The sequence below is a fragment of the Aquarana catesbeiana genome, linkage group LG10, assembly GCF_042186555.1.
Source record: "Aquarana catesbeiana isolate 2022-GZ linkage group LG10, ASM4218655v1, whole genome shotgun sequence".
Classification (NCBI taxonomy): domain Eukaryota; kingdom Metazoa; phylum Chordata; class Amphibia; order Anura; family Ranidae; genus Aquarana; species Aquarana catesbeiana.
In genome coordinates this window covers 203,791,911-203,857,516 of record NC_133333.1, presented here as the reverse complement: position 1 = coordinate 203,857,516, position 65,606 = coordinate 203,791,911, and the positions used below count along the sequence as shown (strand labels likewise).

General features: G+C 42.9%; 1 protein-coding gene across 1 annotated transcript; it reads left to right on the top strand.

Annotated features, from left to right (window-relative positions):
- The first annotated feature begins 12,347 nt into the window (after positions 1-12,347).
- On the top strand, positions 12,348-39,156 carry LOC141111124 (nicotinamide N-methyltransferase-like). Its single transcript, XM_073603160.1, has 4 exons — positions 12,348-12,476; positions 21,254-21,424; positions 21,858-22,065; positions 36,685-39,156. The coding sequence occupies exons 2-4, from the start codon at positions 21,271-21,273 to the stop codon at positions 37,103-37,105; spliced, it is 783 nt and encodes a 260-aa protein (XP_073459261.1). The 5' UTR covers positions 12,348-12,476; positions 21,254-21,270; the 3' UTR covers positions 37,106-39,156.
- Positions 39,157-65,606: the final 26,450 nt, after the last annotated feature.

The following is a 65,606-nucleotide window of genomic DNA, read 5'->3' as shown; positions in this document are numbered from 1 at the left end:
TCTGATGGATCTTAAAGTTTGTAAACTTTGTGAAGATCCCCACACATTTACTTTCTTGAATTCTATGACTGACACGTAGTCACTATGCCCTGTGAGTGGGCACCGCTATGTCACACATTTCAGAGAGCCTGCTTTCTAAACTACAAAGGTGCTAAGAGGAGGCGTTTCAGGAGGCGGCATCTGTACAGGAATCACTGGTTGCAGGCAGCAAGGTACAATGGGATATGTAGTCCTTAGAATTTCAAAGTAAAGAGCTGAATTAAAGCTGCAAACCACAAAGGGAATTCAGGAAGTTGTGGTTTGTATTGCTATTATTATGATGCTATAAAATGAAAGTGTATGCTTTGATATTAGAACTCCACCCCCTCTCTCCAGCCACCCCCCTCTATGTACAGTCAGGTCCATAAATATTGGGACATTGACACAATTCTAATCTTTTTGGCTCTATTCACCACCACAATGGATTTTAAATTAAACAAGATGTGCTTTAACTGCAGACTTTCAGCTTCAATTTGAGGGTATTTACATCCAAATCAGGTGAACGGTGTAGGAATTACAACAGTTTGTATATGTGCCTCCCACTTTTTAAGGGACCAAAAGTAATGGGACAATTGGCTGCTCAACTGTTCCATGGCCAGGTGTGTGTTATTCCCTCATTATCCCATTTACAAGGAGCAGATAAAAGGTGCTATTTGCATTTGAAATCTGTTGCTCTCAACTCTCAATATGAGATCCAAAGAGCTGTCGCTATCAGTGAAGCAAGCCATCATTAGGCTGAAAAAACAAAACAAACCCATCAGAGAGATAGCAAAAACATTAGGTGTGGTCAAATCAACTGTTTGGAACATCCTTAAAAAGAAAGAACGCATCGGTGAGCTCAGCAACACCAAAAGACCCGGAAGACCACGGAAAACAACTGTGGTGGATGACCAAAAAATTCTTTCCCTGGTGAAGAAAACACCCTTCACAACAGTTGGCCAGATTAAGAACACTCTCCAGGAGGTAGGTGTATGTGTGTCAAAGTCAACAATCAAGAGAAGACTTCACCAGAGTGAATACAGAGGGTTCACCACAAGATGTAAACCATTGGTGAGCCTCAAAAACAGGAAGGCCAGATTAGAGTTTGCCAAACAATATCTAATAAAGCCTTCACAGTTCTGGAACAACATCCTTTGGACAAATGAGACCAAGATCAACTTGTACCAGAGTGATGGGAAGAGAAGAGTATGGAGAAGGAAAGGAACTGCTCATGATCCAAAGCATACCATCTCATCAGTGAAGCATGGTGGTGGTAGTGTCATGGTGTGGGCATGTATGGCTGCCAATGGAACTGGTTCTCTTGTATTAATTGATGATGTGACAAAAGCAGCAGGATGAATTCTGAAGTGTTTTGGACAATATTATCTGCTCATATTCAGCAAAATGCTTCAGAACTCATTGGATGGCGCTTCACAGTGCAGATGGACAATGACCCGAAGCATACTGCGAAAGCAACAAAAGAGTTTTTTAAGGGAAAGAAGTGGAATGCTATGCAATGGCCAAGTCAATCACCTGACCTGAATCCGATTGAGCATGCATTTCACTTGCTGAAGACATAACTGAAGGGAAAATGCCCCAAGAACAAGCAGGAACTGAAGACAGTTGCAGTAGAGGCCTGGTAGAGCATCACCAGGGATGAAACCCAGCGTCTGGTGAATCTATCAATGGATAGATAGCATGAATCTATCCATTGCCGCCACTGCCACCCCCTATTCAGGCGTCTGGCCCCTTTTCGGACGCCAGATGCCTGTATTTCAGCGGCGGGTGTGGTTTTTTTAATCACCTGATTAGAGCCATAGGCTCTAATAGGCTTCAAAAAAGTTGAACTTGGAGCGCAGAGCATTGCACTCGCAGTCCACCCAGATGTGTTAGAACAGCAAATATTCATTTGCTTTTCTAACACTGAATCGCCTCTCCGTCAATCAGGAAGCGTGGGTATGTTACGCGGTTCCCGATGAAAGCTTAGGCGATCCTATTGGATGCCTAGGAGAAGGGAAGGAAAGGCATGGCGGAAGCCACCGTTATCTCAGAGGAAGACGCCATCCTGCTCCAGCCTGTCTCCCCCTGCTCGATGATCCCTGCCAATCGGGTAAGTGCCGGTGTGCTGACAAACAGCATAGGGTGAGGTGCCGGGGGGGGGGGGGTAAAACATTCAACCAATTCAAAGAACTGTTGGAGCTATATTTATAATTAAATTATTGAACATTCATTGAGTCATTTGTTTCTTTATCCTAGAGTGTTTAAATTGTGATTGGCCATCCAAATGATCTCAAGGTGCAGAGCCACTCTAGTTGGCTCTGTTCATTGTATTTGTAAACTGAGCTAATTACAGCTCAATCACTTACTGTACACATTGAGTGGGTGCACTGGCTGCCAGAGTATGTTATCGGCAATGCCCTTACCTAAACCTGAATATCTGAACAGTCACTTTCTGTTTACGTTACTTCAGAAAACTCTGACCAGTCAGAAAGAACTTGTATTTGAACAACCAAGTAATTGTACCAGTTTTCACCAGTAATAGTGCAGCAGAGTGTCCCAGTCCTCATAAAGCAAGTCTCGTTTTGCTGCACAGCAAGGGCACAAATAAGAGATTAACTTTTATACCTTAACCACTTTCTGCCTGCGCTATAGCCGAAAGACGGCTACAGCGTGGGCTTCCAGTGCCGGGAGGGCGTTAATAGACTTCCTCCTGTGATTGCGCTGCTTGTGCGCCCCCCTGCGGTGTGCGGGCGGTGCGCTCTGTGATCGTTAGTCCTCCGGACTTGGCTGATCACAGAGCAGGGTAAAGGGCCAATCACATCATGACCCTTTACCACATGATCATCTGTCAGCTAATGATAGCTGATCATGGAAAGAAACAGAAGCCGGTTATCGGCTTTATTTCTCCTAAGCGTGAGGAGAGAAGACAGAAGCCGATAACTGGCAGGGACATCGTTCCCCTCAGCGCCCATCAGTGCAAACCAGTGCCACCTATTTATGCCCACTAGTACTGCCAACCAGTGCCACCTATCAGTGCCTCATCATCAGTGTCACCTATCAGTGCCCATCAATGCTGCCTCTCAGTGCCACTTATCAGTGCTCATCAGTGCCACCTATCAGTGGAGCCTCATCAGTGCCCATCAGTGAAGGAGGAAAACTACCTGTTTGCAAACATTTTGAACAAACTTTGAAAACATTTTTTTTTTTTTCCAAAATTTTTGGTCTTTTTTTGTTTCTTTAGCAAAAAATAAAAAACCCAGAGGTGATACCACCAAAAGAAAGCTCTATTTGTGTGAAAAAATAATAAAAATTTTGTTTGGATACAGCATTGCATGACCGCGCAATTGTCATTCAAAGTGCGACAGCGCTGAGAGCTGAAAATTGGCCTGGGCAGGAGGGGGGTATAAGTGCCCAGTAAGCAGGTGGTTGAATGATTGATACCCTTAGTTTTAGCACATTAATTTATATTTTAACCGATAGGAAATCCATTTATATTATATCACAAGTACAAGGTCTATATTTTACAGGTTTATTCACTGTTCATATAACCATTACTAGTGTTTTATTATTATAAAAAACAGACCTTGTGTCTAGCCATCATGAAGCATCTTTCATTCCAAATTAACCAAGAGGTAGAATCGATTTTAAAGGAAACCCGTGTCTTGAGAACTATGCTGGCAGCCATTACTGGAGCTTTATTCCTTCCATCAGCCGCAGCCCAGCCTGTGTTAATATCGGTACCTGCAAAACTGTAAAGCACCCCCATCCCCCCCGGGCTCACGCACAATGTGAATGGATAAAAGGTTATTACACCACACATGTGCGGTATTGTCACGAGAGTGAGAGCAATAATTCTAGCACCAGAGCTCACATTCAACTCTAAACTGGTAACCTGTGAAGACTTTTTAAGTGCCACCTATGGAGGATTTTAGATACTGTAGTTTGGTGCCATTTCACAGATTTAAAGCAGTATTAAACCCAAATGTAAACATTTATTACAGTATTTCACAAAAGTGAGTACACCCCTCACATTTTTGTAAATATTTTATTATATATTTTCATGTGACAACACTGAAGAAATGACACTTTGCTACAATGTAAAGTAGTGAGTGTACAGCTTGTATAACAGTGTAAATTTGCTGTCCCCTCAAAAAACAGCCATTAACCACTTCCACACCGGGGCAAAGTAAAATTATGGCCTCAGGAACCCTTCCTCCCTCCAGGTGAACATCATATGACGTCCTCGGCTTCCCGGCATTGTGGAGAGCGCACGCAATGTCCGCCGGGCACCCACGATTGCTCATCACAGAGATCCACGTCCTGTCAGGGGAGAGGTGAACTGATCGAATGTTCCTTGTATATAGGAACACCGATCGGTCTCCTCCCCTCATCAGTCCCCTCCCCCCCACAGTTAGAATCACTCCCTAGGACACACATTTAACCCCTTAAAAAAAAATGTAAAAAAAAAAAATATATATATATATATATATATATATATATATATATATATATATATATATATATAAATATAAATCTATCCCCTATTTTGTAGACGCTATAACTTTTGTGCAAACCAATCAATATACGCTTATTGCGATTTTTTTTTTTACCAAAAATATGTCGAAGAATACAAATTGGCCTAAACTGAGGAAAAAAATTGTTTTTTTTTTACAAAAAAGGCATATTTATTATAGTAAAAAGTAATAAATATTGTGTTTTTTTCAAAATTGTCGGTCTTTTTTTGTTTATAGCGCAAAAAATAAAAAATGCCGAGGTGATCAAATACCACCAAATAAAGTGCTAAGTGCTCCAAATTAACCACTTCAATATCAGGCACTTATACACCTTCCTGCCCAGATCAATTTTCAGCTTTCAGCGCTGTCGCACTTTGAATGACAATTGCGTGGTCATGCTACACTGTACACAAACAACATTTTTACTATTTTGTTCCCACATATAGAGCTTTCTTTTGGTGGTATTTGATCACCTCTGGGATTTTTATTTTCTGCTAAGCAAATTAAAAAAATGTTTTTTTTTTGTTTTTGTTTCTGTTACAAAACTTTGTAAATAAGTTTTCTCCTTCACTGATGGGCACTTATGGGGCTGCCCTGACGTGCACTGATAAGTGATGCCCATTGTGGGCGCTGATTGGCATCCATTGTGGGCACTGATTGGCATCCCTGGTGGTCTAGGGTGGCATACCTGGTGGTGGCATCCCTGGTGGTCCTAGTGGTGTCTCTGGTGGTCCAGTGTGGGCATCCTCGGGGGGGGGCTGCATTGATAATCGATCAGCACAACCCCCCCTGTAAAAGGAGCAGCCGATCGGCTCTCCTCTACTAGCGTCTGACAGACGCAAGTGAGGAAAAGCTGATCACCAGCTCTTCCTGTTTATACTGTGATCAGCCGTGATTGGACTCCGTCAGAGACTCTTTACCTAGATTGGTGTTGCAGGGTGTTTAATTAATGTACAGGTATTTGTAATATGCAGCATGGAGGGGGTTAATGTTTTGCCATTGGTCACTGATGCATTAGTGACCAGGGGCAATGAATTACCTTTTTCACCTTCATCCATTCTATGGGCACTGATGACAAGGCACTGATGGACACCAATAGGCTGCACTGGTGAAGCTGAGCTGATGGGCACTGATGAGAATGCACTGATGGGCTCAGGTGAGGCTAAGCTGATGGGCACTGATGAGACTGCATTATTGGGCACAGGTGATGCTGCATTGATGGGCACAGGTGAGGCTGCATTGATGGGCCCAGGTGAGGCTGCATTGATGGGCACAGGTGAGGCTGAGCTGATGGGCACTGATGAGGCTGCATTGATGGGCACAGGTGAGGCTGCATTGATGAGCACAGGTGAGGCTACATTGATGGGCATAGGTGAGGTTGCACTGATGGGCACTGATGAGACTGCATTGATGGGTACAGATGAGGCTATGCTGATGGGCACTGATGAAATTGCATTGATGGGCACAGGTGAGGCTGCACTGATGGGCACAGGTGAGGCTGCATTGATGGGCACTGGTGAGGCTGCATTGATGGGTGTTGGTGAGGCTGAGCTGATTGGCACTGATCAGGCTGCATTAATGGACACTGGTGAGGCTGCATTGATGGGCACTAATCAGGCTGCATTGATGGGCACTGGTGAGGCTGCATTGCATAGACACTGTTGAGGCTGCATTGATGGGCACTGATCAGGCTGCATTGATGGCCACTGATCAGGCTGCATTGATGGCCACTGATCAGGCTGCATTGATGGACACTGATCAGGCTGCATTGATGGACACTGGTGAGGCTGCATTTATGGACACTGGTAAGGCAGCATTTGATGGACACTGGTGAGGCTGCATTGCATAGACACTGTTGAGGCTGCATTGATGGGCACTGATCAGGCTGCATTGATGGGCACTAATCAGGCTGTATTGATGGACACTGATCAGGCTGCATTAATGGACACTGTTCAGGCTGCATTTATGGACACTGGTGAGGCTGCATTTATGGACACTGGTAAGGCAGCATTTGATGGACACTGGTGAGGCTGCATTTGATGGACACTGGTGAGGCTGCATTGATGGGCACTGGTGAGGCTGCATTGATGGGCACTGGTGAGGCTGCATTGATGGGCACTGGGGAGGCTGCATTTGATGATGATTTTGTACACAAACAAAAACCATCACAAACACATACTGACATTACACACACACACAGAAACCATGACACCCAAACAATAGAAATTACTTTCTCGAGACAGGGGTACTTAGGAAATTTTTTTTTAAATCTGCAGGGGTACTTCAATGTAAAAGTTTGAGAAACACTGCTCTAACAGACACAAATCTTGAAAAAAAAAAAAACCCACAACAGGCTCTGGACCCATTTTAGAGGCTCTGCTGCAGTTGAGAAGGCTGATCTCTTTTGTGCTTTTAGCAGCTTGCATCGCAATAGCACGGTTATGGAAATCTCCCACAATACCATTTGATGTGATTAAGACCAAACTCTCCTGAATAATGGTCAATGAGAAGCTCTTGGCCATCCTCCATGATAAAATCCCCCAGTTTGAAAAGACATTTGAGCCCTGGGTCACCTATCTTATGGGGAACTCGTAGGGTCCGAGGGTGTTTTTTTGAAAAATGAAAAGATCTGATGTGCATTTTTGCAACTTGAATAATTCTAAATAAATATAATATCTTAGGAAGAATGTTCATCTTTACATGGTTAATTCTACCAAACCATGAAAGAGGATTGACTTTCCATCTATCAAAGTAGCTTTTCATACAGTGCTTTGAAAGTATTCATACCCCTTGAAATTTTCCACATTTTGTTATGTTACAACCAAAAATGAATATGTATTTTATTGGGATTTTATGTAATAGACCAATACAAAGTGACACATAATTGTGAAGTGGAATGAAAATGATAAATGGTTTTCAATGTTTTTTACAAATAAATATCTGAAAAGTGTGGCATGCATTTGTATTCAGCCCCCTTTACTCTGATACCCCTAACTAAAATCTAGTGGAAGCAATTGCCTTTAGAAGTCACCTAATTAGTAAATAGAGCCCACCTGTGTGTAATTTAATTTCAGTATACATACAGTTGTTTAGATAAGCCCTCAGAGGTTTGTTAGAGAACCTTAGTAAACAAACAGCATCATGAAGGGCAAGGAACACACCAGACAGCTCAGGGATAAAGTTGTGGAGAAGTTTAACCACTTCAATACAGGACATTTTCACCCCCTTCCTGCCCAGGCCAATTTTCAGTTTTCAGCGCTGTAACATTTTGAATGACAATTGCGCGGACATGCAACACTGTACCCAAACCTTTTTTTCCCACAAATAGAGCTTTCTTTGGTGGTATTTGATCACCACTGCGGTTTTTATTTTTTGCGCTATAAACAAAAGAAGAGCGACAAGTTTGAAAAAATACAATATTTTTTAATTTTTGCTATAATAAATATCCCATAAATATCCCATATATTTAAAAAACACAAACAAATTTTTTCCTCAGTTTAGGCCGATATGTATTCTTCTACATATGTTTGGTAAAAAAAAAATCGCAATAAGCGCATATTGATTGGTTTGCACATAATTTATAGTGCTTACAAAATAGGGGATAGATTTATGGCATTTTTATTATTATTATTTTTTTATTAGTAATGGCGGCGATCTGCCAAAGCAGACTATTCCACCGGTTACTTCTTCCGTAGCCCCACCATCATGCACTAGGGAATCACCAAAACCGCCTAATTTGTGACATGCCAACCAGGTGGAGCTCAACATTGGCAATGCTGCAGCAGCTGCACACACAGCAGAGGGCCATCAATGAGTACCTGTGTGAGTATTGCACCAGGACAGGGTCAGGGGAGTTTGGCTTCTTTTCGCCATGCCAGTGGCTACTGATTAAGGATGTATGCACTGTCCTGACACCATTTGAGGAGGCCACAAGGATTGTGAGCAGCAACAATGCATGCATCATTGACACTGTCCCTCTAGGGGACCCCCAGATCCCGCCCCCCCATGTGAATGGGTATCGGGTACATTGTACCCCAACCCATTCACCTAAAAAAGTGTCAAAAAGTAAAAACCACAACAGACAGTTTTTGACAATTCCTTTATTAACCGGTTCCTGACCGACTCACGCAGATATACTGCGACAGAATGGCTCTCCTGGCCGAATTTCCATATATATACGGGTTTGCCCAGGAGAGTCACAAGAGGGCAGGTGAGCGACACCGGAGGCACGCGCGAGCTGCACATCAGGGGACTCGATGCGCGTGGCCCGGCGGGCGTGATCGTGTGCACGAGAGCCAGCACGGGGATTTGTGTGTGTAAACACACAAATCCCTGAGCTCCCAGAGAAGAGAAGACAGATCATTTGTGTTCCTACAAAGTAGGGACAGTGATCTGTCATTTCTCCTAGTTAGTCCCATCCCCACACCGTTAGAACACTGTGAGGGAACACACAGTTAACACCTTGATTGCCCCCTAGTGTTAACCCCTTCCCTGCCAGTGACATTTATAAAGTAATCAGTGCATATTTATAGCACTGATCGCTCTATAAATGTCAATGGTCCCAAAAATGTGTCAAAAGTCTCCGATCTGTCTGTCGCAATGTCGCAAAAACACTAAAAATCGCAGATCACCGCCATTACTAGTAAAAAAATAAAAATAAATAAAAACAACATTAAAAAAGCCATAAATCTTTCCCAAAGTTTGTAGACGCTATAACTTTTGCGCAAAGCAATCAATATACGATTATTGCAATTTTTTTACCAAAAATATGTAGAACAATACATATTGGCCTAAACTGATGAAGAAATTTGTTTTTTAAAAAAATATGGGGGATATTTATTATAGCAAACACTAAAAAATACATTTTTTTCTCAAAATTGTCACTATTTTTTTGTTCATAGCGCAAAAAATAAAAAACGCAAAGGTGATCAAATACCACCAAAAGAAAGCTCTATTTGTGGGGAAAAATGGACGCAAATTTTGTTTGGGTACAGCATTGCATGACCGCGTAATTGTCAATTAAATCGACGCAGTGCGAAATTGTAAAAAGTGCTCTGGTCAGAAAGGGGTAAAATCTTCCGGGGCTGAAGTGGTTAAAAAAGGAAAAAAAAATGTGATGTCCATCCATCTTCAATCATGCCCCCCGCTGGACCTGAAAAAAGAAAAAAAAAACGATAAAACTCCACCTCCATGGGAGGCCTCCCGATGATTTCTGTCTCTTGGCTTTGACAGCTGTTATATAGGCAAGGGCGGGGCCACCCGGTGACGTAACTAAGTGACCCCGCCCCTTCTGACGTCATGTGCCAGGGTCATCCGGTTCAATTATAGTTCAATTTTTCAGGTCTGTTGGGCGGCGTGATTGAAGATGGATGGATATCGCGGGACACTTTTTTTTTTTTAATAAAGGAATTGTCAAAAACTGTCTATTGTGGTTTTTACTTTTTGACACTTTTTTTGGTGAATGGGTAGGGGTACAATGTACCCGATACCCAATCACATAGGGGGGACAGGATCTGGGTGCCCCCTTGTTAAAGGGGGCCTCCGGATTGCGATAAACCCCCCGCCCGCAGACTCTGACAACCAATGGCCAGGGTCGTCGGGAAGAGGGGACCCCAAAGCACCCTCCCCATGTTGAGGGCATGTGGCTTGGTACCGATCAGGAGGGGGGGGACGCTCGCTCGTCCCCCCCTATCCTGACCTTCAGGCTACATGCTTGGATAAGGGTCTGGTATGGATTTTGGGGGGACCCCCACGACAATTTTTTTTTACATTTTGGCATCGAGTTCCCCTTAAAACCCATACCAGATACCAAGAGTCTGGTATGGATGGGGGGGGGGAACCCTACATTACAGCCGCAAGCAAGTTTAGATGACAGTTTTTCCTTTAGAATATTTCGTTTTTATTGTTTCACTTTAAGCATTATTAAAATCACTGCTCCTGGAAAAAAAAGGTAGTTTTAAAACTTTTTTTTTTGCATTGATACATGTCCCCTGGGGCAGGACCCGAGTCCCCTATACACTTTTTATGGCAATAACTTGCATATAAGCCTTTAAAATGAGCACTTTAAATTTTTTATGTTTGTGTGCCATAGACTTTAATAGGGTTCGTATGTTCGCTAGAACTTTTCGCCTGTTCGCATGTTCTAGTGCGAACCGAACCGGGGAGTGTTCGGACCATCCCTATGCCTAAGTAAAGAAGTGCTTGCGATTGCCTTTTAAATGGAAAATGTATTTCCACATGGATGGATGGACCATGGATGGTCTTAACATTAAAAGAGGTGTTCAAATCTTGGGATTTAGTGTGGTTTGCTTTAATGCGGACCTTCAGTCATTTTTTCAACTTGTTTTAACTTTGGATAGCAAAACATTTTTTTTCTGCCAGTAAATAACTTATACAGCCCACTTCCTGTTTTCCTGACAGAGGGGGGTGGGGTCACCCGGTTACGTCAGTGGTTACGTACCTTCAGGGTCTGGTATGGAATTTGGGGGGACCCCCACGCAATTTTTTAAAAACATTTTGGTTCGGTGTTCCCCTTAATATTCATACCAGACCCAAAGGGCCTGGTAATGGACTGTGAGGGAATCCCTTGCCTTTTTTTCAATGACTTTTATGTGTATTGCTGAGATCCGACAATTCATTATAGCCGCAAGTAGTTTTAAATTACTTTTTTTCCTTTAGAAATGTCATTTGTGCAGGGACTGTTCTAAACACGGGAAACATGCGCCACTTTACAGGCATACTATAGACACCCCCCAGGTACGAAATTTAAAGGAATATTTCACTTTTATTGTTTCACTTTAAACATTATTAAAATCACTGCTCCCGAAAAAAAGTCAATTTTTATAACTTTTTTTTGCATTGATACATGTCCCCTGAGGCAGGACCCGGGTCCCCAAACACTTTTTATGACAATAACTTGCATATACGCCTTTAAAATCATCACTTTTGATTATTCATGTTCGTGTCCCATAGACTTTAATGGTGTTCACATGTTAGAACTAATTTTTTGCCTGTTCGCATGTTCTGCTGCGAACCAAAACGGGGGGTGTTCGGCTCATCCCTACCCAACACCAGAGCCCCCCTCCCTGTGACAGCGGGTGGGGGTTCCACTTACCACAATTGTTGTCACATTTTGAAAACAGCCACTATATTCATTAACAACAATCTGTGAATAAATGAAATACAAGTCCTGTCTTCCACCGCAGCAAATGGAATTGTAGTTTCAATGGATCGTGAGTGTGCTGATCAGCATGCTTGTAGTCCATTCACATTGCCTACAACTCTATTGCCCCCTACATACGATCAGACTTTGCGACAACAAAACCGTGAATTTTTGTTCGAAAGTTGTTGGCTCCAACTTGGCTCCAATTACGAACGTAGTGACGTACAAGACGTACGTGATATCTCCATTACGAACGCTAGTTTTACAAGACCGAGAGCTTCTGGCTCGTACTTGATTTCGAGCATGCGTAGACTTTTGTCCGACGGACTTGTGTACACACGATCAGAAAGTCCGAGCATACACACGGTCGGACTTTCCGCCAACAAGCTCACATCCAACATTCATTGTCAGAAAATCCGATCGTGTGTGCGGGGCATATAACTGAAAGACCATACAAAGGTACAAGCAACATACCTGTGTGCAAGAGCCTGGTACTTAGGAGCGGGTATCTGGTTTTGACAGGTACAAACAATCTATATTTGACAGGTTTCACCTGAATTGGTAGACTTTTCCTCTCTTACCATGGGATGTGATGAATGATAATGACACTCTCCCGCATGTAAAGGGTAAATAAGATCTACAACAAATATGCAAGGCTTCTCATTACACCATTGTAGTGAGGGAGGGTGTCAGCATCGGGTTTCACTGTAAATTGTACTGATAAATTCCATGGTAATTCACAAGTAGGACGCCTTCAGCTGAGCAGTGAGCACCAAATTGAGGTAAGAAGCCATTCTGGAGCTAACACCGAAGGAAATATTCTGAAATTCTGTCAGCATCTGAAATGCATCAGTCCACCTAGAAACCTTGTCCATCATCAGTCCACCTAGAAACCTTGTCCATCATCAGTCCACTTAGAAACCTTGTCCATCATCAGTCCACCTAGAAACCTTGTCCATCATCAGTCCACCTAGAAACCTTGTCCATCATCAGTCCACCTAGAAACCTTGTCCATCATCAGTCCACCTAGAAACCTTGTCCATCATCAGTCCACCTAGAAACCTTGTCCATCATCAGTCCACCTAGAAACCTTGTCCATCATCAGTCCACCTAGAAACCATGTCCATCATCAGTCCACCTAGAAACCTTGTCCATCATCAGTCCACCTAGAAACCTTGTCCATCATCAGTCCACCTAGAAACCTTGTCCATCATCAGTCCACCTAGAAACCATGTCCATCATCAGTCCACCTAGAAACCATGTCCATCATCAGTCCACCTAGAAACCTTGTCCATCATCAGTCCACCTAGAAACCTTGTCCATCATCAGTCCACCCTGCGCTTATTATAGTGTTCACAGTTTTGCAACATTTGACCTATTAAGTGGTAACTGGTGCATCATAGTGATAGACTGTGATTTTTTTTTTAATGCAGATCTAAGCATTAAATGAATTATTAGAGGCATTTTCCTATGCCTTTTTCTATTACCCACATTACATAAGACCTAACCAGATATATGAGGTAGCTTTATTTATTTTCATAATTTCATTAGGTGTTTTATGATGGAATTTTTTCAAAACCGCACTTGCACTTTTCTTAGTTTGACTAAATTGGTTCGACTGTATTGCATTTTTTTTTGTGTGTGTTAAATGCTCCGCTATCCAGAAATTATTGTGACTTTACCTAAGGCTTTAGGTAATTATTGTGACTTTACCTTTACTTGTATTTTACTACAAGTATTTTACTACTGTAAGTTAGCACCAGGTTTTTTACTCTATAATTAGCAATGAAATAAATTAACGTTTCATGAGGTTGCAATCATTACACATCTGCAAACATTTGCAGACACGTATTTACAGCTTGATTTTAATACTTTTTTTTTTAAAGTATACTTTGCATAGTTGTTACCAAACAAATCTTTTTCTGCATAGTACGTTAGGTATGTATACAGTGTGTTTATTTAAATTGCAGACAATTTATTTATTTGTTTTAAGGTACTTATATAGCGCCGTCAGTTTACGCAGCGCTTTACTTATACATTCACATTAGTCCCTGCCCTCAAGGAAGTTACAATCTAAGGTCCCTAACTCACATTCATACACTGAGCAAAATTTCAAACACAACACTTCTGTGTTTTCCCCTATTTATCATGAGCTCAACGCAAAGATCTATGACCTTTTCTATGTACACAAAAGGCCTATTTCTCTCAAATATTGTTCACAAATCTGTATAAATCTGTGTTAGTGAGCACTTCTCCTTTGCCACGATAATCCATCCACCTCACAGGTGTGGCATATCAAAATGCTGATTAGACAGCATGATTATAGCACAGGTGTGCCTTAGACTGGCCACAATTAAAGGCCACTCTAAAATGTGCAGTTTTATCACACAGCACAATGCCACAGATGTCGCATGAGGGAGCGTGCAATTGGCATGCTGAAGGCAGGAATGTCCAGGCTGTTGCCCTTGAATTGAATGTTCATTTCTCTACCATAAGCCGTCACTCTCCAAAGGCGTTTCAGAGAGTTTGGCAGTACATCCAACCGGCCTCACAACCGCAGACCACATGTAACCACACCAGTCCAGGACCTCCACATCCAGCATCTTCACCTCCAAGATTGTCTGAGACCAGCCACCCGGACTAGCTGCTGCATTAACCGGTTTACATAATAAAAGAATTTCTGCACAAACTGCCAGAAACCATCTCAGGGAAGCTCATCTGCTTGCTGGTCGACCTCATCGGGGTCTCGACATGACTTCGGTTCGTCATCGTAACCGACTTGAGTGGGCAAGTGCTCACATTTGATGGCGCCTGCAACTTTGGAGAGGTGTTCTCTTCATGGATGAATCCCGGTTTTCACTGTACGGGGCAGATGGCAGACAGCATGTATGGCGTTGTGTGGGTGATCGGTTTGCTGATGTCAACGTTGTGGATGGAGTGGCCATGGTGGCGGTGGGGTTATGGTATGGGCAGGCGTATGCTATGGACAACGAACACTGGTGCATTTTATTGATCGCATTTTGAATGCACAGAGATACCATGACGAGATCTTAAGGCCCATTGTTGTGCCATTCATCCATGACCATCACCTCATGTTGCAGCATGATGATGCACGGCCCATATTGCAAGGATCTGTACACAATTCCTGGAAACTGAAAACATTCCAGTTCTTTAATGACCAGCATACTCACCGGACATGTCACCCATTGAGCATGTTTGGGATGCTCTGGATCGGCGTATATGACAGCATGTTACATTTCCTGACAATATCCAAAACACAAAAGTGTTGCGTTTATAATTTGATCAGTGTACATAAACATATTACATACCTCCCAACTTTCTGCGAAGGGAATGAGGGACACCTATTAGCAAAATGTATGTAGGCATAGGACACACCCCCTACCACGCCCCCTTAAAGGGGGAGAATTATAAAAAAAAAATGAGTTAAACCCACAAGTGCTTTTTATTACAAATACTATTCCTTGATACTGACTTTTGAAATTTACAAATGCTGCAATTTAGAAATTGGATGAAAGGTTTAGTGCTGGGAAACACTTTTTTAAAGATAAATAGATAAATAGTGCATTGTATATACAACTCTATAGATCAGACCAAAATTAGGAGGAAAGAGGGACTTTGTTCCAAATCAGGGACAATGCTTTGAAATCAGGCACAGTTGGGAGCTATGCATATTAAGGTCAATTTAAACAGTGGCCAATTATCCTACCAGCATGTCTATGGCGTGTGAGCAGAAACCCATGCAGGCAACATGCAAACTCCAGGCAGGTATGGTTGTGGTTGGGATTCGAACCAGCGACCCTTGACCTGCTAGGTGATTCCTGACCACAACCCGATAGAACACCTTTGGGTTGAATTAGAGCAGAGACTGCGAGCCAAGCCTTCTCGTCCAACATCAGTGCCTGTCCTCACAAATGCTCTTCTGGAAGAATGGTCAAACATTCCCATAGACACACCTAAACCCTGTGGACAGCCTTCCCAGAAGAGTTGAAGCTGTTGTAGCTGCAAAGGGTGGGCCAACTCAATATTGAACCCTACGGACTAAGACTGGGATGACATTAAAGTTCATGTGTGTGTAAAGGCAGGTGTCCCAATACTTCTGGTAATATAGTGTAAATGTGCTACATGATCCATGGTGAGCAATTGCCCATCTTTCGTGGCAAACACCTTTCCAAATTGGGATGATGACCTATCCAAATTGCTTATCTAAAATCTATATGTATTTTTTTTTTTTTTTTTTTTGGGGGGGGAGGGGTTTGTTTAGCCTTTGTACACAGGCAGGTGCATTGCCTCATGAGGTGCCCATAACACAATGCGGTGAAAGGTGGGTGTGACCACACTGAACTAACATTAGGAGTGGCCTAAAAGGCTGTGGTTAAATAGAGCCTGGGCCTACTCACTGTATGTATGGCACACATATTTCACAGGCCTTTTACTCACAAACTTTGCTTTAATTACTGTGTCACAAGTCACAGACAAACATCAGAAACCTCAGCAAATATTTTTTTTAATGTCTTTCAATACATATACTTTTCTGGACACAGAATAGAAAGCTAACGCTTGCTCTGAGCTTAACTTGAAGCAGTATAAAGCCCACCCTTCTACCCCTGCACATGTGTTGGGAGGTCATAATGGGGTTAGCAGACCAAGCTGTCCAGCAAAAGTGACAGCTAGTGTGTGACTTGAGGAGCGAGGGCCACTTTAGCGACTTGATAACCGATCGTGGGGCCACAATGCGTGGAGTGGGCAGAAGACAGATCGGTGTCCACTCTGCATATGCAGAACAGGCACAGCCCGCTCTACTCTATGGGCCCTCTGATCCAATCCGCCAAGACACAAGGGGACGGATTAGGGTCGCCACCTTTTCTTCAAGCCAAACCCAAACACTTTAGCAGCCTGGGACACCTTTGGATGCCCCGAGGATAGTAGTAATGTGGTGCACATAGCGTGCCACAGTGAACGGTGGGTGTGGCCAAATTACTCTTGCTGACATCATTGCCCTGCCCCCCCCCCCAGTGATGCCGAACCTGCCCCCAGACATCCGCCTGCAGCTCCCGGACGGCAACAGATTTGTGTGTGACTATCTCAGTTACTTGGGGAGCCACAGCCTGGCCTGAATAATGTGTCCGGGTTTCAGTCTGCCTGGTAAATGGAGGGTCCGATTAGGTTCACCTGAAAAACAGACAGGCCGACCCGATCGGACCAATCGTGTGAAAGGGGCCTAAGGCTGCTTTCACACTGATGCACTGCAGTTTACCTGCACCTCAACTGACCTCAATCTTCACTTCTTCCTCAGGATTCCTGCAGGTATCGCTGGTTGCTGCTGCCCCCCAGGTGGGTATGGCTAGTACTTCTGGTGGGTACTGCTGGCTGATACTGCTGGTGGGTACTGCTGGCTGGTACTGCTGGCAGATAATGCTGGTGGGTACTGCTGGCTGGTACTGCTGATGGGTACTGCTAGCTGGTACTGCTGGTGGGTACTGCTGATGGGTACTGCTGGCTGGTACTGCTGATGGGTACTGCTGGCTTGTACTGTTAGTGGCTAATGTTAGTGGTTATGCTGGCTGGTTCCCGACCTGCCATCTCTGAGCATCAGTGTGACAGGAGCCAGCGCTAGAGGAAGCATGCGGCTGCAGTAGAGAGCAGAGCCGATGCTTTCTGCATCGCTCTTGTCATAGGTGGAGTACATTTGGTATCACTCCACCTGTGACAGGAGTTGGCGCTATACAGGAAGCATCGGCTCTGATTCCTCTAGCGCTGGCTCCGTTCTTCACGCTGATGCTTAGGGATTGCGGGACGGCAAGCCGCGATCTGAGCTTGCCGACCTGCCATCCCAGAGCAGGAGGTAGGAGGCCACATCAGAGGGTGCCGCGGGCTAGCGGTTGGGCGCCTCTGATTTAACATGAGCGGGGCTGCTCACAATGGTCACCTTTTAGTAATTTATGTAAAATCTTTATCCCAAAAGGGAAAAAGAATGTTGCTCTAACTGCTTAAAAACTGTGAACTGGGGTTGGAGCTTCATTTAGTGCAACTAAATCTGCTAGTGCATCGAACACTCTCTCTACAGATTGCCAATGCTGCTGCCCAAAGGTGTCCCTGTTCTCCATCAGGAGTGGAGACACCCTAAGACAGGAAGCATGTTGCTGGCTGCATCACCAGGTGAAAATAAAGGTAAAAAGCTTAAAAAAGAAAACTAATACAGCCACCACATTTAAAGATGAGTAAATGGCAATATATTATTATTTTTTTTTTTTTAGTTTCATTACTGCTTTAAAGATGAACTTCATTAAATCAGACTACTTAGCAACCAGCTAATAAATACCTTGATCAGGCGTTGTAATAAACAATAAAGGTTATGGGTCAAGAGTTTCATAAGGGATGAATGTTAACCTCCCTGGCGGTATTCCCGAGTCTGGCTCGGGGTGGATTTTCAGTACCAAAAGCGGTAACCCCGAGCCACACTCGGGATCGCATCGCAGGATCCAGGAAGAGCTTACTTACCTTGTCCCCAGGATCCTGCGATGTCTCCCTGCAGTGTATGCGAGCCGTGTCCTCCGCTCGATCTATCACGGTGCCGGGCTGTGATAAACAATGCGAGCATTACGACGCACGGGGACGGAGAACGGTGCCAAATTCAAAAAAGTGAAACACACAATACATATACAGTACACTGCAATTTTACAGATTACATTACTGTATCAATTTATATCAACTCCCATTTGTCCCTAGTGGTTTCTCCAGTGTCCTGCATGCAGTTTTATATTATAAAAACTGTTCTTTTTGCCTGGAAACTGGAGATTGTCCATAGCAACCAAAACCGTCCCTTTACATCAAAAGCAGGTTTAGACCAGCTAGAAAACAGCGATAATAAATTAGTATCACTTGCAGAATTTTGTGATAGTGATTTGTGGGGAGATCCGTCATCAAACACTGAAAGTAAAGACAGCGACAATTCTGCAAATGAGCAAATTTCAGTGTTTTTGATTTGATTACATTATTGAATCATTTTTATTATTATTATATTATTATTACTTATAATTATTTATAGTTATTTATTATATTATAATTTATGAATTAGTGTTTCAAACTTTATCATACCCGGGATGTCTACTAGACTCTTGTTTGGACAGATTTAAGTGAGTTATTCCTAAGAATTACAGGCCTACAATATAAAATGCCAAATTTCCATGCAAAATAATTGTACTGCTTTCAGCATCAAAAATCTGAAATAATACCGCCAGGGAGGTTAATGAGCATGCACCAACATGCTTACACACGCAGTTGGCGACAATCTGTCGTGTGCGACATGCCACACATGGAAAGGAGGACCAGGTATTGTAACAGTTATTAGGTATGGGGTTCATTTTAGAGCTCAGTCTGGATAAGGTGTTAAGGTTGGCATAGAGGTTAGGATAAAGCTGAACTCTAGACCAACAGCTTCACAATTGGAATACATATATGGTGGCTGTTTGTAATTTTGGCAAACTAGTTCTGAGATTTACACCACCCAGCCAGGTCCATGTCCTAAATTTTCTTTACTGAAATTAGGCAATATAGCTTGGTCACCCCCCACTCCATTTTTGATTGGACAGAGAAAGAGTAGTATTTCAACCTAATCAGGTCACTACCTGTTTTTGCCATGTCAGGATTTTCCTTGTGCATATATCTGGTCTAAAGAAAAAGAAAAAGTCCCAGCGCAATGGAATGCGTACTATAGAGGTTGGAAAATGTTTGATGGAACTGCTGCCTCTACCAATTACTTCCACTAGGTGGAGTATACTATTGAGAAAGGAAAAAAAGAGTAGATATGGCGCCGTTCCCAACCTGATTGGATTCAGATGTGTGCTGCTCCCTTAAATGGGAGGAAGGTATTTCAGGTGGGGGAAGGGAAATGATGTATGTAGTTCCTATTGAATGGGTGTCTCCTGGCCAGAAAACAAATGCACAGTGAACCATGTGCTCATTAATGTGAAATCAGATTAAAACTTCTGGGTGTCAATAAGTGTCAGGCTGTATGCCTGACACGATATGAAAGTGCAATGTGTAGGACAGCCCAACTTGTTATATATATATATATATATATATATATATATATATATGATAAATAGATAAAATATGATAAATAAAGTGCAGTTTAGTCCTAATCGTTACTATGCATGTGCAATGACCATATATACAAATTAAATCAATAATACAAGTATAAAGCTGGTGTAAATAAATAAACAGGTGAACATATAACTAATATGCAATTGGGTTAAGGTGCTGTTGTGCCAGTGAAGGAATCTGTTTAGACTCTGGTGGGCTTTCCAATGAATAACCACTCGGTGCGTGCCTTATTCGTGCTCCTATAGTGACTGCACTCACCAGATCCTTCACCCCCTCTTGGGGTCTCATAATGCAGGATAACTCCGTCCTTAATGTTGACTATGAGGAGGTTCCATTATGAAAAGAGAAAGAGGGAGCCCACATAGTGTAATACTGTATAAAAAACTTGATTATTGGTGTAAACGCTAACACAAGCTCCAGATGACGTCAGAGTGACAAAACGCGTAGGGCGGAGTCAGCATACATCCTTACATCACTTCCTGTCACAGAAGCTTGTGTCAGCAATATATGCTTTTTATCCTTACCGAATGTGAGTAGCTTTTTTAGCGTTTACACCAATAAACAAGTTTTTTATACAGTATTACGCTGATTCCTTCACTGGCACAACAGCACCTTAACCCAATTGCATATTAGTTATATGCTCACCTGCTTATTTATTTACACCAGCACTTTATATTTGTATTATTGATTTAATTTGTATATATGGTCATTGCACATGCATAGTAATGATTAGGACTAAACTGCACTTTATTTATCATATTTTATCTATTTATCATATATATATAACAAGTTGGGCTGTCCTACACATTGCACTTTCTTATCGGGTCAGGCATACAGCCTGACACTTATTGACACCCAGAAGTTTTAATCTGATTTCACATTAATGAGCACATGGTTCACTGTGCATTTGTTTTCTGGCCAGGAGACACCCATTCAATAGGAACTACATACATCATTTCTCTTCCCCCACCTGAAATACCTTCCTCCCATTTAAGAGAGCAGCACACACCTGAATCCAATCAGTTTGGGAACGGCGCCATATCTACTCTTTTTTCCTTTCCCATATATCTGCTCTGATTGGCTCAGAGTATTTCCTCTCTGTGTTACATTTTTACTCTGTGTTCTTTTGTACATTGAATTACATAATATTGTGCATCATTTTAAAGTATGCTTTATAGTGTATAATGAAAACAATACTGCATTAAATTGTGTTTTTATATGAATCTGGATTTCTACTTGAGGGTTAAGAATCAAGCCACGGAGGGAATTTTTTTTCACTTTTTGTAGAATTGATCCCCTCAGGCTGAATACTACTGGTTACTACTACTTTTGGCACTGGAAGGTATTGATCTGCAAAAAACTGACCGACAAACAACAATAGAGTACCATACACGGTACACGTGCGGTTGACTCATTCTCACTTTTGTACACACAGGGTGGTTGACGTACAGCATGGAGGTTTCATCAAGGTCAGAAGATCAAGAAAATTACAATGATTTTGACCCGAAAATTTACCTAGATCAGTTTTACGCAATAGATGAAGACCATAAAATGACAGAGGAGGCCATTTTCCTGTTCACTTTTATGAAAAATGTGTTTTCATCTGGTATGTAATACTGTTACCAGTATAGTCCCCTTGATGGTTCAGGTCCTGATGTAAATGTAAGCATTATTTTAGTTTGAAATGCCCCATTCATTTATTTAATCTTCTCTTACCTTTTCTGTTTCAACAAGTTTTTTTGTTTTCTCGTTGTCCTATGTGATAGCATTAGTGCGTGGTGATTGGTCACTCAGACACCAGCAGCATCACCAGAGTAGGAGTAAATCTTCAGTACTGTGTAGGCTTCGACAAGAACTTACACAAGACTTCTCCTGGCTTCTGGTAGCTGAATAAAGTAATGGGAGAACAAAAAAGGTACCCAAGTGCAATAATGAAATCTGGTACATAGCCCAAAAGGAACCAAATAAGATAAGTTCATTGTTAGGATTTTCTGTACATGCCCTTTAAAATTGTGAGCATATTGTATTTTATTTTTTAGGTCATGTGGAAGGCAATAGTCTTATAGAGATTGGTGCTGGTCCTACCATATGTCACATTCTGTCCGCCTGTGAAAACTTCAAGCAAATATACCTTACAGATTATGTAGAAAGAAACCTGCAAGAAATAGAAAAATGGATAAAAGGTGATAAGGAGGCCTTTGATTGGTCTCCACATCTGAAATATGTCTGTGACATTGAAAACCACAGGTATGTACTAAACATCTATTAATGCAAACTAGATATGGATGAGGGAGTTACTCATTTCTATCAATTTGCTGCAAAATCTGAAAAAATGTATTTTATTAAAAGTTTTTATAGTATACCCTCAAAGGGCCTTTTTTTTTTTTTTTTTCCTTACAATATCAATCAAGTGCTCTCCAATCCAATCCTGCTGCTCCCTCTTGATCTTGGCTATATACAGTGCCTTGGAAAAGTATTCATACCCTTTGAAATTTTCCACATTATGTCATGTTACAACCAAAAACGTAAACGTATTTTATTGGGATTTTATGTGATAGACCAACACAAAGTGGCACATAATTGTGAAGTGGAAGGTAAATGATAAATGGTGTTCAAATTTTTTTTACAAATATGTAAAAAATGTGGCATGCATTTGTATTCAACCCCCCTGAGTCAATACTTTGTAGAACCCCCTTTCACTGCAATTACAGCTGAAAGTCTTTTTGGGGATGTCTCTACCAGCTTTGCACATCTAGAGAGGGACATTTCTGTCCATTCTTCTTTGCAAAACCTTATTTTGAGCTTTGCTCAAGCTCTGCCAGATTGGATGGAGAGTGGCTGTAAACAGCAATTTTCAAGTCTTGCCACAGATTCTCTATTAGATTTAGGTCTGGACTTTGACTGGGCCATTCTAGCACATGAATATGCTTTGATCTAAACCAGGGGACTCAAACTGGTGGCCCTCCAGCTGTTGCAAAACTACAAGTCCCATGAGGCATTGCAAGGTTGACAGCCCAGGAGACATTACAAGCATGACTCCCACAGGCAGGGGCATGATGGGACTTGTAGTTTCCCAACAGCTGGAGGGCCGCTGGTTTGAGACCCCTGATCTAAACCATTCCATTTTAGCTCTGGCTGTATGTTTAGGGTTGTTGTCCTGCTGGAAGGTGAACCTCCGCCCCAATCTTAAGTCTTTTGCAGACTCTAACAGGTTTTCTTCTAAGATTGTCCTGTATTTGGCCCCATCCATCTTCCCATCAACTCTGACCAGCTTCCCTGTCCCTGCTGAAGAAAAGAATCCCCACAACATGATGCTGCCACCACCATGTTTCACAGTGGGAATGGTGTGTTCAGGGTGATGTGCAGTGTTAGTTTTCTGCCACACATAGCATTTTGCTTTTAGGCCGAAAAGTTCAATTTTGGTTTTATCTGACCAGAGCACCTTCTTCCACATGTTTGTTGTGTCCCCCACATGGCTTCTCGCAAACTGCAAACGGGACTTTTTATGGCTTTCTTTCAACAATGGCTTTCTTCTTGCCACACTTTCATAAAGGCCAGATTTGTGGAGCGCACGACTAATAGTTGTCCTGTGGACAGATTCTCTCAACTGAGCTGTGGATCTCTGCAGCTCCTCCACAGTTACCATGGGCCTCTTGTGTGCTTCTCTGATTTATGCTCTCCTTGCCCGGCCTGTCCATTTAGGTGGACGGCCATATCTTGGTAGGTTTGCAGTTGTGCCATACTTTTTCCATTTTCAGATGATGGATTGAACAGTGCTCCGTGAGATATTCAAAGCTTAGGATATTTTTTTATAACTAAACCCTGCTTTAAACTTCTCCACAACTTTATCCCTGACCTTTCTGGTGTGTTCCTTGGCTTTCATGATGCTGATTGTTCACTAAGGTTCTCTAACAAACCTCTGAGGGCTTCACAGAATAGCTATAGTTATACTGAGATTAAATTACACACAGGTGGACTCTATTTACTAATTAGGTGACTTCTGAAGGCAATTGGTTTCACTAGATTTTAGTTAGGGGTATCAGAGTAAAGGGGGCTGCATACAAATGCACACCACACTTTTCAGATATTTATTTGTAAAAAATGTTGAAAACCATTTATAATTTTCCTTCCACTTCACAATTATGTGCCATTTTGTGTTGGTCTATCACATAAAATCTCAATAAAATACATTTACGTTTTTGGTTGTAACATGACAAAATGTGGAAAATGTCAAGGGGCATGAATACTTTTTCAAGGCACTGTAAATTTTGCCACACTGACAGCTGGCCTGATAAATTATATAGAATATGGTCCAAAGACAAATTCGCAAGTCGGCACTATACTCCTAATGGGTTAGCTGCTAGCAAGAGAAAGACAATGGGGTTGGTTTACTAAAAGCAAAAAAAAAAACAAAAAAAAAAACAGGAAAAAAAACCCAAAAAAAAACAGCTTTTTTTTGCTTGCACATGATTGGAAGATGGAAGTCAGCAGAGTTTCTGCTCATTTACTAAGCTCTGGAGCAACTGCACTTGCAGAGTGCAGTCTTTTTTCCTTTGGTAAATCAACCCAAAATATACTCAACCTTTGGTGATGCATCAAATATATAAACATGCAGCGCAAAAAGTGCAACAAAAATTTCAATAATCTGTTACAAAATTCATAACCCAATAAAAATAAGTGGTATATTGCAAGACCACAAGTGAATAACTATAAAAAAAAAATTGTATCTTAAAGTTCATAAAATAAACAAAGTGAGTGCTATAAATAAACAAGTTCTTTTTAGTGTTTCAGACAGCCAGATTGGTAACTCACCAGAGGTCCAGGCTACTCCATTAAGTGCAGCTTAAGTGCTGATTAGTCATACACTTTACAGGGCTCTTTCACCTCCTTCAGCCAGCTCCACCATCACATCAATATCTTATACACTGGAACTTAGGAAAAGACTATAGTGTACTGCCAAAAAATGTTCACTAAAAATTACACCCGTGAAGTGAAGTGCCACTCATTGTCCAGGAAATGCGTGTCCAACAAATCACCATCTTTCACCCGCATGCAATGGGCACTCACCAGAAATAATATCTGGGCATGTAGCATACACAAGTATAGAATATCCTTGGCCTTCCTTCTATAGTGTCTTGAAAAAGTATTAATACCCCTTGAAATATTCCAGATTTTGTCATGTTACAACCAAAAACATAAATGTATTTTATGGGATTTTATGTAATAAACCAGCACAAAGTGGCACATAGTTGGGAGGTGGAAGGAAAATGATACTTAGTTTTCCAAATTTTTTACAAATAAATATGTGAAAATTGATGGTGTGCATTTGTATTCAGCCCCCTTTACGCTGATACCCCTAACTAAAATCTAGTGAAACCAATTGCCTTCAGAAGTCACCTAATTAGTAAATAGAGTCCACCTGTGTGTGATTTAATCTCAGTATAAATACAGCTGTTCTGTGAGGCCCTCAGAGGTTTGTCAGAGAACCTTAGTGAACAGACAGCATTATGAAGGCCAAGGAACACACCAGACAGTTCAAGGATAAAGTTGTGGAGAAGTTTAAAGCAGGGTTAGGTTATATAAAAAATCTCAAGCTTTGAACATCTCAAGAGCACTGTTTAATTTATAATCCAAAATGAAAAGAGTATGGCACAACTACAAACCTACCAAGATATGGCCGTCCACCTAAACTGACAGGCCGGGCAAGGAGAGCAATAATCAGAGAAGCAGCCAAGACGTCCATGGTAACTCAGATCTCCACAGCTCAGGTGGGAGAATCTGTCCACAGGACAACTATTAGTCGTACACTCCACAAATCTGGCCTTTGTGGAAGAGTGGTAAGAAGAAAGCGATTGTAGAAAGAAAGCTATAAGAAGTCCTGTTTGCAGTTTGAGAGAAGCCATCATGTGGGGGACACAGCAAACATGTGGAAGAAGGTGCTCTGGTCAGATGAGACCAAAATTGAACTTTTTGGCCTAAAAGCAAAACGCTATGTGTTTTCAGAAAACTAACACTGCACATCACCCTGAACACACCATCCCCACTGTGAAACATGGTGGTGGCAGCATCATGTTGTGGGGATGGGAGTTGATGGGAAGATGGATGGAGCCAAATACAGGGCAATCTTAGAAGAAAACCTGTTAGAGTCTGCAAAAGACTTGAGACTGGGGCGGAGGTTCACCTTCCAGCAGGACAACTACCCTAAACATACAGCCAGAACTACAATGGAATGGTTTAGATCAATTATTATTCATGTGTTAGAATGGCCCAGTCAAAGTCCAGAAAAGAAGAATAGGCAAAAATGTCACTCTCTAGATGTGCAAAGCTGGTAGAGACATCCCCAAAAAGACTTGCAGCTGTAATTGCAACGAAAGGTGGTTCTACAAAGTATTGACTCAGGGGGGCTGAATTTAAATACACGTCACAATTTGTAAAAAATTTGAAAACCATTTATCATTTTCCTTCCACTTCACAATTATGTGCCACTTTGTGTTGGTGTATCACATAAAATCCCAATAAAATAAATTTACGTTTTTGATTAACATGACAAAATGTGGAAAATTTCAAGGGGTATGAATACTTTTTAAAGGCACTGTAAGTCTTTTGGGGATAGTACTCCGCTCTTGGCTCAACATACACCATGGGCAATAAAGCAAATAAATTGCCATCTAGTGTAGTATTGTTTTTTATTCTGAGCGGCAGCGAGAGTATAAGCATAAAATTAAAAACATCAATGTAAAAGATTAAATTGCAAGCCACTGACACATTTATTCACTTATGGTCTTATAATATACCACTTATTTTTATCGGGTTATGAATTTTGTAACAGATTATTGAATTGTTGGACTTTTAGTGCTGCATGTTTAAGTATTTGATATAGAATATGGTACTTTTTTTTTTTTTTTAATCACTGATCTATTATCATACGTTGAAACAGCAGGCTTTAGGTGTACATGGACAACATTGTCATGATTACAACATGTTTGGGGAAAGGTCATCAGCCTTTTGTGTTTTTTCATGACATTTTGTTACATGTGGAGTTTTCAAGAATTACATTTTTCAGCATATTGTTGGAAAGGAGCAATAGTTTTCTGGTACCTTAGTTACATATTTTCTTATTTTTGGATGTCTACATGTGTGTAGTGAGGGCACCTGCCAGATTTTCATAAGGATGAGATTTCTCCAGTTGGTAAAATTTGTAATCACTGGGTTATTGTATATGTTACCACAGGAGTATGGGTGTAGAAGAATTTTTATCATGCAAATAAACAGGATTATATTGGCATATTTCCAAAGTTCCTAATAAAGCAGAAGTTCACCCAAAAGGGCAAGTTTTGCTTGTTTGTATCCTCCTCCCCCCCTCCACTGCCACATTCGGCACTTTTTTAGGGGGGGCGGGTATCTGGTTTCGATAGGTACCCGCTCCCACTTCTGGTCAGACCGCTGCAGCGATCTGAGCAGAAGTTGGCTCCCCACCCCTTCTTCCCCCTGCAGCCTTCTGGGACACATCACAGATCCCAGAGGACTGCAGGACTATTCACAAAGCACAACGCGGCTCACAGAGAAGGAAACCAGCTTTCTCCTACTTAAGATGCTGGCATCTGGATCCAAAGCCGATTGAAGAATCGGCTCAGGTGTGGACATTGCTGGTTCCCTGGACAGGTAAGTGTCCTTATATTAAAAGTCAGCAGCTACAGTATTTGTAGCTGCCGACTTTTAATTTTTTGGGGAGAGACTGGAGCTCCTCTTTAGGGCTGGAAACTTAAGCTAATACCTGAATTTTAGACAAGCGCTAAAGCTAGCCATACAGTGAGGGGAAAAAAGTATTTGAACCCCTGCTGATTTTGTATGTTTGCCCACTGGCAAAGAAATGATCAGTCTATAATTTTAATGGTAAGTTTTTTTTAACAGTGAGAGAGAATAACAAAAAAAAAAAAGCCAGAAAAGCGCATTTCAAAAAAGTTAAAAATTGATTTGCATTTTAATGAGTGAAATAAGTATTTGACCCCTTCGCAAAACATGACTTAATACTTGATGGCAAAACCCTTGTTGGCAATCACAGAGGTCAGACATTTCTTGTAGTTGGCAACCAGGTTTGCACACATCTCAGGAGGGATTTTGTCCCTTTGCAGATCCTCTCCAAGTCAATAAGGTATCAAGGCTGACGTTTGGTAAATTGAACCTTCAGCTCCCTCCACATATTTTCTATGGGATTAAGCTCTGGAGACTGGCTAGGCCACTCCAGGACCTCAATGTGCTTCTTCTTGTGCCACTCTTTTGTTGCCTTGGCCGTGTGTTTTGGGTCATTGTCATGTTGGAATACCCATCCATGACCCATTTCCAATGCCCTGGCTGAGTGAAGGAGGTTCTCACCCAGGATTTGATGGTACATGGCCCTGTCCATCGATTCAGGGAGTGCAATGTCCTGTCCCCTTAGCAGAAAAACACCCCCAAAGCATAATGTTTCCACCTCCATGTTTGGTGGTGGGGATGGTGTTCTCGGGGTCATATGCAGCATTCCTCCTCCTCCAAACACGTCAAATTGAGTTGATGCCAACGAGCTCGATTTTTCATGCAGTTTTCCTCTGAATCATTCAGATGTTCATTAACAAACTTCAGACGGGCCTGTACATGTGTCTTCTTGAGCAGGGGGACCTTTCGGGCCCTGCAGGATTCCAGTCCTTCACGGTGTGGTGTGTTATCCATGGTTTTCTTGGTGACTATGGACCCAGCTGCCTTGAGATCATTGACAAGATTCTCTCGTATAGTTCTGGGATGATTCCTCACCATTCTTATGATCATTGACTCACTCCATGAGGTGAGATCTTGCATGGAGCCCCAGACTGAGGGAGATTGACAGTTATCTTGTGTTTCTTCCATTTGCACACCAACTGTTGTCATCCTCTCACCAAATTGCTTGGCGATGGTCTTGTAGCCTATTCCAGCCTTGTGTAGGGCTACAATCTTTTCCCTAACATCCTTAGACAGCTCTTTGGTCTTGGCCATGGTGGAGAGATTGGAATCTGATTAATTGCTTCTGTGGACAGGTGTCTTTTATACAGGTAACAAGCTGAGATTAGAAGCACTACCTATAAGAGAGTGCTCCTAATCTCAGTTCATTACCTGTATAGAAAACACCTGAGAGCCAGAAATCTTGCTGATTAATAGGGGATCAAATATTCTTTTCACTCATTAAAGTGCAAATCAATTTATAACATTTCTGAAATGCGTTTTAATGGATATTTTTGTTATTCTGTCTCTCACTGTTAAAATAAAACTTCCATTAAAATTATATACTGATCTTTTATTTGTCATTGGGCAAACATACAAAATCAGCAGGGGATCGAATACTTTTTTCCCTCACTGTAGGTAGATAAAAAAATATATTAGTGCAAGGAGATTTTTGGTGCCTGGTTTGAGGAAAAGGAATTCTTGATTTTTTTTTTCATTAAAATGTTAAAAATGTTATTGTATATACAACATTTAAATCAATATCAAAGATATCCTAAAAACAACATCCTTAGATTGTACACTGTATATTTCTAAGTTTTCCGCAAACAAATGTTGAGCCATAGCGCTGATATTTTTGTACCACAAGGTATTTCAAATCCTTTATCAACGCATTTTACAGTCAGATCAGGACTTCTGCTTCAGGACAGAGCAAATAGGTAGTACAGAAGTGAGTTTATTTGTCATAGAACAATCTATCTGGAAATAGTCCATTATTGACAAGTACAGTATGTGTATACATCACAAGAGTACATAAGTATTTACATAACATCAGATGGACATATTCACACAGTTTTCTGGGGGCCGCCATGTAATCTCCCATAAATACATAAAAATTGCTACAGCTCATATTAAATTCAATGCAACTAAGGCTGGCCATACACGGTGCAAATTTCTTTCTTGCAAAAACGGGTTGCAGGAAAGAAAAACTGAGAGTGCTGACAGGGGAATCAGCAATTGTCTTCTCCCGGTGGGGGAAGCCATCCCCGCCGGGAGAAGACAATGATTATGGCTAGCGGCACACAGGAACAGAGCTGAGGCTGTCAGTCACAGGCTATGTGCTGGAGATTCCTCCCCTGTCACCATTTTCTTCTTGGTGTCAGGAAAACTTGTCAGAAGTGATTTATACTGATAGCAGAGGAATGAAGCAGCAGACAGAAATGACACTTATTTCTCTGTATTGAGACAAGTACACATTATAGAAGGAAATACATTGTTCATATTTGTGGTACAAATACATTATGACTCAACATCTGTATGCTGTATACTAACTACATCTAAGGAAGCTGTTTTTAACCACTTCAACCCCGGAAGGATTTACCCCCTTCCTGACCAGAGCACTTTTTACAATTTGGCACTGCGTCGTTTTAACTGCTAATTGCGCGGTCATGCAATGCTGTACCCAAACTAAATTTGCGTCCTTTTCTTCCCACAAATAGAGCTTTCTTTTGATGGTATTTGATCACCTCTGCAGTTTTAATTTTTTTAAAAAGACCGAAAATTTTGAAAAAAAATGATATTTTCTACTTTTTGTTATAAAAAAAAAATCCAATAAACTCAATTTTAGTCATACATTTAGGCCAAAATGTATTCGGCCACATGTCTTTGGTAAAAAAAAATGTCAATAAGCGCAAATTTATTGGTTTGCGCAAAAGTTATAGCGTCTACAAACTAGGGTACATTTTCTGGAATTTACACAGCTTTTAGTTTATGACTGCCTATGTCATTTCTTGAGGTGCTAAAATGGCAGGGCAGTACAAACCCCCCCCCCCCCCAAATGACCCCATTTTGGAAAGTAGACACCCCAAGGAAATTGCTGAGAGGCACGTTGAGCCCATTGAATATTATTTTTTTTTGTCCCAAGTGATTGAATAATGACAAAAAAAAAAAAATTACAAAAAGTTGTCACTAAATGATATATTGCTCACATAGGCCATGGGCTATGTGGAATTGCACCCCAAAATACATTCAGCTGCTTCTCCTGAGTACGGGGATACCACATGTGTGGGACTTTTTGGGAGCCTAGCCGCGTACGGGGCCCCGAAAACCAATTTTTTTATTTTACTCCTCACTACCTATCACAGTTTTGAAGGCCATAAAATGCCCAGATGGCACACCCCCCCCCCAAATGACCCCATTTTGGAAAGTAGACACCCCAAGCTATTTGCTTTGAGGCATGTTGAGTCCATGGAATATTTTATATTTTGACACAAGTTGCGGAAAAATGCCAATTTTTTTTATTTTTTTTGCACAAAGTTGTCACTAAATGATATATTGCTCACACAGGCCATGGGCATATATGGAATTGCACCCCAAAATACATTTAGCTGCTTCTCCTGAGTACGGGGATACCACATGTGTGGGACTTTTTGGGAGCCTAGCCACGTACAGGGCCCCGAAAACCAATCACCGCCTTCAGGATTTCTAAGGGTGTAAATTTTTGATTTCACTCTGCACTGCCTATCACAGTTTCGGAGGCCATGGAATGCCCAGGTGGCACAACCCCCCCCCCCAAATGACCCCATTTTGGAAAGTAGACACCCCAAACTATTTGCTGAGAGGCATGGTGAGTATTTTGCAGCTCTCATTTGTTTTTGAAAATGAAGAAAGACAAGAAGAAATTTTTTTTTTCTTTTTTCAATTTTCAAAACTTTGTGACAAAAAGTGAGGTCTGCAAAATACTCACTATACCTCTCAGCAAATAGCTTGGGGTGTCCACTTTCCAAAGTGGGGTCATTTGGGGGAGTTTTGTGCCACCTGGGCTTTCCATGGCTTCCGATACTGTGATAGGCAGTGAAGAGTGAAATCAAAAATTTACGCCCTTAGAAAGCCTAGGTTTTCAAAAAGTCTCACATGTGGTATCTCCGTACTCAGGAGAAGCAACAGAATGTATTTTGGGGTGTAATTTCACATATTCCCATGGCATGTTTGAGCAATATATCATTTAGTGACAACTTTGTGCAAAAAAAAAAAAAAAAAAATAAAAAAAAAAAAAATTTGTCTCTTTCCCGCAACTTGTGTCACAATATAAAATATTCCATGGACTCGACATGCCTCTCAGCAAATAGCTTGGAGTGTCTACTTTCCAAAATGGAGTCATTTGGGGGGGATTTTGAACTGTCCTGGTATTTTATGCACAACATTTAGAAGCTTATGTCACACATCACCCACTCTTCTAACCACTTGAAGACAAAGCCCTTTCAGACACTTTTTGTTTACATAAAAAAATTATTTTTTTTTGCAAGAAAATTACTTTGAACCCCCAAACATTATATATTTTTTTAAAGCAAATGCCCTACAGATTAAAATGGTGGGTGTTTCATTTTTTTTTTTTCACACAGTATTTGCGCAGCGATTTTTCAAACGCATTTTTTGGGGAAAAAACACACTTTTTTAAAATTTGAATGCACTAAAACACACTGTATTGCCCACATTTTTGATTAAATAAAAAAGATGATCTTAGGCTGAGTAGCATGGATACCAAACATGACATGCTTTAAAATTGCGCACAAACGTGCAGTGGCAACAAAATAAATATATTTTTAAAAGCCTTTAAAAGCCTTTACAGGTTACCACTTTAGATTTACAGAGGAGGTCTACTGCTAAAATTACTGCCCTCAATCTGACGTTCGCAGTGACACCTCACATGCATGGTGCAATTGCTGTTTACATTTGACGCCAGACCGACCCTTGCGTTCGCCTTAGCGCGAGAGCAGGGGGGGACAGGGGTGCTTTTTTTTTTTTTTTTATTATTTTTTTGCTTTTTTATCTTATTTTTAAACTGTCCCTTTCATTTTTTTTTTTTTTTTAATCATTTTTATTGTTATATCTTAGGGAATGTAAATATCCCCTATGATAGCAATAGGTAGTGACAGGTACTCTTTTTTGAAAAAATTGGGGTATATTAGACCCTAGATCTCTCCTCTGCCCTCAAAGCATCTGACCACACCAAGATCGGTGTGATAAAATGCTTTCCCAATTTCCCAATGGCGCTGTTTACATCAAGCGAAATCTAAGTCATAAAATGCTCGTAGCTTCCGGTTTCTTAGGGCATAGAGATGTTTGGAGCCACTCTGGTCTCTGATCAGCTCTATGGTCAGCTGGCTGAATCACCGGCTGCATTCTCAGGTTCCCTGTTGAGACAGGAGAGCCAGAGAAAAACACGGAAGACGGTGGGGGGGGGGCATTCCCTCCCACTGCTTATAAAAGCAGTCTAGAGGCTAATTAGCTGCTAGGATTGCTTTTACATGAAAGCCGACCGCTGGCTGAAAAGAACAATACCAAGATGATACCTAAACCTGCAGGCATCATTCTGGTATAACCACTCAAAGTTGTGAATGGCGTACCTGAAGACAAAAAAATGGTTAACAATAAAGCACAGTAAACAGTATAGTATAAAAAATTGCATACCTGAAAAGCAAACATGATAAAACATAATAACAATAAAACATTGCAGAATAGAATACAGTAAAAAAGAGTAGAACAATAGAGAGAGGATAGAAAGAGAGAGAACAATAAAACGACAACTATTTTTTTTTTATTTTATATTTTTTTTGTGTTTTTTTTTTTTTTTTACACTTTTTTTGTAACTGTAACTTTTATAACTGTAACTGGTTCCAGGTTCGAGTCTCTCAAAATGCGATGGCATCTTGGGAGACCCTGTGAAAGTGTGCCTAGTCTGTGCAATGCTGTACCCTAAGCTAATACTCAACTAGTGAATGGTAGCGTTCAAAACATTCACCAATGCAAAGACCAGGATTGTCAGGACAGGAGGGACAATAATAGCGGGTGTCACGCCTATATCCGCGCTTGCTGCAGACACGACATCTTTTTTGGGGGGGTTCGTTGGGTAGGGGTACTCGGGAGGACATAAAGTAAATGCCTCTCATGCAGCCGACTGCATTTGGTTGGGGATTTGAATGGGGGAAGTACAGGCGCTGCAGAAGTGGCGGGTTCCCAATTAGGATTGGCGAATGCAGCAGGAAGGGCATTATGGGCACGACGGGCCTGTGTTTGTCTTCTTCTTGGTGGCAGCGGGACACTACTTGTGCTTGCCACCTCACCAGCTTGAACTGCACTTATGGGACTCGCCACGTCACCAAGTGTTACTGCAGTGCTGATTTGACTACGACCGGGGTGTACTAGGCTGCTGGTGCTTGCCAGTTCCCCAAAACGCTACCAAAAAAACTGTTAGCGATCGCAGGGATCAGGCCTGACTCTGCGAATGCTGCAGTTATGCGTTTAGTGTTTTGTAAGTGACAGTGATCGATCGATACTGCACTTGGGTGGGCTGGGCTGGGCCGGGCGGGGGGGCAAAACGCAGGTGCTAGCAGGTATCTGGGCTGATCCCGCTAACACTGCGTTTTTGGGAACCCTAAACTGCTGGGGTCGCTAGTATAGATCTGATCGGATCAGATATTGATTCGTTCAGATACTATACCACTAAGGGAGGTGTATGCTGCGTGCGTGGGTGTTAGTGCTACTGGCGATAACCTGACGCTGCCTGGGGCGACGCATATCACCGCCGGGCGATCAGGGGGCTAAACCTTTATTCGGTAATAAACGGCGGGTGCCCTGACACTATAAAAAATAAACTAACTAACCAGCATCACCCGTAACAGTTATACGGTGATCAGTGGTGAAAGGGTTAACTAGGGGGCAATCAAAGGGTTAAAACATTTATTCGGTAGTATATGGGGGTCCCTGATGCTATAAAACGCTGATGGCGAACCTAAATATTTACCTCCCTAACTAGCATCACCAGTGACATTAATACAGCGATCAGAAAAATGATCGCTTAGTGACACTGGCGACGGGGGGTGATCAAGGGGTTAAAACTTTATTAGGGGGGGTTAGGGGGGTATCCTAGACCTAAAGGGGGCTAACACTAACTGCCCTACCACACTAACTGTCACAAACTGACACCAATGCAGTAATCAGAAAAAAAAAAACTGCTTGGTGTCAGTGTGACAGGGGGGGGGGGGTGATTAGGGGGTGATCGGGGGGGATCGGGGGGTAAAGGGGGGTGTATTGTGTGCCTGGCATGTTCTACTGTGTGTGTGTGTTTGTGTAACTCACTTGGATGTCTTCTCTCCTCGGCGCCAGAACGGAAAATACCGAGCCGAGGAGAGATGACATCATTTCCTCTGCCTCTGTGTACTATACAGAGGCAGGGGAATGATCTCATTGGCTGGGAGCGATTGCGAGGGGGGGGGCCACGAATGGATGGCCTCCCCCTCATCTCTGAACGCTCCCAGTCAGAAGCCGACCGCCTCGGGCACCGGGGGGGGGGTCCGATCGGTCGCGGGAAGGCAATCACGTACCAGGTACGTGGCACTGCTGAGGTTTTATGGAAGCCCAGGTAGCTATGATAGCGGCCTTCAGCTTATCTGCATTGTTGGATCTGATGTCTTATCTTCCTCTTGACAATACCCCATCATTCCGTGCAAAGCAGATTCTCCCTTGTAATATTTCCCCAAAGCCCTCAACAGGGCTCCTAAAAACAATTGTAAAAGATAATAAAAACATAACACTGCAAAAAACAATACAAAAATAAAATAATAAAAAACTACTGACGCGTCCACTGCTCTAATGACACCGTCTATGTTTTAATACATTTTTAAATTTCTACATTTATTTATAAGAATATATATATATATATATATATATATATATATATATATATATATATATATATATATGGTATCTCACAGAAGTGAGTACACCCCTCACATTTTTGTAAATATTTTATCATACCTTTTCATGTGACAACACTGAAGAAATGACACTTTGCTACAATGTAAAGTAGTGAGTGTACAGCTTGTATAACAGTGTAGATTTGCTGTCCCCTCAAAATAACTCAACACACAGCCATTAATGACCCCCTGACATGCCACATTTGGCATGTCATTTTTTTGGGGGGAAGCCGGTACCATCTTTTTAGAGGGTCCCAGCTCCCACTTCCTCCCAGCGCACAGCGGCACTGGAAGGGAGATCACCTCTCCCCCCTCCCTCTCGGCAATCATCTGGGACACGTCACAGGTCCCAGATGATTGCCCGGCCAGACACGGTGTGCGGCGCGGCTCGCGCATGCCCAGTGGGTGCCCGGCTGTGAAGCGACAGGGCGCCCACAGTTACAATTCCGGGGCCGCAGAGAGGATGGGGAGATTAGCGGGGCTTCGTACACCCGCATTGCTGGACCCTGGGACAGGTAAGTGTCCGATTATTAAAAGTCAGCAGCTGCAGTATTTGTAGCTGCTAACTTTTATTTATTTATTTATTTTTTTTAAGCAGAACTCCGCTTTAAGATGTGCAGGACAAGGGAGGTGAAAGGATAATATACAAGTCAACAGAGACAGGATGAAGATCAGATTTACAGGGGAGAAGGGGAAAAGAAAAAAATGATCCCGCAATCACCTGTTGTGAGAGGAAGGGGGTGGACCCTTAGATGTAAACAGTAATAATGTTTTGCAGCTCAGTTCACAGACAGTGTACAGTGCAGCTCTGTATCATGTGATTGCTGTGGTGACCAATCACAGCAATCACATGATACAGAGCTGCTAAGATCAGCTCTGTACACTGTGTCTGTGAACTGAGCTGTCTGATGATGATTCAGTTCACAGCCATTAACAGGTGCAATGGCTGCCATAGGATAATTTCTGGAGTAACATTTATTAACTTATGATGTTACAATAATAATTCATATTGCTTTCCCATTACCAGTGTTGGATTTAGTGCACACATCTCTCTTTAAAAAACTGAATTTCAATTGTGTCTGGTTGCTTTGATAAAATAAAAATGCCAACATGGTCATTCTTTTTAGAATACCTGTAGTGATTCTGATATTGTTAATTCTAGGTCCACAGAGGAGGAGAAGGCAGAGAAGATACGCAGGAAAGTCTCCCTCATGAAGTGTGATGTCACCAAATCCAATCCTCTAGAGCCAAATTCCCTTCCCCTGACCGACTGTGTGATCATTGCCGGGTGTCTCATCTGTGCTTCCAAGAATTCTGAAGAATTTAAAACTTCCCTAAAGAATGTTGTGTCTCTGATTAGACCCGGGGGTCACCTAATTATCAATGATTATTTAGGAGCCTCCTATTATGCGGTCGGCGAGGCAAAGTTTTCAGTTCTGTCACTTGATGAAAACATTGTGCGAGAGGCGGTGGCTGAAAGTGGATGTGAGATTCAGGAGTTTATGACGTTTACTGACTTACAATTTCAAGAAGAGGTTTTTAATGGTAACGTTTCGTTTTGTCTTCTAGCCCACAAACATTAAAGCATTAGAGGGAATGAATAAAAATGTAGAGTAAATATTAACTTTAACACCATTTTGAAGTCGAAAAGAGAAGTTCAGGAATCAAACAACCAAACACACATACATTTCTGTCTATCACCACTCTGTGCTCTGTCCCTCCAGTGCTCACTGGAGCACCAGGCTGTGGAGGGGGCAGGAGTGGTTGGGTCAGTCTTCCAGCAGTATGCTGAGAGGCTGAGCCAGCTGCCAGTCAGGCATCTGGGCGGATCCCGTCATTATTGTAACACTAAATAGTGTTATCCTATGTGTCCATGCACACTACATTAGTCTATTAGCGTTTTTTAGCTTCTGCGTCTAGGAACAAAAAAATATTTTTTGTTGTTTATTTTTTGGAGCGTTTTTCCAGCAGAAAAAAATGCTGAATGCTCCTAAACACTCCTAAATGCTTTTAAACACTACTAAAACATTCCTAACAATGTTTTTTTTTTTAAACTTTTGTTTTTCTTCCTGTACTGTAAAAACGCTAATAAAAAGCGAATGCTCCTAAATGCCCCTAATGCCGCGTACACACGAGTGGACTTTACGGCAGACTTGGTCCGGCGGACCGGACTCCGTTGGATAATTCGATCGTGTGTGGTCTCCAGCAAACTTTTTTTCCCCAAAAGTTCAACGAACTTAGGAATGAAACATGTTTCAAATCTTTCCGACGGACTTGAGTCCGCTCGTCTGTATGCTAGTCCGACAGACAAAAAACGACGCTAGGGCAGCTATTGGCTACTGGCTATGATCTTCCTTGTTTTAGTCCAGTCGTACGTCATCACGTACGAATCCGTCGGACTTTGGTTGATCGTGTGTAGGCAAGTCCGTTCATTCGAAAGTCCGTCGTAAAGTCTGTCGAGAAGTCCTCCGGACATAGTCTGTCGAAAAGTCCGCCCGTGTGTACGCGGCATAAGGCTCCATGCACACTAGCGTTTTTCATAAGCTCAAAAAAAGCTAGAAAAAAAAAAAACGCTGGATGAAAATTGCTGGTAATAGCATTTTTGTGCCAGCTTCTAGTAGCATTTTCATAGCTTTTAGAAGCATTTAGAAGCTTTTTAAATGCTTCAAATAAAAAATAAAAAAACCCACCATAGGCTCTATTAGGCCGACGCATTTTAGAGGCTCTGCGACATGTGAGACGGCTGATCTCTTTTGTGCTCTTAGCAGCTTGCATCGTGGTAGTGTGGTCGTGGAAATCTCCCACAATACCATTTGATGTTATTTAGACCAAACTCTCCTGGATAATGGTCAATGAGAAACTATCAGCCATTCTCCATGATAAAATACCCCAGTTTGAAAAAACATGGGAGCCCTGGGTCACCTATCCTACGGGGAACTTTTAGCCCTCGTTCACATTGCATTTTATTGCGTGTTTGGGGGCGATTTGAAAGACATCTGAGCAGGTTCATGCACAAATGTCTATTGAAATCGCCCCCAAAGTCGCCAAAAGTAGTGCAGGAACTACTTTTGGAAATCGGTGCGGCGCCACAAAGTCAGTGTCACACTGATTTTTACAGTCCCGTTGCCGGCAATAGGCTACGATTTGACATGCAATTTGTCATGGGGGCTTAGAGTCTGAAGGCGCTCCTGGAATCTTGGTATTGAGCTTTTCCATTGCACAGGATACTCTGCATCAAGGATATGCAATTAGCGGACCTCCAGCTGTTGTAGAACTACAAGTCCCATGAGGCATAGCAAGACTCTGACAGCCACAAGCATGACACCCAGAGGCAGAGGCATGATGGGACTTGTAGTTTTGCAACAGCTGGAGGTCCGCTAATTGCAGATCCCTGCTCTACATACTCTTTTTCTTCCTTTCTTTTAATTCTTATCCTTTTTTGGAGGTGAAGTTTTGCACCCCTGGACTATCGATTTGGGAAATGATCTGATGCGTAGCGGAAATGTTACTATCACAGGGGTGTAGAAGTGATGCTCCTTTATAGGCCTTTTATTATCTTGAATGTTACCATTGGCTAATGTTTATTTCAACTGTTTGTAACTGTTTTGTATGTATTATCTGAAATCTGTCAATAAAAGTTATTGGAAACAAAAAATTGTGTTTGATAAACGGCTGTGTAAATGTCATGTGACAAAAATTGCTACTACAACCATTTTATTCTCCAGGGCTTCTGCTTTCAGAAAATATATCATGTTTGGGAGTTTTAGGTAATTTTCTAGCAAAAAACAAAAGAAGAAGATTTTAACATGTATGTTATATATGTCAGAATTGGCCTGGGCAGAAAGTGGATAGGTACAGTTGCATATTGCTAGAAAAGACCACTGCTAGTGCTTAGCTATTCCCTCCATAAAAAAATATATTGTTTGTTGCTTGTGTGCTCCTTGATATAAAACTTGTCTTTTCCCAGGTTGTTACTGTCTAAATGAATTGTGAAACTGTCCAAGACGTGTTGGTAAGTGATGGGTGAGCCAGGTGTGTCATCTCTAATTAGATAAAGACATTATAGCCTGCGGCTCTTCCAAGGGTGGCGTTACACTATGTTAGCCAATCACCTGAAGCTAACCATATATTACTCTTTGCATGACTTAAGTTGTCTTGCGTAAGGCTGAAGCTTCAAGAATGTCTGCAAACAGGATCAGCAGCAATCTCCAGTTGTGCTGCATCAGCTACCATTCAAAGACACTCTTTAAAAATCTGTCTCTCCTCTGCATGACAAATGTCGGTTAGGGCGCCAGGTTTATGCACCAGTTGGGAACAGACATAGGTGTGCGCAGCCTATTGCATTAGGGTGTGCACCCTTAAGCTCAAACACACATGCATGTGTATGTGCCTACATATATATGACCCCGGCACATTGATCTCCCTGCCGGCACAGTGAAAGAGAAGAGCATAAACACTTTTTTATGGCAGAGCAGGTAAGAGGGAGATCTTTACCATGTTCCTGCTGCTACACAGAGCAATAACACTAATGCGCATGGGGTGATTAGGGTGTGCCTGGGCACACCCGGCACACCCTGTGCGCACGCCTATGGGAACAGATATAACAAAATGCTTTCAATATTATATTTTAGGGACTTTAGTAGGATACATATTACATAAAACAGACAGTTGCAATCACTATGCACCCATTGGAGCACACAGAATCTGGTGCAGTTGTGCATAGTAACCAATCAGCTTCTAACTTCAGCTTGTTGAATAAGGCTTTGAGAAAAAGGGGCGTTTCACACTGGTCTGACATGCACTCCGACTTTGAGAGCACAAGTCGCATGAAATGTCAAAATCAATGATTCCCTATGAGAGCTGTCTTAACTCGTCCAATTTGTGTCAGTCCGACTTTGAAAAATTCTCCTGCACTACTTTGGTCCGACTTGGGTACGATTTCAGCCCAATGATTTGACTATAAGTTGCATCCAAGTCAGATCATCATCTTAACTGATCTGACTTGTGGCATCTGACTTGTGCTCTGAGGATCTTAAGGGGAAACCCCACGCCAAAAAAAAAAAGCGGCATGAGGCCCCCCACATGACCATACCAGGCCCTTTGAGTCTGGTATGGATCTTGAAGGGGAAACCCACACCAAAATTAAAAAGGTGTCGGGTCCCCCCCCCAAGACCATACCAGACCCTGCAGACTGATATGGATTTTGAGGGGAAACCCCACACCAGAATAAAAAAAACAGCATGGGGTCCCCCCAAAAACAGATACCAGACCCTTATCCGAGCATGCAGCCTGGCAGGTCAGGAAAGGGGGGGACAAGCGAGTGCCCCTCTGTCATGAACCATATCAGGCCATATGCCCTCAACATGGGGGGGGGGGTTGGTGACAAGGGCCTCTTCGCCACAACCCTGGACTGTAGTTGTGGGGGTCTGAGGGTGGGGGGCTGATCAGAATCCCAGTTCCCCCACAGGTGAATGAGTATGGGTTACATAGTACCAGCGGCAGAAGACATTGTGATTGACATTAGATCTGCATCAGGGACATTAGCAATTTTTAATTCAATGGGGGCGTGCTCGCTCACCCCCCTCCTTTCCTGGCCTGTCAGGCTGCATCCTCGGATAAGGGTTTCTTAAGGATTTTGGGGGGAACCCCATGCTGTTTTTTTTTTATTTTGGCATGGGGTTTCCCCTAAAAATCCATACCGGTCTGGTGTGGTCTTGGGGGGACCCCACTCCGTTTTTTTTTTTAAATACATTTTTCATTGCTAACATTCCTCTAAGCACAATTCACATGTCACAAGTTGGATCATAAGATGCTGAATGATGCGAGAATCTTTTCAAAAGTCGGACCAGTTAAGGCAGCTCTCATAGGAAACCATTGATTTTGACGTGTTACGCGACTTGTCGGATCAATGTGAACCAGCCCTTAAGCTTTGACAATAAGCGTAGAAGCTGATTGGTTACTATGCACAGCTACACCAGATTTTATGTGCACCAGTTTTAGTAAATCTCCCCCATTATGTTTCAGGCTCGTAAAAAATGTGCAGTAGTTGCATGGACAAATACAGCTTGATCTTTACTTATCAAGTAAATTAAAAGCTTAGCAATTGAGCCGACAGGAGGCGGAGTCTAGCGGAGCAGACATGCATTGTTAGAGCTCCGCACCGCTGAGGAGAGAAGAGAAGGACAAAGCGGAGCCTGCAGGCTCAAAAGGTATCCATTTGAATCTTTTTGCCCCAGGGAACAAACTGTGAAAGTTTGGGCAGGAAATATGGTACTGGGAGGAAGCCGTGGCAGAAATTAAAATCACCTCACAAAGAGCTCACAGGCACTCACTGCAACTAAAGCAGCTCCAGTCACCTCACAAGATACAGCATCAGGGCGCTCTCACAGACAGAAAATGTCACAGCAAGACTCTCCATTTGAGTCAGATACAGAACAAATCCTCTCACAAACTTCTCCACAAGCCTCCTCAGCATCCCCAGTAATATTATTACAATTTGAAAAGATGCTTCATAAAGCTTTAAAACAAACCTCAGACCAAATAACAAAAAGCCTAACCAAAGAAATAAGAGAGCTGGGAAACCGCACCGCAGCCTTAGAAATAAAAATTGATAAAATTGAAATTACAACCCAAGAAAATATAACAGAATTGGAACAATTAAAAGAAGAGAATTTAATACTTCAAACTAAGCTCGAAGATTACGAAAATAGAGCCAGACGTTCAAACTTGCGCATAAGGGGAATACCTGAAACTGTGACAGACCTGCAATCTACTATTACTGCTCTATTACAAGAACTAAAGCCAGATATCCCTATTGAACGTTTAGAACTGGACAGAGTACACAGAGCCCTCACAGCCAAAAAGAAAGTTGGATCCCCACGTGATATAATCACAAAATTTCATTATTACAGAACGAAAGAACAAATACTAATTGCTGCAAGAGAAAAAAAGTAACTTAATTTTCAAGGACACAATTATCAAATTTTTGCTGACCTATCCCAACTTACTATTACTAAAAGACGATCCATGAAGCCCCAACTAATGGAACTGCAATGCCACAACATTATGTATCAATGGGGCTTCCCCTTTTCAGTCAGATTTAACTACCAAGGTACAATTTACAGAAGCAGATCAGCAGATGAACTACAACAAACCCTTTTAAAATTAAATCTGACAGAACCCACAAGCAGCAACACTCCCACACGCAGAAGAATGGCATCATCTTCACCTTCAGGCAGCACCCAGAAAATTTCAGAACAAAATGGGAATCATCATTCTCACAAAAGAGGCCGTTATGCCACATCATCCATGGACCAAGAAGATTCAATGGACTGACATCCTAATTCCTGATATCTCTTCATTTATTATACTAAGAGATGGTTCTCTATAAAAAAACCTGTATTTATGACTGAATGTAACTGCATTCTGATAGTCACACACTGTATGGGATCATGTTACATTCCAGTTATATTTCTTATTACTTCTGATTCATATAGCCTTAGAATATATAAGTGAAATAAGGAAATTCTTGTTCAGTTATATATTTTCAGGTAATAACAATAGATTTATTACTTTTTAGGACAAATATGTTCAATAATCCAGAAGTAATGGAAGCTTTTTCTTTCTTTTCTTAAAACAAATATATTATTACCTAACTAGTTCCTAGAACTATGTTTTTGTTTATTCTAATCTGAAGCAATACAACCTCAATTTTATGAGTTAACATATCTAAACAGTTACATATGAATAAAATATGTAATTGTTTACTCTAAAAGGGTTAAAATCCCAAAATAATTCAAACTATCTTCATCAATACCAAAGTTATTAACAGTACCTTTCTAACTGAATTATTTAGCCTAGGGCAAAACTAACCATATACAACCACCCTGGAATAAATAATTTCAACAAAAACTATATTCTGCACTCCAATTAATGAATCATCATTTTGATTTCTTTTGACATAGCACCTCTCTCCTGTAAGCGGAAGATCCGTGTACCCCCATTAGCCCTCCTCATTCTCCCAACCATATTATGTGGGAGTGTGACGAAGGCACTTATTCCCCTGAGAGAGATATTTATTCTCTTTCACGGGTAAATTGTGATTACTTGCAAAAAATAATTTATACAATGTATCATCTAATCTCATATGTTTTTTGTTTACTCTTTACTCCAGAATTCACTGGTTTCTTTCCTATCTTTTCATCTCTTCAGTCCACACAGGTTGATCTGCGCAGTCAGCTCTGCATAACAAAAAGTAAGTCAAAACTATTTGATCTGTTGCCATGGCACCACTGAATATACTTTCCCTGAATGTTCAGGGAATAAATGTCCCTCAAAAAAGGACCAAAGCCTTCCGTACTTTCCATAACAAGAAGGCTCACATAGTATGCCTCCAAGAAACACACTTCACCAAAGATTCTACTCCAAAATATATTTCTCCTTTTTATCAACAAATTTACACGGCTTCTGCCTGTACCAAACAAAGGGGTACTCTAATTGCATTTCACCGATCCACACCATTCACCTTATCATCAGAAATTAAAGACCCAGAAGGTAGATACCTGATACTCATGGGTTATATAATGGATACAGCAATCACGGTGATTTCCTAGTATGCTCCTAACAAACAACCTACACCATTCCTCTCACATATATTACAAGTGATTAATACACACAAAATAGGAACAGTGATAATGTGCGGGGATTCGAACCAGGTCCTCCTCCCATTTCTAGATAAATCACCTTTTACACCATCCAAAATAACCTCTAGATTACCTTTTTCTCAACTTCTTTCCAAATACAATCTGGTAGATTCATGGAGAGAAAGTAACCCAATGAAAAAGAAATTCACTTATTTCTCGCACCCTCATCAAACCTTCACCAGAATAGATCATATTTTTCTAACAATAGGAATGATACCAGAAATTATTGCATCAGATATAATTCCGATTCCGTGTCTGACCATAATGCAGTATACACTACTATAGCCTCAGCCATACCAAAAGCGCATGACCCAACGTGGTACTTACCAGACATAATGCTCAAACATCTGTCAAGATGAAGCTACACACGTCTGTTTTGTGAAACGCGTCGACGTCACAGCGCCCGGACGTCACGCCCGCTGTCATCCCCCGGTGGGGCTAGCCGGCTCGTACATCGTGGGAGCGCCCCGCTCCATGGTCTGGAGCAGCCGCGTGGCAGACGACAGGTGCACCTGAATGGATGGCCACATGCCTACATCAGCGGTACATTAGTAGTATCCCGGGAACTACGGATTACTGCCCAGGTCAGTGTACGGCATTGTACATAGCGACAGGAGGGACTGTCTACAACATTGGAGCCACCGCTATCCGGAAGCATCACAGGATTCCCAGATGGGACCCGGTGGCGGTAACGTACCAGGCAACCCTTTTTTGTATTCCTGCCCATACCTGTCATCTATTGACTTTACTACAGCATATCTATGCATAGAGTCCACTCACACTGGAGAGCTGCACATCTTGCAATACATTACTCTGGACCTTGGGAAAAGTGATTCCACAATTACCCATACACGGCCTATTTACACCCCCACCCACAGGATGCATTGAGGTCTGATCTCAGACCTCATACCAGCACCCCACTCTACGGCCTACCATCCCCTCCCAGATTCCCCATTCCCTCCTGTCTCCCCCCCCCTCCCGCCTCCCTTTTCCCCTCCCCCCCCCCCCTTTCCCCCCCCCCTTTTTTTTTTTCCCCGGTATTCCCGCACCCCCTACCCTGAGCCGCCCCTCCCCCGGGGGAATTGATGCCTGCACCATAAACCGTATTCAGCATTGCTGTATATCCTTCCATTAGGTGGTTTGTGCAGACATCAATAGCTAAGACGTCCGGACGCTATTGTCTTGTTTTGTCAATTTATACATGTTTTATGTTCCCCATGTCTGTGTATAGTTTGTGTTTGATCAATTCAGATATTGATCAATTTTATGAGGGCAGGATCACATCTTGATTATGCTTGTGCACATATCTTCATATTTACATTTCGTATCTATCACATATTGAGTGTGCCTTCCTCTGAGCCCCGCTTTTCCTTTTGGTCCCCACCTGTTTGGGACAACTTGGTGCAATGTTTATGGGGGTTGGAGGGCAACCATAGTTTCATGGTACCGAATTTGATTACATGACTAAACAAGCCTCATTATACTCCACTTGTTTCATAATGCTCAAACACCCACTACATCAGATGGCCATTGAACAAGCTTTAAAGGAATACATATCAATTAATAATACAACAGACATTTCCCCAATAACACTGTGGGAAGCTCATAAGCCTATCTTGCGTGGTACAATACAAAGACAAATGGCACTATTTAAACGGGAACGCAAAAATCTAGCAAAAAAACTAGAACTCAATTTTAATACAGCCTACATATCATTCCAAGATAATCCATCTCAGAGTACAAAATCTCATCTGGGAAAATCTAGATTGGAATACGATCTATTTCTCACTGAGTCAGTTGATAAATCCCTCAAACGCTCCAAACACAATTTCTACATGAATACAAACAAACCAGGTACATATTTGGCTCGGGCATTAAATTCAACTAACAAATCTTTCAAACCAATACGTTTGAAATTATCAAAAAATGTTTATACTTGTAATCCAGTTAAAATAGTCCATAAATTTCACTCACATCTCGCAACTTTATACAAGACAAACAATGAATTTAATCCTACAGAGGCTGAATCCTTCTTCTCAAAAATAACCTTACCTGAGTTGTCTCAGAATCAAAAAAGCAGTTTGGATGAGCCTATAACTATAGATGAAGTTGCTAACGCCATAAAAGACCTAAAACTTAACAAAAGACCAGGCCCAGACGGCTACTCGGCTTTATACTATAAAACATTCTCAGAAATACTCTCTCCCATTCTCACTGAAACTTTTAACAAACTTCTAGAAGGACATTCTTTTCGGCAAGAAACACTAATGGCAATTGTTTGTATGATCCCAAAACCCCTTTCTGATGATACTTCCTGTGTGAATTATCGGCCTATCTCTCTGTTAAACCTTGATATTAAATTATTAGCAAAAATAATAGCAAAACGCCTCAATAGCATTATAGGAAAATTAATACATAGAGATCAAGTAGGCTTCATGCCAAATAGACAGGCAGGCGATAATATACGCAGGGCAGTGTTATTGGCACATATTGCTAAAAAACGGAAAATCCCTTTATGTTTTCTATCTCTCGATATTAAGAGGGCATTTGACACAGTATCCTGGCAATATATGCAATATTCATTAAAAAAATGAGGTTTTGGACCCCACTTTTTAACATGGATCAAAGCATTATATAATAAACCCAAAGCCTATATAAAATATGCTGGATACAAATCTGATGCCTTTAATATCGAAAGAGGTACCCGACAGGGTTGCCCATTATCTCCCTTATTATTTGCCCTTATACTCGAACCCATGGCCCAATACATCAGAACAAACCAAACTATAACTGGCATTGAAATAGGAGGTATTACACACAAATTATGTATATTTGCAGACGATATATTACTTTTTCTATCATCACCACAGGTCTCTGGTCCTTAATACCAGCTCTTGATGGATTTGCAGCCCTATTCGGCCTTATGATTAATCCTAAGAAATGCCTAGTGCTTAATATTTCGCTCACAAACATGGAATTGATCCCGGCTAGGGCTGCACTCCCATTCACATGGGCAGAAAAATCAATCCCATATCTTGGAATTCATTTAACAGCATCTCATTCTGACTTATTCTCAACCAATTATCCTCCTGTATTAAGACAGATCACAAATCTAATAAAACAATGGTCGCAACTTCCTTTATCCTGGATAGGGAAGATTAATGCAATCAAAATGACTATTCTACCCAAATTGCTTTATCTATTCAGAGTCCTCCCTATTCCAATTCCTTCCTATTTTTTGAGAATAGTACAAAAAAGATCAACTTCGTTTATATGGGGCTCTTCTAAACCACGTATACCTATACACACACTACATCTTCCCAAAAATAAAGGAGGCCTGGGATACCCGAATTTTACTAACTACTACAGAGCAGCACATTTGGCCAGTCTGTCCAAATACCATGCAAAACAGGAAATCCCATTATGGGTATTTATAGAGGCTTCAGAAAATGACCCTCTATTAATATCAAACTTGTTATGGCTTGATCCCAAAGACCGCTTTAAAATTCATAATCCCATAACTAAACACTTCTTATCTCTCTGGGATAAACTGAAAACCAAATATCAGTTACAATCTCCACACAATCCTCTCCTTTCTTTTATCAGAAATCCGGCCTTTTATCCGGCATGGATCTACCCAAATTCTTTTAAAGCTTGGACAATATCAGGCATTCAGACACTAAATGACTTCATAGCATCTAAATCATTCCTTTCATTCCCATCGCTTAGAGAAAAATACGATCTACCAAACTCTGAGATATTTAGATATCTCCAAATCAAAAATTTCTATACACCATTCCTAAAGGGGGATACACCATTATCCCAATTATCCATTTTTGAATCAATCTGTACAAAAGATCCATTTGCTAAAGGTACAATTTCATCACTTTATAATCAATTATATGGAGTAGTAAATCTTAATAGACCCTCTTACGTTCAGAGGTGGGAGGAGGACCTGGGACGAACTTTAGAAGACATGGACTGGTCTAACATATGGCTCACATCTAAGTCATCCTCACCCAACATCTTAGCACTGGAGACAAATTATAAAGTCCTAACTCGCTGGTACCTTGTACCCGCTAGAGTGGCAAAATATTCACCTAATACCTCAGCTCTTTGTTTTCGAGGATGCCCAGAAATAGGCACACATTTACACATATGGTGGACGTGCCCAGTAATCCAAACCTTCTGGAAGGAAGTCTTCGTGATTGCATCTAAAATATTTTAAAAAATAATACAACCAGATCCATATATAACTTTACTTAATCTAAAACCGGAATGGTTAACACTCTCTCAATTCAAACTTATGATCCAACTAATAACGGCTGCAAAACAAACAGTGGCCAAGGCATGGAAATCTCCTACGTTGGTACTAGCAGAAACAATTCACAGAATGAATAATACAATGTCCCATGCTAAGATGGTAGCCATCGATCAAAATCAAATTCCAAAATTTGAAAAACTTTGGCATCCTTGGATAAAACAACAGTTCCTGTCAAATTTCAATGACTCTGTCCTGTTGCCATGGTAACAGATTAAATGACTTACAGAGACACCCATTCTAAGGCTTCAAAGAGAACTAAAAAGAATAATAAACTGACGAGCGGGACAACCTTGTGGACCATACCTCTGCCTTTCTACCCTTTTTCTTCTTTCTCTTTCCTTTTCTCCACCTTACGATTAAAGCTCATTATCAGAATTTATTTGACCTATATACACTCTACCTATAAACAATATGTATAGCAGGTATAAATCATTTAAATACCTACAAAAGTAACTAAGGAAATGATATATATCTTTAATTTAGGTTTACGTGAAACCCAGTGTTTAATATTTGAAATTTCATGATATTTACCTATATAATCCCTACTGTAAAACAATGAGCTTACTTTATAGATCCTTGTAAACTTACTTTATGTATCTTTATAATATTGTATACTCAATAAACTTCTTTTGACAAAGAAAAGCTTAGCAATTGTATTACTTAAGTAAACACAAATTGTATTATTCCCACTAAATTCCTTATGTAGCGAGTATATAGGATCCAGTTTAGGATTACTCTACTACTTACAAATAATGGTAGCATTTGAAGAAGTTCTGGTCACCTTGGTTTCTTCCCATGTTAGCCAAACACTTGATGGTTAAGATAAATTATACTTTGCATGCCTTTAGGTATCTTGCTATAGGCTGTAGCTGCACACAGGATCATCAAGAATCTCCAGTTGTAGTATATTCTCTATTATTGGAATTTATGGCAGAGTATTGGATAAACAGGTACCATGAATCTTTCACATGGAGGGGGGTGGCACTGAGTCTAAAGTGTCTATTCCGCGGATATTACACCCCCCAGTGCATGTTTAAACCCTTCTAGTGAGAAAGAATATTGTATTATCCATTTATATAATATACACTCATCTGCCACTTCATTAGGTACACCAGTTCAATTGCTTGGTAACCCAAATTGCTAATCAGCCAATCACATGGCAGCAACTCAATGCATTTAGGCACCTAGACGTGGTGAAGATGACTTTCTGAAGTACAAACTGAGCATCAGAATGGGGAGGAAAGGGGATTTAAGTGACTTTAATTGTGGCATGGTTGTTGGTGCCAGACGGGCTGGTCTGAGTATTTCAAAAACTGCTGATCTACTTGGATTTTCACACACAACCATCTCTTGGTTTTACAGGGAATGGTCCAAAAAAGAGGAAATATTCAGTGAACGGCAGTTGTGTGGAGGAAAATGCCTTGTTGAGGTCAGGGGTCAGAGGAGAATGGGCAGACTGGTTTGAGATGATAGAAAGGCAACAGTAACTCAAATAACCACTCGTTACAACCACGATACATGAATGAATGAATGAATGAATCAATGAATGATTTGTATAGCGCTGCATTTGCGAACTGAATCACCTCAAGGCGCTGGATCTGGCCTGTGTTGTCAAGCTTCTCAGAAGAGCTAGGTCTTGAGTTTCTTTCTGAAGGCCTGATGGTTTTCTTCCATACGGATGTGAGTAGGTAGCGCGTTCCATAGCCGTGGTCCTTGGACTGCGAATCTTTGTCCTCCCTTTGTTTTGTAGCGGGTTTTTGGAATGAGGAGGAGGTTATGGCTAGAGGATCGAAGACTGCGATTCGGTGTGTAGCGTTTTATTTTCTCGCATAGGTAGTGAGGAGCGTTTCCGTATATGCATTTGTGGGTGAGGCAGAGGGTCTTGAAGGTTATCCGATTCTTTACGGTTAGCCAATGTAGGCTCCTCAGGGAAGGGGAGATGGAATCCCAGGGTTTTTTTCCTGTTAACAGTCTTGCTGCCGTGTTTTGAATGAGTTGTAAGCGCGCAAGCTGATATTGGGGTAGTCCTATGTAGAGGGAGTTTGCGTAGTCGAGTCTGGAATTGATGATAGTTCCAACTACTGCTGCTTTGTCCTCTTCTGGCACGAATGGGATGAGTCTACGTAGTAGGCGGAGGAGATGGTGAGATCCGCTGACTACTGATCCTATTTGTGCATCCATCGACATTTCTGAGTCAAAAATAACTCCGAGACTCTTGGCTTTAGTGCTTGGTGAGATGGTCTGTCCAAAGATGGGGGGAGTTGTCCATAGGGTCTTAGTTTTGGAATTTTGGTTTCCGTGTAGGAGAAGAAGCTCTGTTTTTGATCCGTTGAGTTTGAGAGAGCTAGTAGTCATCCAGTCGTCTATCAGAGTGAGACATTTTTCTAGTTGCTGAAGGTGGTCTTTTTCCCCGGTGATGCGAAGGTAGAGTTGGGTGTCGTCAGCGTATGAGTGGAAGCAGAGGTCCGATTTTCTGATGATTTTGAGGAGTGGGCGGATGTAGATGTTGAAGAGCACCGGTGATAAGGGTGAACCTTGAGGGACTCCACAAGAGATAGTGTGGGTTTCAGAGTAGAATTCTCCTAGTTTCACGGTCTGACAGCGATTCCCTAAGAAGGATGCGAACCATTGTAGATCTGAACCTGTGACTCCTGCTACCTCTGTGAGGCGGATGAGTAGAGTATTGTGGTCCACTGTATCGAACGCTGCACTGAGGTCCAACAGTACCAGGAGACAAGATTCTCCATCATTAGCTGCTTCGAGGGCGTCGTCCCATATTTTGAGGAGTGCCGTTTCTGGTCCATGGCCCGGGCGGAAGCCTGATTGCAGAGGATCCAGGAGATTGTGTGTTTCCAGGTGGTGTTGTAGCTGTTGTACTACTACTTTCTCCATAATCTTTGAAATGGTGTTGAGGCTTGTTATCGGTCTGCGATGGTTAGGGTCCTTAGGGTCGAGGTTGGGTTTCTTTAAGAGGGGTTTGACGATGCCATGTTTGAAGGCAGTTGGGACAGTCCTTTCTTTGAATGACAGGTTTATGAGGTGAGTTATAGTAGGAGCCAAGATGTCGGAGCATTCTTTTAGGAGTTTTGTGGGAATGATGTTGTTTGGTGATGTGCTGTCTTTGAGGCTTCTGATGATGTTTTTGGTGGTGTCAGTGGTGATTGGGATCAGCGAAAAATTTGGTGCTTGTTCGATGATTGTATCGATTTTTTCTTTTTGCTTTAGTTGGATGAGGTTGGTTGTTTTTTTCTGTTTAATTGATTTCTGGATGTTGTCGATTTTGTCGATAAAGAAATCTGAGAATTCATTGCAGAATTCCTGGGTTTCGTTTCCTGGGGGCTCTAGGCAGGTAGGGTTCATAGTCTTAGTGACTATTTTGAAGAGTTCCCGAGGGCGGTTTAGGGCTGTTGAGATGGTGTTTGAGAAGTGTTCCTTTTTTGCTCTGAAGATTGCTTTGTGATATTTATCTGTGAGTGCTTTGTAGTTTGTGTGGTTTTCCTTTGTGGAGTTTCTTCTCCAGGCTCTTTCAGCTCTTCTGCGCTCCTGCTTTAGTGAAGTAAGAGTGCCATTAAACCATCCAGAGATTCTTTTGCGGTTGTGTGTTCTATGTTTTGGAGCCACTGAGTCTGCTGTTTGTAGTAATGCCTTGTTTAGGGAGTTGAGTGTTTGTTCCGTTGAGTGGTTTAGGTTTAACCTTGCTATTTTGTTTGATAGTGTGGTTTTGAAGAGTTCGGAGTGTAGTTTCTTCTGAGATCTTGTCCAGCGTGTTGTATTTGCCTGTTTCCGTTTTTGGAGAGTGGTGTTGGTGGCGATTTCAAATTTGATAGCGTGGTGGTCCGTCCAAGGTAGCGGTAGGTTGTCGGATAAGTTGACGTCTATATTTTGTTTGAAGATGAGGTCCAGAATGTGTCCTGAACCATGTGTAGGAGCATTTATCAGTTGCTGAAGACCTAGTTCTTTCAGTTGGTTAATGCAGGCGGTGGCGATAGGGTCTTGGGTGGAGTTTGCCCAGAGGTTGAAATCTCCAAGTGCCAAAAAGTTTTTGGCTTTTAGGGTGTGCATTGACATGAATTCTGTGAGGGGTGTAAGGAGATTGGTCTTCGGTCCTGGTGGTCTGTAACATGGAAGTATGTGGATAGTGTCTTGGGGTGTTGTTTGAAGATGTAGGGTGAGTGTCTCCATGAAAGGCACTGGATTCTGTACAGTTGGTTTGGTGAGCGCAAGGTGAGATTTGAAGATCACTGCTAGGCCTCCTCCTTTTTTTCCTGTTCTGTGCTCCGTTAGGATCCTGTAGTTCTCAGGTACTAATTCGGTTAGGATGGCGTTGCAGTCGGGAGTTAGCCAACTTTCCGTGATGAAGAGGCAATCTATGTTGTTTTGGGTGATGAAGTCGTGTACCTCCAGTCTGTGCTTGACTGCAGATCTGGTGTTGATCAGTGCGCATGCTAATTGTTGTGGTTGGATTGTTGTCTTCATAAATTTGATGGTTGATTGTAGGTTGTTCCTTAGAAGTTGTTCTTTCTGTAGTATTTTATGTACGGGAGTTGTTAATGTTGAGGTGGTATTTCTTAGCTTGTGGAGAGCGTCCGCTGAGTACTTGAAGATGCACATGGCGAGAAAATTGCTGATGGTAGGATGATTCGGCGATGATACTGAAAAAGGCGATGGTGAGGTTGTTTAGGAATTGGTGGTCCTGAAGGGTGCCGCTGCTTCTGTTGCTGAGAAGATGATGGTCTGAAGAGTGCCGCTGTTTCAGGGTGGCGTAGATATGGTCCGAATAGGACTGTGAGGTGGAGGGGGCCACGCGGGCCTGCTGCTCTCCTGTTGATTCAGAGGAAGGCGAAAAACCCCTAGTTGAGCTGGCCAATTGCTACAGCAGAGGAAAAAAATTCCTTCCTGACCCCGAGGCGATCGGACCGAGGTCCCTGGATCAACTGCTGGAGGTGCCGCTACTTACCTGACCCGGGTAGGTGATGAGAGGGAGGGGGGGTGGATGTCGGGCAAGAGCGGGCACTAGGGTTGACCTAGGCTAGTACTTACTGGTATTGCGTTACGTCTGGAAGTATCACGAAAAAACGTCGGTGCAAGGCCTGGGCTGGGGGTTGTCTTGCTCTCAGTATTACCCCGTGCTCAGTATCACCCCGTGCTCTGCGGTGAGGTCCAGTGTGTCGGCAGGTAGTGTTGGGGTTGGATGGCATGCTGACCGTGTAGAGAGAGGGGTGAGCTGTGGAGGTGGGCCGGAGCTGGGTCTACGCTGCAGCCGTGGTGTGTCCCCTGAGTCTAGCGGCTAGGGATGAGGTGACTAGACGGCGGCTGCGGTGCACCCGGGGGAGGGCTAGTGGGTCCCTGTGGAGTACTGCAGTGGGTATGGGGGGGGCTCCGGGCGGTCGGTTGGGGGCTACGGCGCAACTGGGGGTACCAAGATGGCCGCCGGACTAGGCCCGAGCCGTGGTGGGTTCAATGCTGTGGAGGAGTACTGGAGGGTGGAGGTTGGGAGAGGGTGAGGTGGACCGGGGTCCCGGTGGGTCCTTCAGTGAGTGCGAAGCGCGCTCAGGGTAGTTGGGGGATCCTGCCGCCGCGTCTGGGTGTCCCAAGATGGCTGCCGGACAAGGCCCGAGCCGCGGTCTATCCTGGGGGATGATCCCAGGCGCGGCAACGATCGCGTCAGCACTGGTGGTTGGGGTAAGGCGAGGGGGGGCTGCTGATTGAGTGGAGCGGGGGGAGGAGGGGAGGAAGGCGACCAGGCCGGGCTAGGGGGGGCGCGCTAGGCCGGAGCCGTGATGGGTCCTGGACTGGAGTCTGGATGGCTGGACAGAACGTCCAGAGGCAGCGGCGGCGGTAGCGGCCGGCGCGATGGAGGGGGGGCCGGGTTGATCCGCACCGTTCCTGGATGGAGCTGGGCTGCTGGTGGCTGCTAGGGGACCCGGTCGGATGGCTGAGAACTGCTGGGGAGCCGAGGCAGCGGCGGCGGTAGCGGCCGGCGCAATGGAGAGAGGGGGTCAAAGTGAGCTGCTACCGTTCCTGAAGATGTTAGGCTGCTTGGGACCCGGTTAGTCAGCTGAGGTCCGCAGGGAGCAGGGGATCCTAGAAGCCTGGATGGCCGGATGGCCGGTGCTTCTGCACCCACGACTGTAGTCTGCACTTGCTCTGACAGCACTGACACTGACAATCAAAACCTAGAAGCAGATGGGCTACAGCAGCAGAAGACCACACCAGTGCCACTTCTGTCAGCTAAGAACAGGAAACTGAGGCTACAATTCGCACAGGCTCACCAAAATTGGACAATAGAAGATTGGAAAAATGTTGCCTGGTCTAATGAGTCTCGATTTCAGCTGCGACATTCAGATTATAGGGTTTAGAATTTGTCGTAAACAACATGAAAGCATGGATCCATCCTGCCTTGTATCAATGGTCCTGGCTGGTGGTGGTGATATAATGGTGCAGGGGATATTTTCTTGGCACACTTTGGGCCCCTTAGTACCAACTGAGCATCATTTAAATGCCACGGCCTACCCGAATATTTTTGCTGACCATGTCCATCCCTTTATGACTACAGAGTACCCATCTACTTCCAGCAGGATAATGAACAATGTCACAAAGCTCAAATCATCTCACCACTGGTTTCTTGAACATGACAATGAGGTCCCTGTACTCCAATGGCCTCCACAGTCACCAGATCTCAATCCAATAGAGCAACTTTGAGATGTGGTGGAACAGGAGATTCGCATCATGGATGTGCAGCTGACAAATCTGCAGCAACTGCGTAATGCTATCATGTCAAGCTGCAAGCATACATAGGGTGCCGTGAAGAGGCCTTGCAGCGTATGCATGCGTTTGCAAATGCGTGCTAACTAAACCCCTGTTTTTAATGCAGACTGTTGGACAGGCTAATTTGGTCAGTTGGCAGACTGGTTGGTGAGTTGAGCTATGGAATGTTCTGTTTTTGTCTTTCATGTCGATGTAGCACCCTGATGTTTAGGCGGGGTTGCTAGTAAATGTATTTGCCAAGTGATAGTTGCCTTGGCCAATTGATAGGAGGTCAATTGATTTCACCATAATTCTGGAACTGCTGCACTTCTCTCTTCTGTAACTAGATGGCCGGGTATCTGGTGGCATTAGATGAGACAAGGGCATTGCAAGGACAGATTAGGAATGAATGGGGTGTCTCAGCCAATGGGCAGGGATTTTTTTAGGTCCCTTTGGCCTGCTGGGATGCCTATTCATTTGGGTGAGGTCAGGTGATCAGGGTTCTGTGCCACCTGGACTGCTGTCTGGGTGGACGTGTGTTGTGTGCCCTGGGCTGCTAGACCAAAGTCTGAGGCCTATCCCGGGGACATCTGGCTGCTAAGCTGTCTGAGGGCTTATCCAGAAGCAAGAGAGCAGTGTAGGGATGGGATTGCAGCTTGCAATCCAACCAGAAGTGACGTTCTGCCGGCCGGAGAACCTGTCGTGGTCGGAGGTAGAGGGGAAGCTGTCGCCACTAAAAGACCGTTCACGTTACTACCAGGGACCACAGTGAGTAGCTGAAGCAAGTATCAGAGCAGTTTTCTGGCCAACCGGGGACGGTGAAGAATTGGGAAACTTCAGCAGATGTCAAACTAGGGACCCAGCCAGTGGAGGTGATGCTTGCAGAGCAATATTGTGTGCCACGCCAGGGACCAAGCAGACTAGTAGGGTGACACTTGAGGAGTATCTGTGAGTGCCAAGCTAGGGACCCAGCAGGGACACGGGGGGTGACGCTTGAGGAAGATACTGAATGAGAAGATTGGAAGAGCTCAGGGGATCCAGTGGCAGTGGATCAGCAAGTCTAGTGAAAGACTGGGAGCTCAGTTGAGTGAAGATCTACAATAGGAGATTCTAGACGAAGTGAATAAGTTAATTACAACCTTTGTTAGAAACTGTTTCAAGATTCTTGCCATAGGAGACAGCAGTCCTACTCATGCAGATGTGATGTCCTGCTGGATGCTTTTCCCTGCATGGCTGTCTACCTATAGAAGTCTCGGAGTCTGCTGAATTAACATTGCAACTACTAAAGGGTGTCCTGGCCCTAACCCTCTCTCCCACAGTTCTGTTTAAGAGACAATAATTCTTTTTGCATTCAAGAAGTGTATGGCGCCCATTATTCTACCTTGCATCGCACCCACCATGTCTGAGACCCAATTGGCCAGGGAGTCTTAGGACCCACTTCCTGTTCAGCCAGGAGGAGAAAGCCCCGGAGCGAGGGAAATTTGCAGGGACGGCTCACCCGCAGCCACATCCAGCACTCCCCGGTTCGGACAGCGGAGGGAGGAGAAGGGGAGATCAGAATGTCATCCCGGCCAGGACTCGTCACTTGCCTGCTAAGGTAAGGAGGCCTCTGATCGCTGACTTCCTGTTCATCCATCTCCCACGGGGTTTTCGCTTTTCCTGTTTTTTAAATAACAGTGTAAAGATGTTGGAACTCCTCCTGTGTGAAACTGATTGTTAAAGGCTAAGTTCACCTTTGCATAAAAAATAATAATCGCAGGTAAAACAATGTTAATTTATTATTTTTTAAAACAGGAGCCTGGAAAGCTTTGCACTCACGATCAGCAGATTGCAGGTGCAATGTCAGGCTCCTGCAAACACTGCCTACAGCTCTGTTGCTCGTACTTCTGTACAGGCTGTCACTGCAGAGCTGTAGGCAGTGTAAATGATCAGCATGCCCGCAGTTCATTCCAACTACAAGTACGTCTGCCATGGTGTCTGATGGTATTTGAAGCTTATTCGTAACACTAAACTGTGAATTTTTTAAAAGTGACAGCAGGGAGATGAACCCCCACCTGCTGTCATGGGGAGGGAGGTGATCGAGGGAGAAGATGCAGGAGCTAGTACATGTTACATGTTTCACCATAAAAACTGGTGGAAAATATGATGTAGCGACAGTGGACTACAGTTACATTATTATGCAGACCACCCCTGTTATTCTTCATTTATTGTGATGTCCCTCTAGTGCTGGGCGCTAGTAACTGTCATCATATTGTGAGCCCAACCAAAAGGATTGTGGGACTAGCAGTCTTTGAGATCGATAATTCTGTTATGTGAAATTCCACCTGGACTACACATCCCAGGGATCCTTGGTACAAGAAGAGGAGATCTCTGAGAGGAAATATAAAAAAAACAGCGGATCTGCCTCTTCTTCCTGGGCCTTGCAGAGTGCACACCTCTGTGTGGCCAAAAGAGAAGGTTGCAGCCTACCCTGCATGGATCGAATGGTTTAACTCTGCTTGCTGTTGCCAGACATCCACGCAGCACCAACCCATCAGATCATCACCACAATGGTCCACACTCAGCAGCTGCAGGTCATCGCTGTTCGCCTTCCCGAAGGACATCTATTCCAGGGTAGCTGTCCCCGAGGCGTCTGTCCAGTCCAGTCATTGGTGAGAGTGCAATTGCCCATCATTTACAATCCTTCTTTGGTTACTTTACCTGAACACTGTGTACAGACACCTTATCCTTGGGAACACTTTACTGCATTTCTCTAAACACTGTACATAGACACCTTTACCTAAAGCCACTTCAAGGAGTATTACTAACCAGCTTAATCCACTTCATTTGCCTTCACATCACTAAGCCTTATTTGGATTTAATCTAATAAGCTCCAACTGCCGGTGAAGACTATCAGGCCTGCATCTTGGACATTGCTGTTGTTACGAATAAAGGGCCCATAGCCGATCGCTATTCTGTCTGGTCTCTCATTAGGATATAAAGGTAGTATAGGCCGGCCTGGGATCCCCCCTTTAGTGTGGTGACCTTCTGCTTTTAATAGCTAACCCTTTACTGCTTTTACAGGTTATACTCCAGATTAGGGATGAGCTTTGAGTTTGAGTCAAACTCATGTTCGACTCGAACATTGGCTGTTCGCAAGTTCCCCGAACAGCGAACAATTTGGGGTGTTCGCGGCAAATTCGAATGCCGCAGAACACCCTTTAAAAGTCTATGGGAGAAAGTGCTAATTTTAAAGGCTTATATGCAAGTTATTGTCATAAAAAGTGTTTGGGGACCTGGGTCCTGCCCCAGGGGACATGGATCAATGCAAAAAAAAGTTTTAAAAACGGACATTTTTTCAGGAGCAGTGATTTTAATGTTTAAAGTCAAAGAATAAAAGTGTAATATAATATAGTATGCCTGTAAAGGGGCACATGTTTCCCGTGTTTAGAACAGTCTGACAGCAAAATTACATTTCAAAGGAAAAAAGTCATTTAAAACTACTCGCGGCTATTGCATTGCCGGTCCGACAATACACATAAAAGTTCATTGATAAAAACGGCATGGGAATTCCCTACAGGGGAACCCCGAACCAAAATAAAAAAAAAAATGACGTGGGGGTCCCCCTAAATTCCATACCAGGCCCTTCAGGTCTGGTATGGATATTAAGGGGAACCCCGGCCAAAATTTAAATAAAAAATGACGTGGGGGTCCCCCTAAATTCCATACCAGACCCTTCAGGTCTGGTATGGATTTTAAGGGGAACCCCGCGCCAAAATAAAAAAAAAAAAACGGCCTGGGGTCCCCCCAAAAATCCATACCAGACCCTTATCCAAGGGAAAAAAAAAAAGAAAAGACGAGAGAGCGCCCCCCCTCCTGAACCGTTCCAGGCCACATACCCTCAACATTGGGAGGGTGCTTTGGGGTAGCCCCCCAAAACACCTTGTCCCCATGTTGATGAGGACAAGGGCCTCATCCCCACAACCCTGGCAGGTGGTTGTGGGGGTCTGCAGGCGGGGGGCTTATCTGAATCTAGAAGCCCCCTTTAACAAGGGGACACCCAGATCCCTGCCCCCCGTGTGAAATGGTAAGGGGGTAGTACCCCTACCATTTCACTAAAAAACTGTCAAAAATGTTAAAAATGACAAGAGACAGTTTTTGACAATTCCTTTATTTAAATGCTTCTTCTTTCTTCTTTCTTCTATCTTCCCTCATCATTTTCTTCTTCTTCTGGTTCTTCTGGTTCTTCCTCCGGTGTTCTCGTCCAGCATCTCCTCCGCGGCGTCTTCTATCTTCTTCTCCTCGGGCTGCTCCGCACCCATGGCATGGGGGGAGGCTCCCGCTCTTCTCTTCATCTTCTTCTCTTTTTCATCTTCTTCTCTTCTTCATCTTCTTCTCCGGGCCGCTCCGCATCCATGCTGGCATGGAGGGAGGCTCCCGCTGTGTGACGCATCTCCTCTTCTGATGGTTCTTAAATAACGGGGGGCGGGGCCACCCGGTGACCCCGCCCCCCTCTGACGCGCGGGACATGACGGGGCTTCCCTGTGGCATTCCACGTGACGTCACAGGGAAGTCCCGTCAAGTCACCGTGCGCCAGAGGGGGGCAGGGTCACCCGGTGGCTCCGCCCCCCCGTTATTTAAGAACCGTCAGAAGAGGAGACGCGTCACACAGCGGGAGCCTCCCACCATGCCAGCATGGATGCGGAGCGGCCCGGAGAAGAAGATGAAGAAGAGAAGAAGATGAAGAAGAGAAGAAGATGAAGAAGAGAAGAAGATGAAGAGAAGAGCAGGAGCCTCCCCCCATGCCATGGGTGTGGAGCGGCCCGAGGAGAAGAAGATAGAAGACGCTGCGGAGGAGATACTGGACAAGAACACCGGAGGAAGAACCAGAAGATCCAGAAGAACCAGAAGAAGAAGATGAAGAAGATGAAGGAAGATAGAAGAAAGAAGAAAGAAGAAGCATTTAAATAAAGGAATTGTCAAAATCTGTCTCTTGTCATTTTTAACATTTTTGACAGTTTTTTATTGAAATGGTAGGGGTACTACCCCCTTACCATTTCACACGGGGGGGGGCAGGATCTGGGGGACCCCTTGTTAAAGGGGGCTTCCAGATTCCAATAAGCCCCCCGCCCGCAGACCCCCACAACCACCAGCCAGGGTTGTGGGGATGAGGCCCTTGTCCTCATCAACATGGGGACAAGGTGTTTTTGGGGGGCTACCCCACAGCACCCTTCCAATGTTGAGGGCATGTGGCCTGGTACGGATCAGGAGGGGGCGCGCTCTCTCGTCCCCCTCTTTTCCTGCGGCCTGCCAGGTTGTGTGCTCGGATAAGGGTCTGGTATGGATTTGTGGGGGGACCCCACGCCATTTTTTTTTAAAATTTTGGCACGGGGTTCCCCTTATAATCCATAATAGACCTGAAGGATCTGGTATGGAATTTAGGGGGACCCCCACGTCTTTTTTTTTTTTTTAATTTTGGCCGGGGTTCCCCTTAATATCCATATCAGACCTGAAGAGCCTGGTATGGAATTTAGGGGGACCCCCACGTCATTTTTTTTTTTTAATTTTGGTTCGGGGTTCCCCTGTGGGGAATTCCCATGCCGTTTTTATCAATGAACTTTTATGTGTATTGTCGGACCGGCAATGCAATAGCCGCAAGTAGTTTTAAATGACTTTTTTCCTTTGAAATGTCATTTTGCTGTCAGACTGTTCTAAACACGGGAAACATGCGCCCCTTTACAGGCATACTATAGACTCCCCCCAGCTACAAAATTTAAAGGGATATTACACTTTTATTGTTTGACTTTAAACATTATTAAAATCACTGCTCCTGAAAAAACGGCCGTTTTTTAAAACTTTTTTTTGCATTGATCCATGTCCCCTGGGGCAGGACCCAGGTCCCCAAACACTTTTTATGACAATAACTTGCATATAAGCCTTTAAAATTAGCACTTTTGATTATTCATGTTCGTGTCCCATAGACTTTAACGGTGTTCACGTGTTCGAACGAACTTTTTTCCTTTTCGCATGTTCTGGTGCGAACCGAACAGGGGGGTGTTCGGCTCATCCCTACTCCAGATGGTATTTTATTGTACGCATGTATATTGTGATCTCATACTGTTGAACTGTTTCTGAGCTGTCTTGTTTGGGAAGTTCCTCTCCCAAGTTTGGGCTGTTATCCGGAACTCAGCTGATCAACTACCTCTTTTGTAAATATATATATATATATATATATATATATATATATATATAGATAGATATATATATCTATCTATAGATATATATCTATAGATAGATATATATATCTATCTATAGATAGATATATATATATATATCTATATATATATATATATATAAATCAATTTGGGGAAGCAAAGGAATGGGGATTATGGCGGTGCCAAGAGAAACATGATACAATACTTAAAAATAAAAATTACTATTTATTTATTTAACATCAATCAATAAAATTTTTTGACAAAACAATCACAAAGACGAGGTGTGCAAAAGAATACTAAAATCAATCTGTAGCAAAGACAATTTCACGTCACTTGGCCTGATGTTTGTGGCGGCCAGTTCTGTGAAGGGGTATTCAGATGTCCGACATGTTTCGCCGGTTTTGGCTTCTTCAAGGACAGTTGTTTAATACCTACAATGGCTACAGAGTTTTCTATAAAGAAAAATACAGCAGTCAATGAGTGTCTCGGAGCAGTTGATATGTTACAGATCAATATAGATATACAGATATCACCATATGTTTGCGAGCCGTCTAGGAGAAATAAACCCCATTACCCAATCATGGCCTCCAGAAGCCCTCCCATACATCATAGGTACCACAAATGTCCCAAAACTGGCCGTCTATAGAGTGTATTACCTGCAATTCACCAGGGGTAGATATTACGTGCCTCCGTGGCAAAAGCCCCAGAAATAGAGATCAAAGTAAGTAGCTGCAGGGGACAATATGAGAGACCTGACGGAGAATATGCCTAAAAAATATATATATATATACAGGCAAAGTTAATGCAAGTGGGCCTGAGGACCATATATCAATTGAAGTAGGAGATTTCAAAAATGGACTAACATAGTCTCTATTTTTACTTACACATAAGATATTCAGGTTGAAAAACAGGACATCGGAAAACGGCCAATATTAGGAATAGTTGGAAAGAAAGGTGTCACTGAAATGGTAAGGAAAAGAAAAGGAAAAGCAGGGGGCATTATGTACCAGATGCTACAATCCAAAAATGTATAAGTAAGCAACAGTAGTTGCAATACAGGTAGGACAGATGACAAGTCAAATTATAAGTGAATTTACACTCACCAACAGTGCTAGCTAGACTGGGGAGCTGTGGCTAAGAAAGCCACAAAAGGCCAAACTGAAGCCAATAGAAGCACCGATCCGAACACACTGGGGAATAAAAATATATACACTATCAACTTAGTAATGTCCAATCCAAAGGAGAGTGAGGGGGAGCGACCGTCGGAGCAAAAAGTACTTACCCGATCGTGCTAAAGTTCATATGGCCGAGTCCTGTGATTCCCTGGCGTGTCTAATGGCCTGGGATGCCGGCGCTCTTATGTCCCCCTCACACGAGCGGCGTCTGACGTCACCGCGCGCGTGAGCGGACGAAAGAGCCACTGCGCATGCGCCGCTCGCTGTCGATCCGGTCCTACAAGGTCCAGAAAGCACAGCGGTAGTGTCCATGGTGATGTGTAAGCACACATCACGGGCACTGCGCAGTATGCAATGCCACACTATGCAGCAAGATACCTGGAGGGGGAAAAATAAGCCAGTGCGCAGTGGCGGGGATGGGCAAAGGACGAACCAATGCCCTTGGGTGTCCATACAGCTGAAATGTATCTCAAATAAAGGGGCTGATGACATCAGAGGCAACACCAATATCATCCTGGGATACAGGGGCCCGTGGACCAAAGGCCACAACGGGTGACAGTCTGGAAAGGGACAGAGAGGCACCCAAGAGGGCGGGGAGCAACTGGGACACAGTGGGATAGAGGTCGATAGGAACAGACCGGGGACGAAGGGACAATGCGGAAAGATAAGGGAGGGCGCCTGCACACAAGGCTGGAGAGGATAAGGGGATAAATAAGGAAGGGCACTTAGTCCCCGGCATGTACCCATACGGATCGCAAAGACAGCTCGCAAATTAAGCACACATATAAATAACATGAAGATATAGACAGCATGAGAAACAACTTGTAATGTAACAGCATGAATCAATATGTACAAAAATGAAACACTGAGGGTATTCCAATAATATTAAGTAAATCTGTACACTTGAGTTGAGTTGGGTAATATCAAAAGGGGGGATAATATAAGTGGGTAGGGGGATAAGGAATGCCAAAACTTGATCCATCAGGACCGATCTTTGTAGTGGGGAGGAGCTATCTGTGGAGGAATATATAACATAGGATAGCAGATACTGTAAATGCACATAAATAAAAAAGAAGAAAGAAGGTCATAATTTTATAATTTTAAGGTGGGCTGTGTCAATCCCATTATGGGAGGAGAGCGGGGGGAAAAGGGGGGGGGGGGGGGGAAGGGGGGGGGGAGGGGGAGGGGGAAAGGGGGGGGGGATAAAGGAAAGGAGGGGAAGGGAGCGGGGGGGGGGCTATGAGGGGAAGGGAAAATAATGGGAAGAGAGACAGCCTCCTCATAAAAATGGCTTAAAGCTGATGCCTTCGTTAAGTCCTAGGTGTCTGGTGGCATCCAGGGTATGTATCCACTTAGTTTCTAATTGTAATAATTTTTGGTCGATGTCTCCGCCCCTAACATGTGTAGGGATGTGTTCCAATGCTGTAAATCCCACCACATGGGGGTTAAAGTCATGATGTACTGCTATATGTCGGTTGATAGATGTAGAAATTTTACCTTTATATAAACGTTTGATGTGATCACGAATCCTGACACAGAACTGACGTTTAGTTTTGCCCACATAGTAACTGCCACAAGTACAAGTAGCAAGATAAACTATGCCCGTAGTTTGGCATGTGACTTTGTGTTTGATTCTATGTCTTTGGCCATTCGGAAGCGGTTTTTCACGTACATCGTAAATGAACTCACATGTATCACAGTGACCGCATGGAAATGTGCCAGTCACTGATGAGGAGAGTTCTGGTTTAGGTGCATGATGACTCATTATAACTTTATCCCGTAATGAAGGGGAACGACGGTACGTAATTTGAGGTTGGGATTGAATGTATTTTTTAATGGTGTGGTCTGCTGTAAGGAGGGGCCAGTATTGTTGAAGAATATTCTTCACCTCATTATGATGTTGGGAAAATTGAGTGATAAGTCGGACCGACTGAGTAGTATCCTTCTTTTTGATATTATATAACAATTTTTTCCGATCTAATTTTTTTACTTTGTTGAAAGCCTGTTTCAACAATTTCTGGCTATAACCTCTTCTTTTTAATCTTTCATACAGGTCCTGTGCGGCCACGAGAAAATCCTTCTCGTCCGTACAGTTCCGTTTAATCCGTAGATATTGACTATAGGGGATACTATTTAACAATGGTCTGGGGTGAGCACTGTTAGCATGCAAAATAGTGTTCCCTGACGTTTTCTTACGGTACAAGGATGAGGAGATGTTTCCATTAGAATCGGCTCGTATTTCCAGGTCAAGAAAGGTGATTCTTGTCTGGCTACACTCCATTGTAAACTTGAGATATGAGTTAACCGCCAATATTTCTATAAATCTCGTGAGATGTTCACGGGTACCAGACCAGAAAAAAATAATATCGTCAATATACCTGTGCCATGAAATCACGTGGCACAGTAAATCAGCCACATGATGATTGGAGAACAGGTCTTTTTCCCACCCCCCCAGGTACAAATTGGCGTAGGATGGCGCACATTTCGTGCCCATGGCCACGCCTTGCACCTGGAGGAAGTGGGAAGTACCAAATAAAAAATGGTTCCGTGTCAGAATAAAACGTAAAAGGTCAATCACAAAGTCATTGTATGCCTTGAATTTAGGGCCTCTATCCTCCAACAATTTGGAGATGACTTCAATGCCAAGATTATGAGGTATTGTATTGTAAAGGCTCTCAACATCCAGTGCAACCAGCCACGTATCCCGTGGAACTTGCAAGTCCCCTAAAATACGCAGGAGGTGCACCGTATCCTGAACATAAGAAGGAAGGGCATGTACATGTGGATTTAAATACTTGTCCACAAGGGCGCTAGCATTTTCTGTCAAACTTTGGCACCCTGATACGATCGGACGTCCAGGGGGATTTTTAAGCGACTTATGCAACTTAGGCAAAGCGTAGAAAGTGGGTATTCTTGGATTATGGACATTAAGAAACTTCCAG

Bases quoted from the DNA above. Each gene is read 5' to 3' on its own strand.
- LOC141111124 (XM_073603160.1), top strand. From the start codon at position 21,271: ATGGAGGTTTCATCAAGGTCAGAAGATCAAGAAAATTACAATGATTTT. The intron at 21,425-21,857 runs GTATGTAATACT...TTTATTTTTTAG, and splicing joins GAAAAATGTGTTTTCATCTG to GTCATGTGGAAGGCAATAGT. The intron at 22,066-36,684 runs GTATGTACTAAA...TGTTAATTCTAG, and splicing joins TGTGACATTGAAAACCACAG to GTCCACAGAGGAGGAGAAGG.